Source organism: Artemia franciscana, chromosome 13 (genome assembly GCF_032884065.1).
Source record: "Artemia franciscana chromosome 13, ASM3288406v1, whole genome shotgun sequence".
NCBI classification, from domain to species: domain Eukaryota; kingdom Metazoa; phylum Arthropoda; class Branchiopoda; order Anostraca; family Artemiidae; genus Artemia; species Artemia franciscana.
In genome coordinates, this window is record NC_088875.1 from 7,359,698 (window position 1) to 7,431,786 (window position 72,089).

At 34.5% G+C, this 72,089-nt stretch overlaps 1 protein-coding gene across 3 annotated transcripts; it reads right to left on the bottom strand.

The window, feature by feature from the left end:
* Nucleotides 1-3,220: 3,220 nt before the first annotated feature.
* Nucleotides 3,221-56,017, bottom strand: LOC136034468 (zinc finger protein 423-like). Of its 3 annotated transcripts, none has more exons than XM_065715661.1 (5): nt 55,886-56,017; nt 17,220-17,298; nt 13,477-13,592; nt 9,646-12,081; nt 3,221-5,022 (listed from the first exon to the last, which is right to left on the bottom strand). In XM_065715661.1, exons 1-5 carry the CDS (start codon nt 55,901-55,903, stop codon nt 4,846-4,848), a joined length of 2,826 nt encoding a protein of 941 aa, XP_065571733.1. In that variant the 5' UTR covers nt 55,904-56,017; the 3' UTR covers nt 3,221-4,845. The 3 variants fall into 3 exon arrangements, with proteins under 3 accessions (XP_065571733.1, XP_065571735.1, XP_065571734.1); XM_065715663.1 differs by lacking the exon at nt 55,886-56,017 and adding an exon at nt 39,114-39,212; XM_065715662.1 differs by lacking the exons at nt 17,220-17,298; nt 55,886-56,017 and adding an exon at nt 14,707-15,920.
* Nucleotides 56,018-72,089: the final 16,072 nt, after the last annotated feature.

A 72,089-nucleotide genomic window follows, 5' to 3' on the forward strand; every position in this document is an offset into this window, starting at 1 on the left:
AGCTTCTATCAGTGAAATGTGGAATTTTGTTTTTGCCAGAAGAAAGGTCATGGATGTGTGTTCATTTATTTTTTCTTGTTTTTTTTCCCCTAGGGTTGATTGTATTGAACCAATGGTCCTAGAAGATCGACAGAGGGCTCATTTAAACAAAAATTGAAAGTTTTAGTGTCCTTCTTAAGTCACCAAAAGACTTGAGGACCACAAGCCCCCTCCCATGCCCCTTTTCCCCAAAAGCCGATGACTCAAATTTTGAGATAGCCATTTTGTTCAGAATAGTTAAAAGGTCCAATAACTATACCTTTGGGGATAACTTAACCCTCACAACCCCTGGGGAAACGGCTACAAGCTATGAAATTTAATTTTTATTTAGAAGTATACAGACATTTTTGGGGGAGGGAGGACATTTTCTGCTTGAGGGGGGTACATGGGAAACATTTTCTGTGGGGAGGAAAGTTTTCTGGGGCAAATTCTCCAGGGAACATTCTACACTGGGAAATTTCACAGAATTCCTCTACAAAATTCACCAGCTCAAATTTGCATGTGGAAATGTTCTATAGAAATGTCTAGGTGAAATTTTCAGCTGCGTTGGAATTGTTTGGAGGATTTTTCCGTGGGGGGGGGGTCCGTGAAAAATCTCCAGGAGTGAATTTCCAGATTCATGGCCGACGTGGTTTGCATTTGGAAACACGGTTTAGAGTTCTTAGCTCTTTTCCATGAACATTTAAATAGTTTTGATAAAAATGTAAAATTTACAGTGGAGTTTGAAGAAAATGACAAACTATCTTTTCGTGATATCCTTTTGATTAAAAGTGATTTCCATTTACTGTTCTCAGTATATAGAAAGCCTACACACAGTGATAGGTATTTGAACTTTCATTCGTGCCGCCCTATTTCAATGAAACGAGGGGTTGTGATTGCACTGGTGGATAGAGCTCTCTGAACTTGTTCCCAGGAGTTTTTAGATTCTGAATTGTTGTATTTGAGGGATATTTTATTTTGTAATAGTTACCCGATTAAATTCATTGATAAAATAATAAAAAAAAAAATAGACGCATTAAACATAACAATAGGGTTATTAGAGTTTCACAGTGTACAGATTTAAATATGCTGAAAAGTTTCATTTCGATGCCTTATGTACCTTTTTTGGGGGGAGATGCTAAAACAAATTTTGTGTAAACATAACATTGATAGTTGTTTCCAATCAGTGAGACCATTCGATAGTTTTCTTAATTCTGGGAAGGATTTAACCCGGTGAGATTTAGTTAGTACGGGTGTATAAAATCCCTTGTTCATGTGGAAAGTTTTGTATTGGTAGAACTCACCAACAATTTACTGAAAGATTTATTGAGCATCGCAACTCAATAGAAAAAAACTCTACAGTTAAGAAAGCCTCCTGAAACTTTTGTTTCGGCTCTGTCTGAATATACATTCTTTCATCCTGAACATTTTATACAATTTGATGATTTTATAGCTATTTCTAACGATAAGGGTTTTTCTCAGTGGGTGAGGGAGGCTATAGAAATTAAAAAACATATATTTGCTAATCTTTCAATAAATAGAGACACAGGGAATTTAAATATTGACCCAATTTATGATTGTCTTTTGAAAAATGAACCAATAGTCAATGAGGGAATTAAAATTTTACACAATCACCAGGAGAAAAGATTACCTGCTCGACCAAAAAGAGTTGCTTCAATATTAGCTAACAAAAGGATTATTTCACAACAGAACTTATTTTCTGTTTTCACGATTTTTCCTCCGTTGCTTTGATGTTTTCCTTGTAGTAACTCTAATAGCTTCTTTTCCCTACGTGGATCAGTAGCGACAATTGTATTTATAGATATTGGTGATGGTTTTATTTGTTTTTAGTTTAGTATTTTTTCTCTCTTTTTATCTTGTGCTGAGGACACCTAGTTTAAATACAGGCGAAACATCCGCGTTATTTTAGTCTTTCATCGTTATTTTAGTCTTTTCTCTCTACTGGCCGCAGTCTCGTTTGAGAGTTTTTTGTTGTTGAGTTTTATCTCTCTTTGTTGTTTGTTGAGAAAATAAATAAAAAAAGTTTTTTTTCAACTGGAAGTAAGGAGCAGCATTAATACTTAAAACAAACAGAATATATTTCGTATATAAGGGGGTTAAAAAATTAATAATAATAAAAATATAAGGGGAAGAAAAATTAATATGCAAATTTCGTTTTAATTATTCATATGTGGTGAGCCAAAATCAAAACATGCATTAATTTAAAAACGTTCAGAAATTCAATAAAAAAAACAAGTTTCTTAACTGTAAGTAAGGAGCGACATCAAAACTTAAAACCAGCAGAAATTATTCCGTATATGAAAGAGGTTGTCCCCTCCTCAACAACTCGCTCTTTACGCTAATATTTTGTATTGTTTTAAAAAGTAGAGCTGTGACAAAGAATCAAACTTTAGCATAAAGAACGAGGGCGAGGAGTTAGGGTGAATAAAGAGCCACCGAGGATTATTTAAAAAATTCATTCATGTCATGTGCCCTTCTTTTCTTTTTGTACAATAATTCAGAAGTAATGTAAACGAATGCGACAGGCCATAGCGGTGACTCTGGGTATATGAAACGAAGATCTGTTCACAAGTAGATAATTTCTTAGACCACACTGCCTTTCCATGATGATAACTAAAAAGTTCAAATGATGATAAATCCTTTTAATAGACAGTCATAAATTTTCACAAAAAAAATACTAAATATTCTGGTCACATATGCAGCGATCGTCATCAGTTTAGTATTCCTACTGATGACGGTCACTACATATGTAACCGAAATATCTACTATTTTTTGTGAAAATTTATCACTGTGTATTAAAAAGGTTTATCCTCATTTGAACTTTTATTTGTCTCCAATGTTTTGACAGAGTATTACTTTTGATACTGGGCTTTCTGTTAAAACTACCAAAAAAAGAACTTTTAAATAAAAAATTAGATTATAGCTTAAATAAAAGAAAGCATTAGACTTCTAATGTAAATTCTTACGTTAAAAAACAAACTGTTTCTCCCCCTTGATTTTACGTCCCTATAAATTTTAAACCCCCTGTTTTGTCCCCTCCCGACCGCACTATATCTATAACTGTAGCGAATTTTGGCTATGGCAGAGAACAGAAATAAAACCAATGCTACCTTCAAGCCAGTATGTAAAAGTAAAAGGTAAGGACCTAGTTTCTTAAACACAAAATATAATAGCTTAGAAACTCAATTAACAAGGAATTTATTTTCACTTTCCCTTCAAAACGGAACTTCGTATATACATCTAAAAATGATTGCACATGGTCAAAAAGGAATAGGAACTAAAAGGCAACACTAAGAAACATCGAAAAAATACAACTCTGCCTATACACATTGAGATCGTGCTAAATATAAAGAGGGTAGTTACTCAGTAATGTTTGGGAGGAGGAGGAACCTAAATCAATTACAGAGTATAATATACAGGTAGTAAATGTCCATTTGCATGGTCAAGAAAATTGTTCTGAACTAAAATTCTTTTCATTTACAGCAATATCTAGATAAATCTTTTAAATTGGCGTTTACTACGAAACATACCCAATGAGAAGAGGCTATAAATCTTGAGCTTCCCTTTTCCAAAATACTAGCCAAAATAAGTGAAATTTACATTTTTCAATTATTTAATTGCTAAGCAAGATTTTTTCATTATGTGAATGCTTCAACAGACCGTCGCCATCAGTTAATATCCCTTCCTTGAATTGATTATTTCGTAACATGGTTGGGGTTGTGATCATTAAATGTACGTTTTTAATGCTATGATATGTTTATTTAAAAATCCATCAATATTAAAGGTGTGTCCTATGAACTCCACTCATGAGCTTTAGGGGAAGTACAAGTGAAAGTTAATCTACTTAAGTTATAAGAAATCTCTCACACAGCTGCTCATAAATGGTAACTACCCATGAGCCTATAATCTAGCCCTTATAAAATGAATAAATCAGCAAAAAATAGAAAGAGTAACATGGAACGGTTCCTTTAAAACGTTGCTTTCTTCGAAAAAGAAAATAAAGAAAGACAAATGGATGTTCAGTCGAATAAGTGGAGTACGATTATGAATATAAATCGTATATGTATCAGAGTCGAGCAAGCTCGGGACAATATCAAATCCTGTTTAAAACTTGCTATGTATTTTTTTTCTTTTTTTTTCTTGCAAGTTACCAAAATTTTGAATTTGTACATGTTTCCAAAGTACACATGAAAGATAACATTTATAAAAGCAAGAAGTAACTAACACAATTTTTTTTTAGATTAAACATAAAAGACCCGTCATTAAATAAAAAATAGGTAAGAGATCAACTCTTTGATATTTACAAATCGAGATCTTTTAGGAAAGTGACAAGTGTCAACAGCAATTTGGAATGACAACAGTGCACCACAATGTAAATAGTTAACACAAATGGACATAAAGCCTTTAAGCTTCGATGGAGCAATTCTTCGGCATGTACAACTTCTCCCACAGGTACAATTTAAAAATTCGTTAACTTCGTTTTAGCCACAATCACAGCACGGGTGCTCAGTTCGTCTTTTACTAGGTCTTGACAGAAAAGGGATGGGTTGCAAGATTTCCTTTTTGCCAACCATTACCTTTGAAGGTAAAATATCAAGCTACAATCTCAACTTTTGAAGGTAAATTCTCTTGTATAAGGTAACCAGGTATGTCATTAAAAAAGAAAATAATTTAGGACATCAATGCATAGTAACGCGAGGCATTCCTGGAGATCAAAGAGTCTTTCAGTCTTGTTTGGTAACTATTCAGAAAAGAGTCCCACGAAGGTTATGTTAGAAGGAGCTCGTCTTTAAGCAAGTTTCAAGGTTAAGAGGTAAAATCTGACATTTCTTCGTGATCTTTTTCACTATACTGATATTCTGCTCTTGAAGCAAAATTTCTACTACCATCTGATGCAAGCTGTTCACTCCTGCTGTGCTGCTCCATGTGTAGACGAAATTCCGATACTGACCAATAGGACCGTGGACAGAAAGCGCAGGTTAACTAAAAAAAGACATCTAAATTAGGAAGGATGATATGATGTTTCATCAAAAAACATCTTTTTTTAATGTTTTTATGTCCAAATGCACTAAGAACTAAGAGTTAAATTCTTATGCTCCGCTATTCAAAAAAAATTCAAGATTCAGAAAACCAAGGGGCCGTCATGACTCATTTTACAATTAATCGAGGCTGATTTTTATATCGGGATCACCCTACACTTTCATTTTTATTTTGTAAAAATATATTTTTTCAGTAGCAGGAGAAAAATTGCTTTTAAGTTACTGACCAATTTGATTTTTATGACTTCAAATCAGGGCGAAAATTGAAGACAGTTTTGTTTTTAATTGCAGGCTTAGAATAGTAGTTTTGCAATGTGATTGATCAGTCTGATGTATGATGAATTTGACAAAGGAAACAAAAACATATTACTATTAGACAATGCTTGAGAACAGTTTATTACCAGTACGCTAAATCAAAGTGACGCTAAAAGCTAAAACGAATATAAATTATCCTTTATAAAAAGTGGCTGCCGTCCCGACATCCAATCCCTGCCACTCTTTATACTAAAGCTTCTGAACTTGGTCATAAAAGAAGTGATGGATTGCTGGATTTGATGTCTACTATTACTAATAACAACTCGCTTCAGCGCTAAGCCGCCTAAAGCCAGAACAGCTACGCACTCTCCCTCCTCCATCCCAATCTATTCAAAATATTCCTCTTCAAACTGTCTCAGAAAGTTCAAATTTCCCTTAAATCCTTCCTAGTGACCTCCTCCTATCTCATTCAGGGATGACCTGCTTTTCGTTTGAAAAGGACCATCTCGGGTAATCTGTTATCCTTCATCCGTTCACTTCCTAGCCATTTCAACCTTTCTCTCATCTGATAGATTACTTAGCCTTTAAAAGTTCTTTGTGGAACTAAAGCTATGCCTAGAAGGACAAGTAGAGGAAGAGGGATTCTGCTTGCTTTTTCACTTTTCACACACTTTTCTGAGAAATTTCAAAAAGGCTTCCTAGATGAAAATGTTGGCAAAACGACTGAATTCCTTTGAGCTTTCAGATCGGGAAATAGGAATAGGTTTGAAAACTAATGCTAAGAAGACAAGTCGCTAACTCCAGGAACTAGTGAAGGTGAAGAACGGTGATATTGAGTAACGAGAAGATCGATCACGTGGGTAGCTTCACTGTCCCAGGTATTATTATTAGTAAAGACTGTGGGTACAGTGAAAACGTTACAAGTAGAATAGTAAAGGTCCATGGTAGTTTTTTCATAGTTGAAATTTTTTTGAAAGATTAGAAAGATACGTCTGCAAACCAAGATTAGAATATTGGAAGCTACAATGATGGCATTGGTCAGGCGTGGGTGCTTCGAAAGACAAAGGAGAATTTGCTATATATTTTCCAAAGAAACTCTCTAAGTATTATTTTAGTAACCCATCGGACTGACCGATGGGTAACTAAAATAAAATAAATGTATTTCAAACTGCAAGCTGTACAAAAACGCGGTTCAATATCGCTTTCTTGGGCTGTTGCGAGAGATTGGGATGGCTAGGACAGGTTCTGAGATAAGGATAACAGATTGCCCAAGTTCGTCCTTATCGGCCAACCATCTATGACCAAACGAAAAGCGAAAAAATCCCCATATTGGGTGGGAGGAGGTTGTAAGAAAAGATTTGAAGGAAACTGAAATTTCTTGAGGGTGGTGTATACAGAGAAAGGCTTCGAATAGCCTGGGATGGAGGAGGAGGGTATGTAGCTCCTAGTACGATAAATCTAGAATCCACTACATTGTTTAATCATATTTTACACACAAAGCAGGAGAAGCTAAGCAAAGGGCCAGGAAGGTAGCAATTCCGGTAACTAAGGCCAAAACATCGGAAATTCCTTCCCTAACTGAGGTTAGATAACGTCCCCTATTCTATGTAAGCAAAATATCTCCAACCCCCATCAAAAGGATAGCAGCCAGGGAAAAACTGCTGATAATAAAAAACATGCACTTTCTATAGTTAATAAAGATTTTCTACAACATAACCACCTTCAACTTCGTGGTGCAAGGATACAGTTACAAAGGGAAAAGAACAGCTAGCCAGGGAATAGCAGCCAGGGAAAAACTTTACTGATAATAAAAAAATGTGCACTTTCTATAGTTAATAAAGATTTTCTACAACATAACCACCTTCAACTTCGTGGTGCAAGGATACAGTTACAAAGGGAAAAGAACAGCCAGCCAGGGAATAGCAGCCAGGGAAAAACTTTGCTGATAATAAAAAAAACGTGCACTTTCTATAGTTAATAAAGATTTTCTACAACATAACCACCTTCAACTTCGTGGTGCAAGGATACAGTTACAAAGAACAGCCAGCCAGGGAATAGCAGCCAGGGAAAAACTTTGCTGATAATAAAAAAACATGCACTTTCTATAGTTAATAAAGATTTTCTACAACATAACCACCTTCAACTTCGTGGTGCAAGGATACAGTTACAAAGGGAAAAGAACAGCCAGCCAGGGAATAGCAGCCAGGGAAAAACTTTGCTGATAATAAAAAAACATGCACTTTCTATAGTTAATAAAGATTTTCTACAACATAACCACCTTCAACTTCGTGGTGCAAGGATACAGTTACAAAGGGAAAAGAACAGAGGTTTCCTTATAATGCTCATATCGATCTAGAAAAAAAAAAAAAATCATATTTTGTAAACTGGTGAATCTACAATAAAATAACTTGTAAATGTAATAGAATTGTTTAGTATCGGTAGATTTACATTAAATATTCAGCGAATTTACTCCATTTTTTAGTAAAATCTTGTGGAATTGGTTAGATTATACCGAATTTCTCGTTCGAAATGATTCATATTTTAAGAAAAATTTGCTAAATTAGAAAACCATCACATTTCAGCGTATTGTAAATTTTTTGTATTTTTGCAGCATTAATTTTGAAAATCTAATAATCTCTAGGAAAGTCACAAAAAGACAGTAAATGCATTAAAATCCTGTTGATTTTGAGAAATAACTTGTACAATTCGCACCCCCACTACTGCTAACTCTTGTTAAAAATACCAGATAATTTTTACAATGAAGAGGAAGATGATGGCCTTTAGAATGAATTTACTTATCAAAAGCCTCGTTTTCAAGTTCACACATACCAAAACCTTGAACAGTTAGTAATAGATTGCAAAGAACAGTGCTCAAACAATTGTAGACTCAACTCTTTATTCAATCAGAAGAGCTGATATAGATTAAGCCAATTTTTTACAGTATTTTCTTAGAGTTTTAGACGAATGCAAAAACATAACATTATTATAAAACCTTATACATTATTATACATATTATACATATTGTATTATATTATATTATACATATTATACATATACATATTATATTATACATTATTATAAAAACCTTATTTAAATTAGATAAGTGACGGTGACTCTCACATTCCAGATTATCTTTAAAAGCTGATGTCATTTCAAGAGTTTGTTTTATAAACCACTCCAAATTTTTATCTCAAGGAGAGAAGGAAAATTGCTGTCTTATAATACAATTTCAATAATAAAAGATAAAACGAAAGCTATGATAAGATATAATATGACCCATATCGGACAGAGAAAAAATAGTAAGCATGTTCAAATACCGCCAATAAGAATCAATAATCTTTCTAATAAATTTCTGCACTCAAAAATTTATATTGCATTAACAGAGTAAAAATTCTAACTTTTTTTTAATTATCTTAAATACTCTTCAGAAAAGTAAGTCGAAAATGTTAAGGAATATATATTTGTAGTCTATTGTATGTAGCCAATAGTATTTGTAGTCATTTATAATATATGTGTAGTCTGAAAATGCTTTTGAAGTCTTTGTTTTCTAATCTCTCCCAAACTATTTTAAATGCACGTCCGAAAAACAAACTCAAAATATTTAGAAACAAATCATATATAAATTGCCAAAAACTACTCGTGTAGGCTTCCTTTTCTAATTTCTTCTAAATTATTTTAAAAACTCGTCAGAAAAACAAGTCAAAAATGGTATTTTTTCTTTGCTGTAGCATCAACCTTCTACTCTATTTGATCTATTCTGGCATTTCGTTTATGTTTTTTTTTTAACTTCCAATTTGCACCACTAAATGCTTTGGCCAATATTAGTCTTTTAACTAGCTCATAAAAACATAAAACGTTGATAGCAGCTAAACAAATAAGCAGTTAACCCCGGTGTTCAAATCTTGCATACATACCCAATCAGAAAAATGCAGTTTTTTTCTAAAATCCCATCCACATCTTTTTTTATTTTGTATTATTTTTTTAGTCCAACCTTCTGATAGGAAAAAGAAATCAGATTGCCACCCCTTTTTTTGTATCTTTCCCCTAGAAGCATTTGCACCATATGCTGGAAACCCCTGAGCTAAACTAACTCTACATTTCTGAGCCTCACATTAATGTTTGAAATTTAGCCCAGCCCCCCTGCAGGATATTGTTTATATTTTTCGTAATTATAATCTAATTTTTAACCAAATTACTAGCCCCATAAAAAGACAGTTTAGTTAACAGAAAGAAGCAAATATATATTTGTAGGTTGGGTCTCCGTCATACTAGTTATTTTATTTTGTCAAAAAGAAAATTCTTTGGAAATTACCCTTCGTAGAGGCTCCTCTTCTTGGGCCGACTCGCTATCTTCATCTTGGCAACCAGTCGGTGATTCAAGATCCAATTCAATGTCATTCTTTGAAACAATGGTTTGAAATGCTTCAGGATGATAGAGTTGCACATGCTGAATGAGAACTGGCTGTTCATTGAATGTCTTGCTACATATATGACACAAGTAAATAGATTCAATAACACCCAATTCTCCAGAGCTAGGTGAGGAGCAGTGGCTCTCGGTTTCATCACTGTGGTCAGAGCCAGTGCTATTTATTTTTTTACTGCTACTTGTGCTATGTTTTCTGGCAAGATGACGATCACAATTTGATTTAGTTGTAAACCACAAGGGACAAAAGGTACATTTAAAGGGTTTTTGGCCAGTGTGTGTTAGAATATGGCGTCTTAAAGAGCTCGTCCATGGGAACCGACGGGGGCAGTAAGGGCAGGTAACTCGGTGAGGGGCATTAGAGTAAGCACTTTTCTTTTTGTCACTAATGGCTTTATCTTGCTCTTTCTCATTGTGTAATGTGGGACCTTTGGCCAGCGCCTCTAATTTATCTAAAGAGGGTATACCGTGGACTGCCTCATAGTTTCTACAGTTTTCATCTACAACTAAATTATCGTCAGACTCTTCAGCAGATGAGTCATGATCATCATCATCTAAGACAGGGGTTTTAAAAGACTCGTAAATTTTGCCCTTCATGCGTGCATTCCATGCTTCAGGATGCTGCTGTTTGGCATGTCTCTCCATATTGGAACGTAGAGTAAATCTCCCACTGCAAAACTCACACTCAAAAGGACGCTCTGTTCTATAGCGTCTTTGTTTTTGTTTTTTAACAAGGATACCATTTTTCATAACAAGACGAATATCTTGACTTTCGTCAGCAGTGGTCTCGGGACTTTTTATTGGAGAAGGAACAGTTTGGTCGGGAATTGACTGTTTCTTGAACCCTGACATATCCAATGGACCTGACCATTGGGCTGGACTCAGATTATTCCAGTTTTTGGCATATGGGTTAACAAAGAAGGGGAATGGAAATACAGGGGTCGGAGCTTGTTTCTCAATCACTGGGGAAGGTGGCTCAGATTTGATACTAAGATCAAGTGGAATCGTTTGAGGATCTTCATAAACAGTAAAATGTTGGGGCTTTGGGGGTACGGGTAAGGTAGGTTTTAATTCTTTCCCAAAGCCTACTAGTACTTTAACGGCGGCAGTTTCTGCTGGTTCTAATTTTGGCACCCTTCTAAGCTTTTCTTGAAAATCATTAGTTGGTGGCATTTCCACATCAGGTAAAATTTTTTGATAGCAAGAATATATATCAGGCGAGAAATTAAAGTGATATACTGATAAGTGTTCACGCAACTTCATTTCACTGATAACAGAGCTACAAATGTTACATCTATAGTTGTACCTGTCTGTAAGTTTGTAATCTTTCATTTCTTCTTTTTTCTCAGGGATAGTAGGAGGAATAGGTGGGGGACCTGGAACCTCTTCATTAGTATGAAATATGATCGCTGCCCGCAGCTCTTCTCGATTTTTCTTGCCATGAAGGTTTCGTAAATGACGTTCGCAGTTGGCTTTTGTAGTGAAAGCAAATTGACAAATGCGACATTCAAATGGTCGGTCTCCATTGTGCGTACGCATATGACGAATCAATGCTGATTTGTCAGTACTTGATGTAGGACACATGTTACACTTATAAGGTGGAGCTTGTAGGTGAACTCTGTTATGCCCTTTCAAGGCTCTTAAATTAGGAAATACCATTTCGCATAACCGACAAGGAAACTCTCCTCGCAATTTCATATCACGTAGAAGTCCAGCATAAGGGTCACAATCTCCTTCTTCTTCTTTTCCATCACCATCATCAGCCTTAGAAAGATTTTGTGAATCTTCTGCAAAACTTTCTGGAGAAGCAATTGCTGAATCAAAGCTTTGAGGTGAACTGTTTTGTTTTGTAACAGCAGATGTGACACTGATAATAGATGGAATATCAGCAAGGTCTTTATGTTCTTCTCTGCGCAGTGTTGTCGACGCGATTAGTCTGCTGTACTCTTGCATTTTCTGCAATGTTCGGAATGCTCCGGCACCATTTTCAAAATTTGCTTCAATGTTCTCAAACTGGTGATACAGATACCGATGTAAAGCAAGCTGGTCCTCGTTAGGGAAACTTGAGTTATGAGAATGGCAAAAATAGCGATTTTCATCATATTCATTATATCGTCGTAGTTCGTCAGATTCACTTCGTCTACGTGCTTCGTCTCCATCGAAACTGGAGACTTCTGAGTCTGAGACTCGTAAATTGTCCGATCCTTTCCTTTGCTGATCATAATGACAGACTGTCAAGCGCATGTCTAAATGACCTTGGATCGGTGGAAAGATATTCAATGTATCCGGTTCAGGTGAAATACTTCTTTCCAGGTCTGACGGTACCTATTGAAATGGAATAATTATAGCATAAATCAGATAAAATTGCAATCAATAGACTTAATTGAGAATGGAAGGAGCTTTCACATGAAAAAGTAAAGTTCGAAGAAGAAAGAAGTTCTTCCGTAAAGAGAATTAAAACCTCAAAAAAGGAGGAAAAGAAATAATAATTTAAACATAATCTATATTCACGAGATTATTAAACTTTAGATAGTATTAAATATTTTGGTAAAAGTATACAGAATTTTCTCCTTTTTTTAGTTTTTTTTAGATCGTTTTCTATTAATTTTAATAATTAATTTTAGTTAATTTTAATCCAAATTAAGGGTGACTTCGACAATCTCCGACTTGCTTCATATTTTAATTTGTCGTAGTTTTAGCCACTATCCAGGCCATGCTAATTACTCTATTGCAAGAATGTATGTGGGAGGAGGGGTGTCTTTTGAGTTGAAGAACTCCCTCTTACAAACTCGCAGTTTTATTGAGTTTCCCCTGTAATTTCTTAGGTATTTACATATGAATTACCTTTTCACGTTTTTGCAAGTTTAACCTCCCCCTCATACTGAGTGATGCAGACTTACGTTTTGTGTTGTATTCAGTCTATGTGATTATAAATATAGCATGTTAATATAAAATGTTACATATCTTCCATAAATAAAAACACTACTTTAAACTATATAATATTTACGTTTCTATACAATCCTAAAGTAACAATTATAGAGAAGAGAGAATACAAGAAGAAGAAAGAAAGAAAGAAAAATAGAAGAAGAAAGAATAGGGAGATGAGAGTGGGCCAGAGTCAAATGAGCAAATGAAAAATCTTGTGTTCTCTAATGCTTACACGAGCGTTAATCAGAGAGGAGGGGGGTATTTCTCCTTGATCTTTTTGCCAACCATCCAGGATTTGAAAAAAATATACCTTTTTTGGTATTTAGGTTGAAAAATACAAAAAAAGAAACGAATCCTCACAGATCTTGAAAAATTAAAATTTTTGCCCCTTCCCCATATATTTTTGCGAAAGGAAGGCCCTGAACACCTGTAAATCTTCAGAAATCACAAATTACACTGCATGTGTTTTAAATTCTAACATAATCAACTATCTTTATATCATAGACCGGCAACTTTATGTCAAAGGCTTTTGAAAATCGGAACTAAGTTTCGACTAACGTTTTGAAATACTAACTCTAAACTGTATATTTATTATGGTAAATATTTGTAATATTAAATAACTTTAACACTAAATTTTGTATTAAAAAATAACTAAATGTTATGTTTATGTTTTGAAAATCAAAAATTTAAGACGGGGATTTGTTTTTACGGCATATTGGGCATTTATTACTTACTATGCAGATTAGTATTAATTAATTATTTGATAAAATAAATGTTAATTAATTAATATACCATGTGCTTTAGAACTTTCTGTGCTTTTCTTTTTCGTGCTCCAACCAAGCACTTTTTCTCATCTCTACCACTGTTCGATAAAATCCTCTCTGTTGTGGAGAAATCACTTCCATAACCTAAAATCGAAATTTAATCAAAATTAATATAAAACAATTATAATGGTAGGAAACAATTAGGGTATCAGGAAAATCATTAATTTAAGAATATTGACACACCAGCAGAAGCTAACATTCAAAAGTGAGCGAGGGGCGCCTGACCCCCTAAATTTGGCTCTTATGTGGACATTTTCAGAATACTCAGCGAGTGCATAGGGTTGGTCCCAAAATAACACCTGTGCAGGAAAAATCATAAAATCACAGTGTACAGGAGTATCGGCATAGTTACCAATGAATGTATCAATAACAAAGAGAGAATATTTTTAAGATCAGGCCTGCTTAAATCCACTGTTATTGGGTAATCATAGTTGGATTTTCCTAAAATTCTTTACTAACTAAGATACAAGATTTTGGCTTCCCTCCCTTAAGACAATTTAGATTTATACATAATGCGAAAACTAGTCCCGGATGAGTAACTTTTCCCACGAAACCAGTCAATATTGTAAATAGATGATCCAGTAACTTTTGGTTGTGAAATGTGATGATTTGGTTTGATCTTTTCACAGGAAAAATTTATAAATAAGACCCAAGCTTGAAGAAGTGGAAAAGTAAAAAAAATTTGAAAATTTTTGATTTTACGTGAATATTGCGTATTTTTACAATTGATGAAAAGTTCAATGAAAATTTTTTAACAGCGATAGATCTTCAAAATCACCAACAAAATTAAATCCATACTTTTATTTCATAACGTCAAATTATTTCATAAAATAATATTTTTTTTCTGGAAGACCTTAGAATAAGTGCTTGTACACTTCCAACTGTGTATCCAGTAACTGTCCATTCCCCTAATTTAAATAGTAACCTAGTGCCAAGGCTCTTTTTAATGACATCAATTTATTGAAACAGACAGGGACGGAGGGGGTGTTTAATTCCTGTCGATATTCTTTTAAAAGTTTGAGATTTAATATTTTTTTAGTTTTTTGTTAATGGATCACATAATTTGCCTATTTTTGTGTTTTTTTTTATTTTGTGCTCTACTCCTTTAAGTTAAATTTCTACTTACGTGCCTGGAAACATGAACTGTCTAATTAAATATCTAAAGACGAAGTGAACAGCCTAATTGTTATTTACGTACCAAGATCAAGATTATTTCTCATAAACAATTTCAACTTCATTTTAACATGATTGACTTCAAACTGATTCGTCATAGTATTTGAGTTGCTAAAATTTAATCAACTGCTGATAAAAATGATGTCATCAGCGGTTAAAAAAAAGTGAACTCTAATCCTAAACATATCTCATTTAGTTAATAGCAAGAAAAAATGCGACAGAGGCTGTTATGATTCCAAAGTTTAAATTTAAAGATTTGTCATGCTCTTAACGTGGTGAAGCAAGTAGAGATAAAACTAACCGACTTCTCTGGTCAGACTTGTTTGTTCTACACAATAGGAATTTTAAATAATAGAAAGCTGCTAAATAAACCCAATATATCAGCCCATAAAAATATAGGGGGATATATAAAAGTATAGGGGGAAATAAAACAGTTTTTTTTTTTTTTTAATCAACGATGGCAGGATGATCTTGGCTGCTTTTTTTATGTTTCTTTTTAATGTTTCAATGAAAATACTAAAAAAAGGCACTTTCATCGAAGATACAAAAAACAGCATTTTCCATAAAAATACCCAAAAAAGGTACTTTCCAAGATCTCGGGGGAGCAAAAATCTAGGGGTGAGGGGTAGGGGCAAATGCTCTGTTGCATATACTAGTTTATAAGAAAGAACATGCTAATACCCTCTCCGAAGCGCAAAGCAGCGCAGTCCCCGTCCCCCTCGAAAAAAACTCCTAAGACGCTCAAACTCAATCTTCTTGCCGTGAGTCACAATAGGATATTCTCTTAGTTGAAGATCAAAAACCAGCTGGACTCTGATTGTGGAAATAACTTTAGAATAATTGGCTTCAGTTACCCGTTGTGAAATCAGACATGATTAGCTAGGGGTTACGAAAACTTACCAATTATATAGAGTAAGATATACAAAGGTAATCCTTATAGGTATAATACACTACAATGCCCTTTATCCACATGCTTTGATATCAATTTGTTCAATGATTTAATTTTACCCAAAAATTATTATTTGTTCTTTTTAAAACTTTTCGACGACTTTAAAAACAAATGTCCAAATAAGTTTGCATGTCGATATTTCCATCTTTCGTCCAGATTCATCTTATCATATGAAGCCATTAATGAGCTAATAAGTAGTCGTATTAGCGTTGCAATGAAAGTAGGTTATATAGTAGATTTAATCTTCTACAGAAAATATATTTTCTTAGACCCTTCTTATACCTGAAAAAGGATCTTGGTGGACCTTCATTTGCAGTAAACGTCATGGAGGGACAAGACCATGTACAGTATTTTTTTTTTTGGGGGGGGGAGGAGGGTAACGAAAAACAACTTTAAAAAACGCATCAAAAATTATATTTATATGAATGTTTGTTATATGAAAATTGCAAATATCATAAAAATAATTTATTTAATCTTGCCAGAGTATGATAGTTTCAACAATATTCTTTTTTGTAAAGAGCTTCTTAAACGGGAAGGGAACTTCATCTCTTGGGTGGGCAGTTTTAATAACAATCAATATTGAGGTACTAAAAGTAAGGTTTATTTTTCTGGGATGAAAAATGTTTGGTTTTGCAATTGATAATTCATATAAATTAAACACTCTTCTTCTTTTTGCTTCCTCGTCTTTGTGCTCCGAATGTGCACAACCGAAATAGTGTGTTTCACTTTTCTAACCTTTCTTTTTTTTGTTCTTCCTTTTCTTTCCTTTCTATTTTTATTTCCTTAGTTTTATTTCGATTCCCTTTTTTCCTATCAAGCTTATACGTAAATTCACTATTTTGTGTAATATTTAAAATATTAAAATAGATCGTTCTTGCTTCCTTTTTGCTCCCTCGTCTTTGCTTACTCTTCTTTTTGCTTCCTCGTGTATGTGCTCCGAATGCGCTCTTTAGTTTTTTTTTATGTTTAGTGTGTTTTACTTTTCCAATTTTTCTGTTTTTTGTTCTTCCTTTTCTTTCCTTTCTATTTTTATTTATTTATTTTTTTTCTATTCCATTTTTTCCTATCAAGCTTAAACATAGATTTTGTGTAACATTTAAAATATTGAAGAAGATTGTTCTTACAAAAATGTAATAACCGAGGGCTTCGAAAAGGGACCGACGATTGCTTTTTGCAGCCCAGTTTAATTCACTTAAATCTTAAAAGGATCTCATCCTTAGAAAAAGTGAAACAGATAACTCTTGTCTACTTGTAAGGATATTTTAACAAAAAATCTTCGTTCTTTTTATTGGCTTCAATTTTCACACAGGATGTGCTAAAAAGGCGGGGTTATCTCTCTTTCCCAAGACAAGAACTGCGTGATTGGCTTACAAATATCCGTTGCGGATGAAAACAAATGAAAATAAAGCTTACTTTTTGTCATCGAATTATTGGAAAGAAATACGTCTTAGGCATTACTTTCCTGAGGAAAGTAAGTTCCTTAGAACCAGCAAAGAACAGAATGACTCTAGCTTCAGAACTATATTAAAAAAAAGTAAAAAATGTATTAATTAAAAAAAAATAGTTAAAAAAAATCAGAAACTACTTACCTCTTTGTCGTGTCTCTGATGTTAAAGACTCGTTCAAAGTCTGATTTTTCGAACAAGCAATCATCAAGTTTAATGGGGCCTAAAAAGGAAGTACCAAAATTATAATTAGGCAACAAATATAATAATAATGATTATTATTATTATTGTTATTTAATGCATAATAATAATTAAGAATTGTCAACTTTCCCCTTTTAATTTTCCATTCAAGACGAAAGAACATATATTAGTGTTATGGGATTGCTTCTGCCATCCTAAGAAAAATTGCTAGCAGAAATTGTTACCAACAAATACGTTTATTTGTGGAAAATTGTTATTTTCCTAATTATAATTAGGCAACAAATATAATAATAATAATAATTATTATTATTGTTATTTAATGTATAATAATAATTAAGAATTGTCAACTTTCCCCTTTTAATTTTCCATTCAAGACAAAAGAACATGTATTAGTGTTATGGGATTGCTTCTGACATCCTAAGAAAAATTGCTAGCAGAAATTGTTACCAACAAATACGTTTATTTGTGGAAAATTGTTATTTTCCTAATTATAATTAGGCAACAAATATAATAATAATAATAATAATAATAATAATTGTTATTATTATTATTTAATATATGATAATAATTAAAAATTGTCAACTTTCCCCTCATAATTTTCCATTAGCTGAACAAGAACATATTAGTGTTATGGGATTGCTTCTGACGTCCTAAGAAAAATTGTTAGTAGAAATTACTACCAACAAACACGTTTATTTGTGGAAAATTGATGGAATTGCGTGAAATATATGGAAAATTGAAATGAGTATATTTGATGAATTTTTTCAACAGATAAGAAATGATGTTGAAAATGTTTATGAATTTTGAGCACATAATTAAAATATTTGAGGCTTAAATACAAAATATGTAAACTTTCCCAATGGGGAAATAGTTGTGGACAACTGTTTTTCTTATAAAACTTTGTATTTTTATTTTATGCATGTTTTGAAGTTTGAAATACTGTTTTAGATATTTGTTACCTTTGAGGGTTCAATTATTTTTTTTATTTCACAGCAAATAGTATACTAGGTTTCCACAAATTTTTGGGAGTTTCTTACGTTTAAAAATTTATGTTTCCGTGCACCTATGAAACAAATGTTACAAATAAGTACTATCAACAACTCTTTATATCACATGTGTGTCCTTGTCATAAAGTAAAATGCAAAATCCCAAGATCTTCCTGTTTATTATCTAAAAAGTGGAATTATGAACGAGTAGCAACTTTCAATAATACTTAAAATACTTTAATTTTTTCAAGGAAAAACAATACTTTTGCACAGTTCTAGCGATAGACTTATAAACTTAAAAATGGGCCTCCGCAAAGAAAGGTAGGCTCCCCGTCTCCTTAAGGACCAAAACAGAACACATTATATAGGGATAAAAAATAAATGCTTGGAAGTTGTCAACAAAACTTGGACCTCCCTATTGGTATTTCCACCCCAACCCCATAATAAGTGGAAATTTCAGCTTTCTGAGGAGGGGCAGCAAGTGTCATTTTTTATTACATTTTTATTGTGTTACGGAGCAACACTACTGCTTTCGTAGTTTTTTTTTTTTTTTTTTTTTTTTTTTTTTCACCGTGATCAGCGACCTGTAGCTCCGAAGTGGTAAGAGTTAAAAATTTGAGATTTTTCAGAGGGAAGGGAAACGTGAAACAGAGTAAAAAAGTTCCAGAGAAGTTCCTAAAATTACTAACAGTTTTCCATAAAAAAAAAATAAATCCGTTTTTTTCTTAGAAACTCTGCGTTCGATGTTTGGCGTCAAGTTAAGACGGCCCTAGTTTCGGAAGTAAACGTTTTAGAGATAAAATTTTACCAAACTCAGTTTAGTAGGAGCTCGAAATAAAACCATATCAAAGATGCTTCAAGATAACAATCGAATCCGCATTAGAAAAATGTCCTCTGAAGGACATAATGGAGACTGTTGCTCCGCAACTGTGTCCCGTAGGGCACAGTTGAACGTGTTGCTCCGCAACTGTGCCCTAAGGAACAGGGCACAGTTGCTGCAACACTTCCCGTTGCACAGGCAACGGAGGTCTAGTTACTTTTTGCTTTTGAGGGCCTATGATTTTATTTACAGCGTGACATAGCTTTGAGTAGATGTTGGATAAAGAAAAGCTTAGACCTAGAGAGAAAAGTTTCGAAATTTAAGCGAGCAGTATTTATCCCAATCCTAAGATATATATGAAAAATAACCTTGTGAGGAAAATGTAGACAACTTAGGTAGTTAGTTAAGACCTCGAGCGTCAGACTAAATCAAAGTCTCATCTGGAACCTCTGACAGTAAAACTTAAGTTCCAATTAACCCCTCCCGACTTAATTAGTACTTAATTTCGATGGGGAGAAAGGAGGCTGGTATTGACTTTTAGATTTGGGAGGACGACTATACTTCAACCATTTTTGTTTACCCGAATCCTATGGTAAATATGGAAGTGGGTTTTCGAGGTAAAAGGGGATAACTTGCAACTTGGGACAGGTATTAGTAACTGGTCGCTTTCAATCTAAACTGATAAAAAAAAAAAAATCGCTTTCCAAGTTTTTTTGGAGGTTAAAAAAAAATCACGTTTGTTTATAGATGTGTTAGAATGAAGAACGAGCCAATGTAAAATACTGTCAAAGGGTGGGATCTAGTTCGAAACAATGTCAGTAGGAGTAAAAGTGAGGAAAAAACACAACTACTTCCAAGTCTATGTTCTTTTCGATAAGTGCACCTATTTTCAAGTTGAAATACATAATCATACCAGATAATTTTTCTCAAGATTATCATCAATTCGTCTTAAATGATTCACTTCCCGTCAATCCGCCAGGGGAAAATTTTGCTTAAAGATCAGCAACTTCCTGTCCGTCTGAGAAATTTTTTAACCATCTGCGGTTTGGTTAGTGGTCCTTGGACGAATTAATTGGTTATTTCTCTTTCTTCAATGTTGATAAAACGACGCCCAGTGGTTTCGAAACCGTGATAAGTAGGTTTTATCTTGGCAGACAACCCCTAAGATTTAAAGCACGTCGTTCACAAGCTGGCTAGTGAAGCTGACCTAGCTTGCCATTCCGATTAGCAGAAAGCTGTCGGTTCGATGTTCACTAGAAGATTTGGCTAGACCTGGAAAGTGAATCAAGGCTGCTAGCGGAAAGTTCTCCTGACTAGGGCTTTTTATTACCAAATTTAAATTATTACAATAATGGTTTTAGAACCGCCACTGTCATAGTTTTCCCCTGTGTTTACCCATCAGATTCCTTGTTTAGTTCATTTTATTTTATTCTTTTTTTGTTAACATAATTGCTCATTTTTCATCCTTTTTTCCTATTTTTAATGTTGTTCTTTCATATTTATATTTTATACAATTTTTTTTGTTTTAATTTCTTGATTTTGCATTGTATTTGTTAGTGGCTTGTTCATTTTAACCTTCTGTATATTTGACTAAAAAATACAAATTTGGCCAGTCTGGCCATGTGGATAGTCACTTTTTACGCATACGCACAACAAAGCTAAGACCTTAAGATGTAAAAGTTGACTTTTTTGGATTGGTTTTTGAGAGACCTACTTGTGCAATTCAGAAAACACGCCGATGCAACTTCATTAGAACTATACCATAAACATCAAAATAGACCAATAACCAAAATAAAAACTATTCCCTGCAGAAGTTGAAGAAGCTTACATCAGGCAAAATAACTGGAAAATTATAGAAAAACAAGAATTAAATATATACTATGTAAAATTATTGAAAGGCTTGAACTATATAAAGAACTAACCTTATCATTACAACAAGAATTGTTATTATAGTGTATAATTATACAAGAATTATTGCTTTTAGAACTGTAAGAAAGACGACTATAAAATTATAGAAAGACCGGAATATATTGTGTTTAGGTCTTCTCTTGTAGATCGAACCAGGAAGTTTTGTTGTCTTAAAAGAAGTCTTAAGCTTCGGGGGAATTCTTATCTGAATGAATAAGAAGCCTTAGGAATGGAACGTACGAAACCATATAAGGATAGAAATTTAATAGAAATCCTGCTCTTTTTCAAAATATTCTCTTTATTAGAACGAACAGCAACTACTCAAATTTAGGGCAGAAACATCTTGTCAATTATTTGATATTTTCAGAGAAGCATTTTTAGATTGTGATTCACAATTCTCAACCACCAGAAAGGCCATACACAGGGTTTGTTGTTTTTATTATATTTTTCTGGGGGGGAGTATTTTTGTTGGCAGGGGTACATTTTTTAAAGGCGTCAACGTTTTTTTTTCATCCATTTTTTTATTTTACTAGTCGAACAAACATTTAGGGATGGGGTTTAAAGCACAACCCCTCCCCCGAATACGGCCTTGACATCTGGTAATAAAGTTATTGATGACCCATGTAAAAAACAAAGCCAAGTATATCAGCATTTTTTCAGCAACTTTTTTTTTATAGTTATTCTAAAGCGGAAGACGGTATTTTTTTTAGGATGTCCAGTCCACAGCAAAAACTTAAAAATTATAATGGCAAACACAACACGAATCGAAAAATACGCAAGGAAATCTACTAGAGATTACCCTCTTTCATGGGACTGATCCAAACGATCTCTGTAGCTTTTTTAAAAAAATCCTTTTTCTTATATAATGTAAGGAGAATCAGCTTAAAAAATTTACCACAGAAGAAGGCCGCAAAAAATTTAAAAACATAATGATGCAGAATTGACAAAGACTGAGAAAGGCCACAAATTGGTATAAAACTGGTAATCTCCGGTGATGGTTATTAGTGACCAATATCAGAAGAAAGAACACTATTTCAACACATTTCGTGAGTTTTGAGTATGCTATTCTGAAGTACAAAACGGTATTTTTTAGGATGTCAGTCCACAACAAAAACAGTTAAAAATCGTAATGACGAACACGATATTTCGTTTTTAATAGACGAATCAAAAAACACGCATGGGAATCTGCCGAAGATTTTAGCTTTGCTGATCCGTTTCTTCCGTTTTTCTGGGAACAAAGACATTACTGTAATTATCTAGCAGGTAAAATAAAAAAATATCAGAGATTATTAAATTATTTGCCACTTCGGGGTATAACTCACTCGAGGAAGAATGGAACAGAAACACAACCTTACTTTTCGGCGAACAGTTCAGACATAAGAATAAAAGGGATTGAAATAGGGATAAAACGGTGTTTGTTAAACTTGTCACAGGAAAGCGGCGTAAAGTTCACATGAGAATTAAAACTTATTGAGTGCCAAGGCCGTATTCAGGGGGAAGATTAGGGAGTTTACCCCCTATAAATGTTTGTCCGATTCCTGGTATTATGAACCTTCTCCCGATTTTCTACGACTAATGGGTCGATACGATCACCCCTGAGAAAAAAAAGCAAAGCTGCATCCAAGGCCACATCCAGAGGGATCATTAGGGGGTTTGACCCCCCCCTCAAAATTTCTGTTCGGCTCGTAAAAACATAACAAAGCCGTATACAAGGCATTATCCAGAAGGATAATTAGAGGTTTGATCCCCCCCTTGAAATGTTTGTCCAACTCAAAAAAATCCAGGATACGGCCCTGTTGAATGCACATAAATTTTTTTAAAGTAGACAGATCATACTTCTTATGGGAACAGTTTATTGAGATAAAATTTTCGATCCTGAGATATTACAGATACAATCTTTTGACTATGGTGTCTGGATGCACAGTCTCTCTTGGTTCAGCTCAAAATTCTCCTTAATACATCCTAAAAGTTTCAACTTGATACCTTTAGACATTCGTGAAACTACCATTTACTTTATTTGTTTCTATCAAACAGTTCGTGGTAACGAACTATAAGTAAGGAGCGACCCCGCTCAAAAGTAACCGAAACTCTAAAAACCGAAATCTTGATATCAATAATCAAACAAATCGGCTTTTTATGCTGAGTTCAAATATAAAAATTTTCAATTTTATACCCATCAAAGGTTACGAGCCTGAGAAAATTTGTCTGATTTCGAAATAAGGGGGCAACGTCCCCTAAAATTCAAATCACCTTAATGAAAATTCCATCATCAAATTCAGCGTATCAGTGAATACCACAATAACGGTTTCAAGCTCTTATCTACAAAAATGGTCTAATTTTGTTTTTATTTTTACCAGAAGAAAGATCAAGGATGTATGTTTATTTGTTTTTTTTTTGGTCCTAGAATATCGAAATAGGGTTCGTTCGAACGGAAATTAAAAGTTCTAGTGCCCTTTTAAGTTACCAAAAAATGGGGGTGGGCAACTAGACCCCCTCTCCCACCTCTTTTTCCCAAAATCGTCCGATCAAAATTTTTAGATTGCCATTTTGTTCGTCATAGTTGAAGGCCCAATAACTATGCCTTTGGGTGTAATATGACCCCCCGCTCCACTGCCTTAGGGAAAAGCTCTTTAAGTTGTAAAGTTTGCCCATTGTTTACGCATAGTATTTGTTATTGGGATACATGCATACATTTTCAGGTGGAGGGGGGGGGGCAAATTTTCTGCTGGTGGACTTTCCACGGGGGAATTTTCCACGGGGAGAGAAGTTTCCAGGGAGTGAACTTGTCAGGGGAAATTATGCACTGCGGGATTTTGCCAGAATTCTTTTTATATGTCTTGCTTTCTTTTTTCCGTCTCAATTTTACGCGCGGAGGGGTTAAGAGTAATTGTCCAGGGTGAATTTTCACCGGGATGAAATTGTCTAGAGGATATTTTCGTGGGGAGGGGGTTTCTCCGTGGTGGTAGGGCCATATTTCCTGGCATTAAAAAAAAATGATCAGACATTAAATAAAAAAAACAAAAATAAAAAGTTTTTTCAACTGAAAGTAGGAGCAATATTAAAACTTAGAACGAACAGAAATTATTCCGTATATTAAGGGGTTTGCCCCCTCTTCAAAACCTTGCTGTTTATGTTAAAGTTTGAATTGTTTTTCAATTCTTTAAGAATGACTCCTGAAACACAAGGGCCATTTAATTGGAACAATAAGACGGTTCTTTAAAAGTACTAAAAAACTTTAACAACGTTATTAACGGGCAAATTTAATAACTTAAAGACCTCCTCATAGGACTGTGGGGGGATCATGTTATATCGAGAGGCATGGTTATTATGCCTTTTAACTATGATGAACAAAATAGCTATTTCAAAATTTTGGTTGGATGATTTTGGGAAAAAGGGGCAATGGAAGGGGTCTAGTTGTCTTACGATTTTTTTGGTCACTTAAAAAGGGCAGTAAAACTTTTAATTTCTTTCGAATGAAATCTCTCCCGGTATCCTAGGACCAGTGGATCGATACGATTATCCTTGAGGAAAGCAAAAAACAAAACAAACAAACAAATATAAAAACGCATCCATAATCTGTCTTCTGGCAAAAAATACAAAGTTCCCCATTTTTGCCGATACGAGCTTGAAACCTATATAGTAGGCTTCTCTGATACGCTGAATCTGACGGTGTGATTTTCATTAAGATCACTTGACTTTTAGGGAGTGTTTTCGAAATAAATTTATATAGTTGAAATCAGGACAAAATTTTGATTCTTTTGACGTATCATTAAATTCCGTTTCTTAAAGTTTCCATTACTATTGAGCCGGGTCTTTCCTTACTTAAAGTTCGGTACCACGAACTGTTTGATACAGATCCTCGCTCTCATAAACAAATTTGAGTAGTAAATTTACTTGGAAATTCATTTATTTATCTTAGATGCTTGAAAAAGCTTTGTATCGCAGCCAACTTGGCCCTTAATGAGGTAAAAAAAACTGAAGCCGATTTTTCCTTTTTTCTGCTCTCCTCTAAGGGGGACAAAGTTTTCCACTTCCACAATTCCGAGCGCCCTGGTTAGACTTAGGTAACTATTGCCAAAACTATCGGAAACGTATTTTTTTTTTTTATGGCCGAACGGATGTCGTTTTATTAACAAGTGACTCAGAAACAAAGAGAGGAAGCTTATAAGAGCGATCTCGAAAGTTAATTAGTTATCTTCTCAATTAGTGGTTTTGAGAACTAAGCCTGGACTTCAGACTTCCGCTGGTTACGCACATAGTCAGGAAGACAGGAGAAGCTCTGCTGCACTTGCAACCGGGTAAAGTTAATTTTCTTAAATTACCATTCAACTGCTGATCTTTGACCCGAAAAACACGTGCTTATCTTCAACTGCTACCTGTTCAGAGAGCTCAGGAAGTTGTGCGTAATCAATGATATGTAACGGGTATAAATAAACGCTTATGTGGGTGGAATAAAAGCTTGGCATATCTCTGCTTAAAGACACGAATACAATTTAGGAGTTGAGGATGAAAAGACGAAAGGGGGATGGGGCAAATATTTAGTAGAACCTTTTTTGGATAATTTTTTTATGAGTCATTTGAAATTGCTAAGATAGGAGGAAAGAGGACCACTCTCAAGAAGTGAAGTTAGGTTAATCATAATGAAATACACTAAAAGAGGATGAAAATATAATATTTCAGTAACAAAATTTTGGAAACTACTACAGAGAGTAATGGAAAGCAGGCCATCTTGCGTGGGTATATACTTGTACCCAGCCATATATTTTTGTTATTTTTTGTTTTGTATTAAAATAATTATTAATAAAATTAAAATTTAGTAATCTTTATTGAAATTATTTTATTAAAATATGTTTAAATATTTTTAAAACATTTTCTTTAATTTGTTTTTATATGTTTTTGTTATACCACCCATAATTTTGTACGAGTCATTTGAAAATTGCAACGATAGTAGGAAAGGGGAAGTATCTTAAAGATTAACAGAAAATCATTCATCAGGGCTCAAAGACTAAGACTTTTATTAGGTACTTATGTATTATAGTGACCACACTCAAGAAGTGAAGTTAGGTTAATCATAATGAAATATACCTAAACATAATGAAAATATAATATTTTAGTAAAAGAATTATGGAAACTACTACAGAGAGTAATGGAAAGCAGGCCGTCCAGAACGCATTACATCAAGTTCCTAACCAACTCTATATATTAAATATTTACTTAAATATACCTGTATAGTAGTTTATCTCCTTCAGGGCTTCAGGCTAAGCTAATTATTTCCGACTGCACAAAGAGAAACAGGTTTTACAACAGAACAAGCACAACAGTATGGTCGCCATAACACACAAGTACCTTTTATTGGGTCAGCGATTTTCCAAGAATTCTCCGGTGTCTCGAAAATTTTTTAGTTTGTCAAATAATATAAAACCGTCTTTTCTAAAATTATTTGTCAGGGGGGGGCAAATAAGACTTTTTGGCACGAAGACGAGCCACCCTATACCACACTGTGTAGTTGGGCTCCGAAGAGTTACTTTTTAAGCATTAGTCCCCAGTCCACCTCAAATGAAAATAAGATTAATATAATTACTTTGCAATAAGACAAAAATAACTCGTATCGTATACACAAACAATTTTTTTTTCAATTACTGATAATTACAGTAATTTGTAAGCCCACGCACAGTTTCTATCTGTTTGAAGGAATAACAAACAAAGCAACGAGTGTACAGAAGAGCCCTTGAGAATAAAATGAGGCATTGAGCTCACTATTGGGTTATTCCCCCAAAATTTTATGCTCGGACAGGAGTCAAATTTAGTTTTGGTAGTCATACTTATGTTCTACAACTTAAGGCTATTTTAATAAAGAATGGATTTTTAACCGAAAGCTTTTATTGTAAGTGTTTTATTGTTTATTATTTTCTTTGCTTTTCTTTTCTTTTCTTTGCCCTTAGAAATAGGGCCGAAATATTCACATAGGTTTTGCTGGTTCACTGTCTTGGGAGAAAAAAAAAAGTCCTCATTATTCTCTCTTCCTCTCTTCTGTAGCTGTATTATGAAAAGGCAGTATGGTCTTCGTCATTATTTATATTTATGTTCTTTGACGAATAACAAAGGTGTAGGTCTGGGCAGATATTTGATTCAGTTCTATTAAAATAGACTGAAAGATCAGGATTTTGAATGTGAAACTGTATTTTTTTAAATACTTTTTTTTAGCAAAAAAAAGACATCCGTCACACAAACCGCTAGAAAAAGAGGTACCGAAAATGTTCAGGATGTTCTTGTTAACGCTAAGATGTGAAAGTAAAAATATTTTTTTCCGCAATAGAATTCAACATTATTCGAATGGAGAAAAAAATGTATTCGCACTAGTGAATGTTTGGCTTCCTTTTTGTTTCAAATCAAAGTTGAAAAATTCGCTTTCGTGGTCACAAAAATGGTACAAATAAACAAGCCTGTCGAGGTGCAGTGGTAATAATGTAAGTTTTGCATTGATTTAAAACAGTAGGTTGTACGAAAAGTATGGCCTAATCCCACTATAAACCACCATTTCTGGCCCACCTCCAATAAAGTACCATTTCTGGTACTTCCAATAAAACACTTCTGTAACGGCAGAAATGGAGTCAGCTAAGTGTCTCTGGTTTTCGAGACTTCGACGTTCTGATTTTGAATTCAGCAATTTTCAAAAATTCTTTGCCAACGATTCACTGATTGATTTACATACCAAGATAAGTTTTGCACAGCTCCCAGCAAACGTGAAGACTCTGTTTCGATCTTCCCTCCCGCTCCTCAATTGCTTAACTCGATCATTTTACAGCCCTTCTTTAAAGAATGGTCAAAGAGTAAAACATATATCCATGGATAATTAATTGTACTTCAACGAGTTGCGGGTGACTGCAAGAAGTAAGTATTTCCACCCCAGCAATCAAGCTTAAATGTTTTTACTATTATGATCGATAAGCAGACTCGGGAAAACAGGTAACAATATCCGGTAAGGTTGCATGCGAATCCTAAGTTTTAACAGAGCGGTTTTGCGGAAACTCGGTGAAGAAGATGACTATTTTTAAGATTGTTCACACGATTCTTAGTCTTTTGGCTAAAATTATATTCTGTACGTTTGAAACTATGCACTGCTAGTGCGCATGACCACTGACGTCAATTTACGTAAATATTGGGGGAGGCAAAAATTTTTTTTCTAAATCTATGGGAGGGGGAATTTTGTCATCTTTTCAACTATTCAATGAAAATACCAAAAAAGGGATTTTCAATGAAAATGCAAAACACGGAACCCCCCATTGACGGCCCCTGGTGATGACAGGTCAAAATCTGCGCTGCAGGCTTAGTATTTAAAGAACCCCAAAATAGACGCTCAAAATGCCTCGATAAGTGGTACTTGATTTTTCAGCAGGAAAAACAAAACATCTTATATGGATCTGGTTGCAAACTTATTACCGCAGCATAATCAGTGAAAACAAATATTATCAAACGTAAACTATTGTTTAGGACTAAAATTCACCACCAGTTCTATGGTTCCAGACTTTGGAGCGAATTGAACTCATTGATGGGTGGGGTGTTAAAACCTGACCCTAAATTATTGCTCGTTATTTTCAGCCCTACCTTAGTATCCTCTCAACCTCTCTCAACTCTCTCTCTCTCTCTCTCTCTCTCTCTCTCTCTCTCTCTCTCTCTCTCTCTCTCTCTCTCTCTCTCTCTCTCTCTCTCTCTCTCTCTCTCTCTCTCTCTCTCAGACACACACACACACACACTCTCTATTTGCTCATCTCTTTTGACTTTTTGACCGTCAGCCTCTTCTTCCATGTTTTTATTTCTATTCCGTGGTTATATTTTTTTATACTGATAACCAAAAAAATAAACCAATTAAATTACAATAAAAAAAAATCTTTAAAGGAACTGTTAAATTTCAGACTAGCATTCATCATCTATTTCCCCCTTTTTCCAGATGATTTATTCACAATAACAAGGTGGGAAGCCCTCCAAAGGAACAACCATCGAACGCTTGAAGCAAAGTTTGGAGAGATAAAGAAACGCGTTTTTCGCTTGAAGTTGTCAAGCTAACATGACTACATTTGTGTCGACAGTTTCTCTCTCCCTCTTTCCCCATTCATTCTCTGTTCTTCGCCTTTCGCTTTTGACTTCCATCACTTTCTCCTTTCATCCTTTTTTTTCTGTATCTTGATCTTTTTTTTTCAAAGTGCTAAATTTAATATAAATATATAAAACAATCAAAGCAATCAAACGAATCAAATTGGCAATAAAAGGAAATCCTTTAAAGATATCGCCAAATTTTGGGTCAATAATCATCATCTTATCTCCCCCTTTTTCCAGATAATTTTTTCACAAGAACAAGGTGAGAAACAGCGAACAGCCATCACACGCTAGAATGAATGAAGTTTGGAGGGATAAATGGAAGTATTTTTCACCTGAAGTTGTCAAGCTAACATGACTACATTTGTGTCGACAATTTCTTTCTCCCTCTCTCCCCTTTCTTTCTCCGTTCTTAGCCTTTCGCTTTTGATTTCCATATTTTCCCCTTTCATACTTTTTTCTCTTTATCCTGATTTTTCTTTTTAAAGTGCTAAATTTAAGATAAATATACAAAACAACCAAAGCAATCAAACGAATCAAATGGGCAATAAAGGGAAATCCCTTAAAGATACCGCCAAATTTTAGGTCAACAATCATCATCTATTTTCCCCTTTTTCCAGATAATTTATTCACAATAACAAGGTGAGAAGCAGCGAACAGCCATCACACGCTAGAATTAATAAAGTTTGGAGGGATAAAGGGAAGTATTTTTCACCTCAAGTTGTCAAGGTAACTCAGCTATAGTTGTGTCAACAATCACACTATTCTCCTGTATCATACATATTATGGTAATCAATAAAATATCTCTAAGCTTCTTAGGAAAACTGTTTTCATAGATGAATTATACTCCAAAGAGTAATTAACAGTTGAACATTATGATGGATTGTGCTGTTAAAGGTTAAAGAGTGTTAAGGCTTGATTTTGTTTCTTCTATTTAAATAGACTGACTAAAATTCCCCGATTTTTGATTATCATAAATAAAACTAGAAAAAGAGGATTAAGCCCAAACCTTACAGTTTTCTACAAGATTGGATGATTAAAAATGAATCAAAAATCTAGTCACAATGTATCCTAATCTATTATGAATGAAGGGTCATCTATCCTCCATTGAAAGGGGTTCATATTATAGCACCAATTGGCACACACCGTCTGGTGCACCAGTTTTTTATGGCCACTCCAATTATTCAGAGCCTAAATGATATTAAATCTTGGGCTCAGAATCCAAATTCCCTTGAATGAAGGAAACAATATGGTTCTTATTTACAACTAAGCATGCAATTTTTTTTTTTTGGGGGGGGGGGGGTTTAGTCTTCAAGCACACTCCCTAAAAATATGCACATATTTGTGATTCCTCTCATGATTCAAAACGCTCACCTATTTTGAGTCTTTTTGGCAGACTTGTGCCCTCCTGGAAAATCCTATGTGCAAGTCTGATTCTGCAGGTTTAAAACTAAAGTTATACTTTTAGATAGAGGATAAGAGTCCTTGCAAATAGATTCATTCCCTAAACACGTCTTGGCAGGCTGTGCTCCGCATAGACAAGGGTTCTATTGCCGACGAGATGCAACTTATTTTTCATTTCAATATACTTGAATCTTTTTTAATTCAAAACAGTGATTCATAGCTACCTTCAGAAAAAGAGCTTTAAAATGAAACATTACGCACTCAGGATCAAGACCAAATATTAGAATTAAAACATAACTTATAGAATAGTTTTAGTACATTCCCCGAACTATGAAATAATGTATCTACTTCCGGAGATATCTGACTAATGAGTTTAGGTGGCTCAATAGCACTAAGGACTTTGCCTGGCTTTGAAAGAATAGTGAGTAAGCGTTCAAGCTATGCCATGGCATACACCTGAACCCAAGGCTATTTAGGAAAACGATAAGAACGAGCCATGACCTAATACTAATTTCAGATTGACAATCCCAAGAGGTTACGACTAAAATTGTCTGGTAAGACATTTTCAAATAATTGTAGCCGACCTTCGACACTAGCAATTTGAGCAGCCATGTATTATCGTTGTTTTTGTTTAGTACTTACTACCTCAGTTGCCCTGTACTTCTTACTAACTCAGTACTTACTAGATGCTCATCACTTACTAGCCCAGCAAACCTAAAGAGGATATCTCAAGAATATATAAACTTTGGGTAAGTATTTTGCTGACAACTGCGGTCTATTACCTCACAGTAAATAGGCAGTTCCTTGTCAACCGGTTGGAAAAAATCTGAATGATGTTTAAAGCAGCAAAACAGGACTCCGAACTTTTTTTTACTAAAAAAAAACCTGAATGATGCACAAAGCAGCAACACCGTACTCAAAACTGACTTAATTTACTATTGCTGAGCAGCCATCTATTTTCATTGTCTTTTTTTTAGTACTTGCTACCTCAGTTGCCCTGTACTTCTTACTAATTCAATACTTACTAGATGATCATTACTTACTAGCCCAGCCAACCTAAAGAGCATATCTCAAGAATACCTAAACTTCAGGTGAGTATTTTGCTGACAACTGCAGTCCATTACCTCACAGTAAATAGGCAGCTCCTTGCCAACCGGTTGAAAAAAATAATCTAAAAGATGCACAAAGCAGCAACACTCCAAACTCCAAACTGACTTAATTTAAAGTTTCTTAGGAAGCCGTTTCCCAGTTAGAATAATATTAATTCGGTGCCAATAATGGATAAAATGGGATCGGTAAACGAGACTGGTGAAAAAAAATATTGAAATGTATACATATAATAATATCTATTTATAACACAAATTTTCGGGGGCGCTTATCCTATTTGGCACAATATAGCCAAATTACTTTTTCACTAAGGAATAAGGGTCAATTCATCCTTCAATAGTTCAAAAATATGGACACCATCAATGGGGTACACCGTTTAGGCTTAGGAGAATAGCTGCTACCCTGGTAAAGGTATAGTAACCTCGATATGGATGACGGGTTAATTAATTATAAGCAGATAGATGGCTCACCATATCTTCTTTGATATCATCTTTTTTAGTAGAAATAGTCCGTTTGGAAGTATTCGTAATATCCTGAATTTTTCCCATATTCCTTACACACTAAGAGTCAAACTAGATCTAACTCCCCTTCCTAGAATCCCTCCGTTTCTCCAACGGTTTCTTAAAGCAAAATTTCACATCTGCCTCATCTTCGAGGCAGATGCATAAATCGAGGGACACGCGAGTCTTTTGTACTTTCCGTCTTTAATTGTATCTGAATACACCCTCAAGAAAGCAGATGTTAAGTTAAAATTTACCTTAAGTTTTTTTTTATTCTGTCAGCAGGCTAGCGACAAAATCAGGAGACAAGGATAAGAAAACTCCGCAGGTAATTTAAAGCAGGAAACAAGGGTAGTTGAAACAAGATGATGAGTGGGTAGAACAATTACAAGAATTATTTAAGAAGGCTAATTATTCATTTGAGGGAAAAGTGTAAACAACAATAGAACTTTTTGTTGTGACTAATAATTGCTAAGGTCTGTTCGCCCTTGGTGATGGTCATGTGGGAAATATTGATCAAATGATCACTGAAAGGGTTGGAACAGTGGCGTCAATTAGGGCAGGGGTTGTCGAGTGCCCCTAAATTTCTGCCCCTTGATTTTAGAATAGCTGTTGGGGGGGTATTAATATTGAAAAATTCCTTTTTTCAGTATTTTAACTGAAGAACATAAAAAAAGGACAGAACAACCCCCTAGATTTTCTAAGACATGTTTTGCCCTTAAGATACTCCTGAGCCATTGCTGGCGCTTAGGGCGTCAAGTCGACGTTTCAGTTGCTGAGTGTTTTTTACAGGGACAAGTAGCAAGCTTGTCGCCCAACCTAGATTTTTTTGAGTTAACGTCGCTGAGTTGGAGACCCTGGAATTGGAATTAAATATAGATTCGAAAATGTACCCTTTTATTCGGCTTGGGATACAAAATGAGAGAGAGACAGAGAAAGAGAGAGGGGGAGATGACAGAGGGCTATCATGGATGAATCGGATAAGTGGTAACTGCTACTACAACCATAGACAACTGATGGCAGCCCAAAACTGCCTAATGCTAACAAAGCTCAAAACCAAGCCATTTTCTTATTTTCAGTTATATACACACCATAGTCACATCTCTTGATAAAAAACAAACAAACAAACAAACTTATAAATCATCAGTGACGCCAATTGGGAGGGGGCCTGTGTCCCTTACATTTTTTGCCTGATTTTGAAAATCTTTATTGTGGCTATTTCCATTGAAAACTGCCTTTTTGGATACTTTCATCGATGAATTGAAAAAAAATTCCCCCCTAGATATCAAAAAAAATATATTTGTCACCCCCATAAATTTCCATGAATTGACACCACTGTCAATGATGAGTGTTTTCCCCAGATTTTAATATAAAATAAAAATGAAATTGAAAAAGTAAAACTTAAATCTCATAAAATCAAAATCGATTTTAAAGAAATTGAGTAGGCATTGAATCGCTTTTAAAGAGTATGTTTCGATTAGCTTGTTCCCGAGCATTAGCTACTAATGTACTCCTGTATTATTCAGAACACACTTGAGAAGTTTGCTGAATGTACGTTCTACAAAAATCGTTTTATAGCCAAAAAGACAAATATTATTCAGAACACACTCAAGAAGTGAAGTTAGGTTCATCCTAATGAAATATACCAAAATATGATGAAAAGATAATACTTTAGTTGATGTAATAATATAATTTGGGCTATCTATTGGCACATTAGGGAGTGGGAGTAAGATTATATTAAGTTAGGCTACTTTACCACCATACCCCCTAACGTACAAATATAAAGCCCAGATTATAGTATCATATTAACTAAAATATTATATTTTCATCATATTTTGGTATATTTCATTAGGATTAACCAAACTTCACTTCTTGAGTGTGTTCTGAATAACACAGAGTTACCGTTACTAATACAATGTATTTTTGTCTTTCTGCCATGCTCATCATACAGAGAAGAAAACTGGGTACTTGTCTATTATTCAGAACACAGTCAACAAAATTATTTTTGTGGTTCAGGTTAGGTTAAACATGGGAACAGAAGGAACAAAAATGTTCCTTCTCGTAAGAGTATAAAGTCATGTTGTGTCCATTCACGCACTGTTTTGTTGTGGGCAACAATCCCTTATCCTGGAAAAATATAATTCCTCTTTTTCAGTCTTTGGCAAATCCCAAATCTTCATTCCAAAATCCATGTTCAGACTCTATCTTCTATCACTATGCGTAGCAAACTAAATTGAGTTTTGTCTTTGTGGCTATAAAACCGGTTTTTCTCATAAAATGTACCTGCATCTTAGTTTGTTTCACAAAAGAGCCTAACTTCACTTATTGAGTGTGTTCTGATTAATACATAAGTACCGAAAACTGTTATCCGAAATTTTGGTATTTTCCAATTTCAAAAAACATATATTTTTACTCCGACTGGTCAATCACGCCAACTTACAAATTTGGCATGAAATAAATTATTAGCGTTGCATTAGCACGTAATTTCGATTTTTATCCACGTGTAGCTCGGGGTTTTATAAACGCTTAGATGACAGTTATCTAGTGTCCACAATTTGTGCAACTAGATGAATTCTGAGATTTTTATTTTCCGCACACTCCGGAAGTGTTACAATTTGTGTAAGAATTTTAAAACCCTTGACAACAGAAGATTTGTCGTGATAATAGTCAAACAGGCGTCTTTCGACCCTTTTGTTCAACTGCCTCCCCCATATCTCAAACTGGGCAGGTGGTTAAAACCATCTCGCAAGACAGCTGCCCAAGTCCCCTAAGAACATTTTTGAGAAGAGCAAACTGAGCCTTTTGTTTGCAAACAAGAGATCTTACGCGTGCGAAGCATTGCGACGCATACTTGAGATGCAACCTAGCCAGAGTTACCATCCCAAGTAATTTATTACTGTTTATGGTGATTTTTGATGTTGCCTAAACAAGAAAAAATCCCTAAATTAGCACGTAAATCACTTGATTATTGAAGAAAATTAACCAAATGAATACTAAAATCTAGAGTTTTTTCTCACCGGGTGGCAACTCTGGACAAAGCTAAGCAGCGCCTTTTGTTATATTTAGCTTCTTTTTATTATAAATAAACTTGTCTAAAACGTTTGACTATCAACTAAAATGAAAATTTTATTAAAATGTTTTAACTTAAATAATGTAGTAAAAAATTTTAGTTGGAAAAGTTGAAGTAATTCGTAAACTCGAATAGGGTTTTCGGCAAATAGCACATTTTGTTGCATACAAATCGGAACGTAAAAGAAGCATAAAACGTAATATAGTTAGTCCAACCATAGCTAGCTAAGTGCGAAAAATTCAGAGCCCTCAACCCATTTCATGTACTGATAGGATAGGGTTCACAGTCACGTAATTAAGATTTACAATTCAGGATGTCATTAAAGACGGACAAAGGGGCCATGGCACCCATAGGTTCACAACTTTTACAGATGTGTACGAAAAAAGCGAACAACTGCAGGTGAAAACGAGGTCATCTGGGATCTTGAATCAACTTCCTCATCTAGGCAAGTTTCGGATAGTACATGGCTATAATTTGTTTCAAATCAAATACGAAAAGATCAACCAGCAGTATACAAAAAGCCAGGTTTGTGAGAGCGTACTACCAATCACGAAAAAAAGAAGAAATAATATGTAAATAACTACAGAATTTTTTATAAAATTATTAACGGATGAAACCGTAGACTAAGATAAACGTATATGCAACCAAACACACGCGCAGAAAGTAAAATAAAAAAATAAAATAAAGGAAATTGAAATAAAAATATAAAAATTGAAACAAATATACATACATACATATATATATATATATATATATATATATATATATATATATATATATATATATATATATATATATATATATATATATATATATATATATATATATATATATATATATATATATATATATATATATATATATATATATATATATATATATATATATATATATATATATATATATACATATATATGTGTGTGTGTGTGTGTGTTACGGTAAATGTCTGAAATCTAGTTAATGTCGACATTCACAGGTGAATATTCGAAATTACTTTTTCTCTGCTTCGATTGAATTAGCTTTGCGAGTCAGCTTTTTCAGTCTTATGCAACTTAAGATGGTGAAAGTTAAAGTTAGGTTATGTCAGTTTAGATTAGGTTAAGTTAGATTAGGTTAGGTTAAATTTGGTTCTAAATATCAGAAATGGGTTAAAAACCTAACTTAAGCTAACCTAAAGCTACATCTAGCTAACCTAGAGCTACCCCGTCTAATCTAACCTAACGTATCATCATTAAACCTTACATTAAATTGAAAAAATTGACCAGAAGATCAGAAAAGGAAGATCAGAAGTTACATCCACAATCATCTGAACATTCATTCACTTCACAAGAAAACACACAAATTTCGAATTTTGTTGATAGTGAGTTTAGAGCTCTCATACATAATGGATTTCGTGGTTCTGAGCTAGGGTGTAGCCTATAATTAAAAAAAAAACGTTTTCTAAATCAGAAGTTGTCAAAGAAAAGTAAAAAGCAATGCTAAGATCTAAGACGAACACACAACAGGACCTTTCAGTAGATTATGTCTGTAATTCCGTTCAATATTGTCTAAGTATAAATCATTTAGACCATGATAGTTTGGTACCATATTTATGGTACATATTCTATTTGTATCTAATATAGAATGATATCCAGGAAAAATGTTAAGATCACATTTCACAGGAAGATTTTATTATTCCCTTCTGGTAAGTACACAGAGGGGATGGAGGGGAGCGCTCCGGCCTGCCCCTTCCAAAATCTTGGCATTTGCAATTATTATCATTTTTTTCATATTTTCTCTGTTACTCTCAGGTTTTTTTTTTTTGAATCTGTAGCCTTCCTGCTCGAAATAGATTTCTGTGAATGTGCATGATTTCTTTGAAATAGATGAAGTAAGTAGGCTATATATTCTCGTAGCACGAGGAAACCAGAAAATTGGTATATTTATTTATTTGAACTTTGTCTTCCGCTAATTTGTTTATTTTGGGTTAAATAAAAGATTTGGTATTCTTGCAGTGGCTCTAATGAAGCATGTACGCAGATGGGGGAGAGGCTTCAGGTTTCCCCCAAATCCTTATGAGATACTTATGAGATACCCTATAACTTCTTAAAAACTCGGATTTTTTTTTTGGATTCATGCCCCGCCACAAGCAAATGGGAGGGGGCTTCCTATTTTTCCACCCCCGAAATGTATATCTTTGTGAGATATAACAATTTTTTTCTTATTTGAAGAATATTTTGGATTCATGTCCCCCCAAAAAGAACCACCAGTTTTGCCTCTCACTCACTAGGACTATCTGTCTTGGCTTTGTTTACAATTAGCCATGGCTTGATGCCAGCAACTACTTGATTTTAACTCAAATCGTGTTCTTTTCTAGTTCTACCGATATGTTTTTAGCTTCCTGTCTTTTTTTTAAGCACACATCGATGATATTTTGGGCAGAAATTGTTAGAGGGAGAAGATGGGTGTAAAACCATCATGAAAAAGCAAGGTTTTTTTTATCCTGGTCGTTCAGGAAGTAGGGGGGGATTCTTAAGATCCCTGGAAAAGAGCCTTAGGCCTAAACAGCCTCTATAGAATTCAATCACCGTAATTTAGTAAACAAAATGCTCAATGACGCCTTGAAATCTGTTAGTTTCCTAAAATTCTCTTCTTATTTTTTTACTTTGCAGTAAAAAACACAATTTAAGATTTTCAAAAGTTTTGCGCAGAAAATAGAGTAGTGATAATTGATTTTATTATCATTAATATATTTATCAGCTGGAGACACGTGCTGGTTGGATTCTTATTGTTTAAATACATCTCATTCAATTTTTCCTGGCGACGACAATTGACTAAAATTGATTGACCGCCTTTAATTAGGGTTTCGCTAACAATCAACTACCCGAAAGATAGCTCATTTTAAATGTAGTTGCTGGAATCAAAAGTTCCAAGTCCCTACAAAATGATTCACTCGCATGAATCTTAATGAGTACACTTCTTTTCTTGTCCCCCTAGCTTCGATCCAAAAAACCCGTTCAACTCACTGAGAACCTGTCAGGTAGAAACCCTGCATCCAACTGATAATCAGGGGGTCAATTGAAAAGGGGGTCTCCAGTACTTGGAAGGATGGACATCGGAATGTATGCGAGGGGCTCTGCCCCTTTTAATCGGGATGCTGGCTTTAAGTAGTAATAAACTGAAGAGGGGGAAATGAGACGGGTTGACAGAAGCGTCTTCCGGAAAAGATTTATGGGATCCTTGGAAGATGAGATGATGCAAAAACAAAAACGGATGCACCCTATTATACTCTTGAGTCCTTCTTTTATTACCCTACCTTCGCTCTCTGCAAGCTGTTTTGATTATAATTATCTTTTTGCTGCTAAAGACAGGTCATTGTAAAATATCTTTTTAATGAGTCTTTTATTGTCTTTTCCCTTTTTTATATTTCGAGTATTCACGGATTCCTAATATAATCGTTTAAGGAATGGTGGTTTTATATGCCACCTTTTGTCATATATTCAAAATTTTTATACTGATCATTTCAGTTTTAAGCCTTTTTTAAGTCCTGGAGTTTTTTGTTTTAGATTTTTTTCAGGATTATATCGGATGCAGTTCAAATCTACTACAGGCGTAAGAAGGTATTTTCCATGAAGGGGGTGACCCTAAAAAGCCTTATATGGTAAAAATTATCTAAAAATTGAAGTTTTGATGGACTGAAGAAAAAATAATTCGGAAAATAATCTCCTACTGTGTACCCAATATTCCTCTTTTTTTTATTTTCCCTGAATTTCCCAACTGGAATTAGCTTTTCCAAAACTTTCCGAAAATTAACTTTCACAAATTCACGGACTTTGGCACAAAATACAAATCGTTCATTTTGTTAATGTTAATTCTCGAAAAATTTTCAGATCACCAGTAAACCCCCGGAAATTTTTTGGATAGTTTAAGCACTGGTAACAAATGCGTCAATGCCCGTAGGCCTCATACCTTCTTTCTTTTATGAAAATTTGGTTTCTGATAAAGCTTTACAAGTCCGTTCTACTAACTCCACGTCTATGCTTCATCTGAACAATTAAAATCGAGACTGAGAATAAGATTACGCGCGTTATTCTTTTTTAACTTTTGTGAGTAGAATACTTATCTCCATAAGTTAGCAAACCTTAAGTAAAGGTTAATCAGCACTAATTTTGTCGTAAAGAATAGTCGGTGACATGAAATTATAAGACATCGATGATCAAAGACACATTAAACAAAAGGATCATGGTTCATATTTGTCAGAAGGGGTAAGGGCAAGGCAATATTCAGGATTTTTGTTTAGGGGGGTATTTTGTTCAGGACAAAAGGGTTACAATTTTTTTTTACCAAATACTTAAAAGTTTGTTTATATGTTTTTTTTTACTTTACTGCGAGTCAGAAAAAAATTTCGGAAGGGAGGGGGAGGGGTTTGGAACCGGTAACACACCCTGAAATCGTCTTTGGGTAAGGGCTTGCTTTTTTTTGGCTAAATAAGGTCCCGATATCATCAATGCTAACAAAACTGTGGGCCCCTTTTGAGATATATTTATGGGGACTAATGACCAAAATCCCCCGAAGTCAACATCAGCAATAATAAATAAAATTGAGACTTATGAGATCTAGAGTAAACAAAGCATTAAACCTACCCGATTCCGAAGGAAAAATTAGACGTATATTTGAACATAGTAGCCTAAACATAGTACTGCCAAAAACATAGATTCAGACTGCCAACTTGAAGTGACATCTAAATAATGGGAATTCCAACTCATTTTGCTCATTTGTTTTTGGATAAGTCTTAATGCCAAAGAAAAGCAGCATGCATTTTTTTTTTTTCATCGTCGAATCTCGTTCGACCCTACTGAATGGGAAAATTTTGACGAAAGAGACAAAGGTCGTGTCGGTAAATTTATTCGAAAGTGAAATTTGATTAAAACATTTTGAATATCTTCCTAATAGCACGGAGCTCTAGTTTTACTGTTTAGGAGAGGGTTTTTCTAGACAACTTTAATACCCCAAACCCCCTGCGGACGAGAATAAAGATTAAATAATACAATGAATGATTAAAGAGTGATTAAGCAATACAGACGCTAAGAACGATTAGACTTAGTATGTTCTTCAAAATCTTTACTTTTGAATATGAAATTACCTCTTTATCGCGACTAATTTTTTGAAAATAATCTTTACAAAACAATCTTGATATATTGTCTATTGTTCGTATAGAATATTGTTAGCACCCAGCGAGAAAAAAGTTGACAGCCAAGGACGTATCTGGGATTTTATTTGGACGGAGGGGTGTTAAAAAAAAACTTTACAGAACGCACCAAAAATTTGTTTATATGTATTTTCGATACTTTTTTTGTGAGGCAGACAAAAATTAAGAGGAAGGTACAAACTTAGTAGCCCCCCTGGATACTGTCTTGTTGATAGCCTTGCTTTTTTTCTTGAACTCTTAAATGAATAAGATTACCTTATTAAGCAGACGTGTTGTTGACGGATGGTTAGGGGGCATTTCCCTTCCCATAGATTTTGAAAACATGCCTTTTTTATATTTTCATTGAAGAGTTTTTCTTCTTAGAATAAACAGGAAAAAAAATTACGTACCTCACATTAAAAAAATATGTCCCCCATAATTGACATGAATTGACAAATTTCATGAATTGACATTTCCGTGAATTGACAAAAATGCAGTCAAGTAATTTTTCTAATTACTAGAAAGTAATTAATCATTATATGATAACTATTAGACAAATACTATAGACAAAGTATTGTCTATTTCATTGCCTGATAAGCCACAAAGGCACCTTTTTGAATTCCATTTGAAACTACAATGTTGCGCCCTTCAATTCTAAGAACTATGATATTAGGGTCACAACCAACATTTTCATTCCATCTTTAAACCACCAATTTTGTAACCCTAAACAGATCAATTTATCCCATGTCATCTAGTAATACAGAAAAATTCGTAGGCCGATTATAGAGCTACCCAAAAAGTGAATAGATATTCATACCCAGCTGGTGCACCCGCTGATCTCTGGATGACCAGGGTAGTAACTCTAAACCAACCCATGACAATGACTTTGGAGGTAATAAAAAGCAAAGTCAATGGATTGTAGCTCGGAGTGGTTCAAAGAAATCGCTGGGATGACAGAATTGACACAGAGAAGCATTAAATCTCAAGTACTTTTCAGTTTCTGAGAAGCCGAAAACATAATTTTGCCATATCTTTTCACTGAGCAAACCTTGTCAATATTACGTTTAAGAATATATTTTTTTACACTGAAAACATTAAATAATAACCAATAGGCTTTCAAAATAATCAAGGACCTGTATGAAGGTGTCTGTGTGTCGGGGGGGGGGGGTATTTTTTCTGTGATGTCTTGTATTTTGCTTATAATTAACGAATTTATTACCATTCTTCCAAACCCCATCGCCATCCCCTGAAGAAATTGCTGCGTGCGATTACGACGATGGCGATTCCCTCCTCACCGTTTTCGGTATTTTATATTTAGCATGATTAAGGGCATCAGTAGTGGCAATCAGAGCATGCTTTGTTCTTGTATTTGCATATAGTGTAATACATTTGCTGGTAACAGGGGCACGATTTCATAATTACCTCAAGGGCAGAAGGCTGACGCACATGCTAGGAACTAGTCACTCTAATTTTTAAAACGTGTCTGTTTAATGGTGTTCCACAGCTTCTTAGCCATATAGAAAGATATTTGGCAGGGACATTCCCTGAGAAACCATTCTATACCGCCTCTCTCCAATTCCCTGAGGTTTTACTATTTTCCTCGTAATTTGTTTAAAACGCCCTATTTTGCTGTTTCAAATCCCTTGTGCTTCCCTAAATTAATTTCTAAACAATTAATCTAATTAATTGATTAATCATTGAATCATTAACAAATGATAAATTAACTAATTAATCTAATCTTCCTAAATTAATTTCTGTATACATGCCTGGACCATACACTCTTTAAATCCTGTCTTCTCAATGACGTCAAGTGACACACATTTAGAGGGAGGGCAAAATGAGTTTTTCAAAATCTAGGGGGGCTAGTTTGTCGTTTTTTCAATTTCCTTGAAATAAAAATACCTAAAAACAAATTTTAGAATATAAATAACAAAAAAGGCCTTTTTGAATGAAAATATCCCCCTCCAAAGCTACTTTTCTAAATCTCAGGGGAAAATGGATCAAAGCTCGTCTGCATTTCCCCCCATATTCAGGAATGTCGTTTTTGGGGGGAGTGGCAAGGAGGGGCAGTTGCCCCAAATAATATGGATAAAAATTATTATATATCCCATGCCCCTTTATCCGGATATGGACCCCTTTTGTCCCACAGTAAAAATGCTGGAGATTCACCCCTGCGCATATTTATATAAAGAGGGGGAGCTAGGGAATTTTTTCTTACACAAATAACAAATACTAGATATATGTTAGGCAAAAAATACATAATAATGATAAAATGCTCCCAATATTTGGAACAAAACGCTATTTTTATGACAGTTTTTACAACCCTTGTGTCCTTTCCCACGAAAACTTTTCATAGTCCTGATTTCTTCAAAAACTGTCTGTGGGTGCCTATGGGCCAACGATTTCCAATATATGGAGAACCAGGATTGTTTTAAAATAAATTACAATACTTAAAACTGATTCTTAAAGCATTAATTAATATTGTCGTCAGCTGAAAAAAAATTAAATTTATTTATATGCAATACAATTTATAAAATTCTTTCTTTTTAAAATTCAGAAGTCACAGAACAAATTAGCGAAACGGTAGTTAAGCTGGGGCACCTTTTTACTCTCCCCAGAAAAAAATCCCTTTTTAGTTGTGTAACCCCTAATTTAGAATATATCCTTGATTGAACTCCTCCTCCCTGGTTTTTAATGAAAGCTTAAGTGTGCCTAAAAGTCCCTATAGTATATATTTTTTGGAAAATAGCAGCCTTGGCTTACTCAACCCCCTGCTCTTCACACTAGAGCTTGACTTTTATTACCATTTCTTTTAGACCATTTCTGAAAACTCAAGGGCAGTTAAATTGGATTCAATAGTAACCAAAACTCTAAAAAAAGAAATTTCGATACCAATTGATACATGGAAAGAATAGAAATTTTACGCTAATTTTAAATATGCAAGTTTTCATCAATATTATCCTACCCATCAAAAGTTACAAGCATGAAAAAATTTGGTTTATTTTCGAAAAAAGGCGGGAACAGCCCTAAAAGTTATAAATTTTTAATGAAAATCACACCACCAGATTCAGCGTATTCGAGAACCCTGTTGTAGAAGTTTCAAGCTTCCATCAGCAAAAATGTGGAATTTTGTATTTTTTTGCAAGAAGAAAGATCACAGATACGTGATTATTTTATTTTTTGTATGTTTTCCCCAGGGCTAATCGTATCAACCCAGAGGTCCTAGACTTTCGTAAGAGGGCTCATTCGAACGGAAATTAAAAGTTCTAGTGCCCTTTTTAAGTGATCAAAAAATTGGTCACTTCCACGCTCATTTTTCCCCAAAGTGACCGGATAAAAATTTGGAGATAGCCATTTTGTTCAGCATAGTCGAAATGTCTACTAACTATGTCTTTGAGGATGAATTGATCCCCGTTTCCGAGGAAAGGGCCGCAAGCTAAGTACACAAACGTTTTCAGGGGGATTATTTTCTAGTGGAGAATCTGGGGGATTTGGTTACGTTGGAGAATCTTTCCATGGAGGAATTTTTCGTGGGGGAAGATTTTCCATTGCTGGATTTCCCAGCATAGTTTTATGAATATCAGAAATTAAATTAAAAAAACAAGTTGTTTCAACTGAAAGTAACGAGTAACATTAAAACTTAGAACGAACAAAAATTATTATGTATATAAGGGGGTTCGTTCCCTCGTCAATACCTCGCTCTTTACGCTAAAGTATTGTTTAGTAATTTCAAAAGAGCTAATTATTTTAATTAAATAGCCTTTGTGATTCAGGGGTCTTTCTTGAAGAATTGGAAAAGAATTGAATTTTAGCGTAAAGAGCGAGACATTGACGAGGGGGCGAACCCCTTAATATTGTTTATATGAGGAAGTTCACCCCCTCATCATCACCACGCTCTTTGCACTATAGTTCGAATTTTGCTAAATAATGACCGATATAAGCAATAATTTATTTTTGTCATTTTCTGGCCAATCTTAGCATTTAATTTTATCTTAAGCAGCTTTATAACTACGACTTTTATGTGATAATAAACTAAAGATAATGTATGCCTTCGGCTTGTGGTTTTTATTAAATAAAAAAAAAGTTTTTTTCCAACTGAAAATAAGGAATGACAATGAAACTTATAACGAACATAAATTATTACGTATGTCTTTTAAAGATCTTTTCTTTCATTCATTTCAGTCATTTGAGAATTGCTCAACTAGTGACTTTCATTTTCATAAAAAGAATTTCGACCTCTTTGGCCGTTCTGTTACTATACCTTACAAAATTAGTTCCGCATATCGCTGATTAAAGTTACGTGGGAGAATCTTTCCATAGCGAAATTTTTCGTGGGGGAAGGGAATTTTCCATGGACAGGGAGCTGGATTTCCCAACATTATTTAAAAACATCAGCAATTAAATAAAAAGAAAAGTTATTTTTCAACTGAAAGTAAGAAGCAACACTAAAACTTAAAACGAACAAAAATATTGCGTATATGTGGGGATTTGCCTCTCCTCAATAGCTCGCTCTTGCGCTGAAGTTTCTGTTTTAACTATTAAAAGAGGTTATTATTCTAATTAAACAGCATTTGTGATTCAGGAGTCATTCCTAAACAACTGGGGAAAAAAAAAAATCAAGCTTAGGTAATTAAAAGATTATTATTAGCTAAAAAAGTAAAATTAATATGCCAATTTCGTTTTAATAATTCATAATCGGTGAGCCAAATTCAAAACCTGCATTAATTCAAAAACGTTCAGAAATAAATAAGAAAAACTTTATTTTAACTGAAAGTAAGGAGCAACGTTAAAACTCAAAGCGAATAGAAATTATTCCGAATATAAAAGGGCTGCCTCCTCCTCAACGCTCCGCTCTTTACGCTAAAGTTAAAGTTTTTTATCGTTTTAAAAAGTAGAGTTCTCATTAAGAGTCAAACTTTAGTTTCAATGTCGCTCCCTACTTTCACTTAAAAAAGCTTGTTTTTTATTTAATAAGTTTCTGAAACGACAGCCTTGGCTTATACTACCCTGCGGAAAAACTAAAATTCTACGTGAAGCTGATACCCTGAGGAATTTTAACTGATTTGCCCTACTCAGAAAAAATTTTGATTTGGGCGTATTTTAACCAGTCACCACATCTCATTCATCTTCAAATTCTTTCAAGTTCAAGTAAGGTTTTCCCTCTGCCCGACTAAAAATGGATTCAGGATTAGCCTAAAGATGAAAAATAGCAGGGGGTTGAAAGAAGGGTTGGCGACCTAGGATATACTTTGGTGTGTGGATGGGTTTAGTGTCTGTAAATAGCATCAAAATTGATTCTCGGATGGACACAAAGAAAGATTTTAATTCGCTCGAGGGAAAAGGCACACATTCTGATTGGAAGGATAAAGCATTGAAGGTTTTCATGGAATTGAAAACAAATTAATGCGCTTCCTATCAATCAACAGCAGACAAGTTTTGTCATAATTGGGTGACAAGAATAATTGCTAGTTCAACAAACTTAAAGAGAATTCATAAGATAAAATCTAGAAAATATATCCTCATTGCAGCATTCCTAAGCAGTAGTTGCCTTTTCTCTGCCTTTAGTTCTGAAAATGCAATTCCTGTTATTTGAGCAGAATTTTGAGCCATATTAATGGGTTTTTTTTTTCAAAATTTAGGAAATGTATTTGCATATCTTTAAAACCTTATAAAATGGATTTGAGCAAAGTTATGAAGCTGAAAACAATTTTGTTGTGCTTCAATTAAGCAGAAAATCTATTTTGCAAGGTTTCATTTTTATAACACACATATTTTTAAAGGTCATCAAAGGTCAGGGCCCTCTACAGGGAGAAGGAGTGGAGGTAGTTGCTTCAAAATACCTTCCCGGGACATACTTTAGTCTGTAGAGTCATCCCTGAAAGTTTTATTCTCCTAACCTAAACCCTTTCTGAGATAGCAAGAAGTCAATTAACTAGAATTTTACCATTTATAATATGTAGGATGTTTCTATTAATCACATTTTCATGTTTCCTTCCAATGTTATCCTTTTTTTAAAATAATTTCAGCAAAACAAGAACTACAGCACCACAAGCACTTTACTCTCTAGCTATATTTTCTCTAGCATTAGTTTCTAGTTTCTCTTGAATTCGACTTCTAGTTTCTAGTTTTAATTATAGTTTCTCTTGAATTTTTCTAGCACTATTCCGTTTTCTTTTGAACTGGTTTCTCTTGAATTCTAGTTCTAGTTTTAATCCTAGTTTATCTATTCTTTTTCTAGCACCACTCTATTTTCTCTATCACTAGCTTCAAGTTTCTCTTGAATTCGAGTTCTTGTTTCTAGTTCTAATTCTAGTTTCTCTAGAATCTCTCTATCTATACTCCATTTTCTCTAGCACTAGTTTCTCTTGAATTCTAGTTCTAAATCTTATTTCCTAGAATTTAGTTTATGCCTTAATTTGAAATCTCATGTCCAAACTTAATTTTGATTACGAAACTAAATGTTGGATTATGTTGAAAGAGCCTGGTTTGTTGTTTATCTGTTTTCTTCACCTTCTTTTCTTTTTTTAAATCTGCTATTGCAATAGATTTAAAGAAATTGGGTAGCATCTTGTGCTTCACGCTAGCAAAATCGTCAGTTTTTTCCACAAATGCAGCGGTTCTAAATAGGAAAAGACTAATTGTGAATAAGGAAACTAAATTGTTTCCCTTGTAATTGGATTCTTTTATAACAAATCAAACAGGGATTAAAACGACTGTTAGTAGAAATTGTTCTGACAAGACGAATGAAATGAGGATAGAGACTAATTCCTCCCACTCAAAATCAGTTTTTGGTATTAATTTGTTCGAAAACTGAAAAACTAATGCTATTTTAGCAAAAAGGGGAAAAAGGAGTCATGGACAGAACAATGAAAATGTTTATAATTCAGTCACTCTTGATAAGCTATAGAAAATGGAAAAAGCAAAGGAAGAGCATGTCAAGGCCCTTTCGTAAGGCTTCTTCGCCAAATAAAACTTTTTATTGCTGTAGCTTGATCCAAAAATTGTGAATATTCCTCTTAAGAAGTTTATGGACATTACACCCCCTCGGTGCAAACGTTTTTTCCATAGCCCTTCAGTCAGGAAGTGCAATGGGGAGGGGGACAGGAATCCTGTGAATTTGCACATCTTTCCTGTGTACCTTTCCCGGAATTCTCCAGATACCCATTTAGAGCTGAGTCGACTCACGCTAACCTTACTGAGCCACACCACTGACCCCGTTCCAAACCAAATAGCCAGCGTCACCAGAACTCAAGCCTCTTGCCTCGCGGATATAGGATTTCCAGTCTATCGTGCCACCCACTCGGCTAGGACAGCCGCAGTAGGCCTCGTATAAATAACGAGAACTATTTTGAATTGATTTCAATGATATATCCAAAATAACCATACAAAAACAAACATATATCAATAATTTTGCATTAGATTTTCTACAATTTGTCTAAGATGTAATCTCAAAAAATTAACAAGAAATTAGGTGCATTCGCGCGCCATATTCAAACCGTTGAAAATCAGTTATTTAACAACATTAAATTGCGTTAAAGAGACATGAGAGTAATTGAAAATAAATACAAGTAATAAATGACCTAAAACTGATCATCATAAATAAAAGATCAATCAAACGGTTGAGTAACTTAAGATTGAAAATGTTACGTTACTTACATGGTCCAAAAAGTTAAATGCATTTAAGAAGCTTCTGATTTTCCAGTACAGAATTCCATTTGTGATTTCTCATGCAAAAATCGTCCGGCGAAAAAACCCCGTTTTGATTATAAATTTAATATTCTTAAAACTAATTTTTCTGTGTTCGAGGTGCATTGTTTTTTTTTTTTTTTTACATAGGTCTTCTTCTGCAAAAGTTTTATTTTTGCACGAATCGAATTATTTAAGTCTGCGATAACTTTAGATACTAAATTTATTCAGCCATCATTTTGCTGATTTACGTGTCATTGAACTTATTTTACCACATCACCACTAAGCATGTGCAGGGGCTTCGCAGTCCAGCCCCGAAAAAAAAAGGTATTTTGCAGATTCTTTTTAGTTCACCTATAATATACAACTCGCTATAATGTTTTGAGGAACGATTATTCGAACTTATGTTATTTCTTTCTTTTCTTTCATGCCTTTTATTTTTGCTTTATTAACAAACGTAAGGGACCCCACCCCCCAGAAATGTCTCTCCTTGAAAACAGTTTCCATGTGTATTCCTAGCATTGGTCACATCTTGGGCAAAATCAACCTGCCTCCCCCTCTAAAACAACCTATAAAAACTTATTTAAATTAATAAATTGTTAACGTAATTTTTTAATTTAAAATCTTGCAAAGCTTAAAAAGCTTGTCTTTTTTTCAGTTTCATCGATGAAAATATGAGAAAGGTATTAAAGGAAATATCACCACAAAAACGGTGTTCATTCAAATCTGAGAAGGGGAGGCAAACATAAATAGAGGGCGCGCCCCCCTTCCGAATTGACCCCACCTTTGGTTCTTAATGCATTATTTACTTGAAAAAAATTCATGATTTTAAAAGAAGGGCAAATTTTTCGTTTAAATTAATATGCGAATAAAGTGAGAATACCACTCGATGCCTTATTCTATGTTCCATACAAATATAATAATCGCTTCATCGCAAATTCAAATTTAAGTAGTTTTTGAGCTCTAGAAAATGACCAAAATATTTCCGATTTTGAGTATGAAAAAGGCTTAAAATATTGATTTCAAACTTACTGTTTCATTATAAATCCGTTTTTTTTTTAATGTAATATAATCCACAAGCACTGATTTTCCACGATTAAATTGGATAAATAAATTTTGCAGTTTTATGCCCCTTTCTTCTTCCTTAGCCCCGGACGTTCAATTAAAGTATGCGTTTTCGACAAAATAATATACTACGTTTTCTCAGCGCCAAATTTTTTTCAACATTACGATAGTTAACGCAGAAGAACATGAAAAACGTTGAATGTTTTTCATGAAAACAGAAAAGCCTTAAAAAACCTGCGAGTCTTTTAAATGTTGGGCGAAGCGTCCATCTGTGGTCCCGCAGCAAGTACAAGAAAGTAAGTAAATGGTTGTGTTAAGCCTCGAAGATGTAACTTACTTCTTTTTAGTTAACAGCTAACCAGTAAAAAAAAGCCACAATTTTCAAAGCAACCCCCCCCCCTGGATACGGCCTTGGCTGGAGGACATAGTGAGAGAAGGTAATATCCGATAACAGGGCGGGAGGAACTAACTCCACCAGTTGGGCAGCTTTCATAGGCATTACGCTTTTCATGTTTTCAGGTTTTTCTGCGTTTATTATCGTAACATTGAACAAATTTTGGCGATGAGAAAATGTAGTATATTATTTTGTCGAAAACTCATACTTTAATTGAATATTCGGCGTCAAGGAAGAAGAAGACGACATAAAATTTCAAAATTTATTTATCAAATTTAATCGTACAAAATCGGTGCTTGTGGATTATGAAATATGAAAAAAATGGATTTATAATGAAACAATAAGTTTGAAATCGATATTTTAAGCCTTTCTTATACCGAAAACTAGAAATATTTTGGTCATTTCCAAAGCTCAAAAACTGCTTAAATTTGAATTTGCGATAAAGCAATTATTATATTCGTATAGAACATAAAAAAGGCATCGAGTGGTATGTTCACTTTGTTCGTATGTCAATAATATGAACAATTTGTCCTTCTTTTAAAATCATAAATTCTTTTTTTTTCAAATGAACAATGTATTAAGAACCAATGATGGTCGTATAAAGCATGAAACAAAGCATCGGAGAGTATGACCACTTTATTTGTATGTCAATAATATAAACAACGAAAAATTTACCAAAGGAAGTACTCATTCTCAGAAAATAGAGAAAAGGAGGCTAAACTCGCACTTTTTTTCTGCTGCAGTCTTCACACCTTTATGCTTTTGTTTATAAATGAAACTTGAACGGCATCTTAGCGAGGGGTGGCTGACTTTTAGAAAAGAAAATACTATGTGACACGAACCAAACTCGTGAAAGTATTCCAAACGTGGCAGAGTTTTACCTAGCATTGGAGGGACTATGAAACGCGTGGAGAACTGCGCGACGCTCGGCATTACCTTACGGCACACATGACACTCCGAGATGTACACCAGATGCTATAAATATGTGACCCCTTGCTTCTTAATCAAAGGGCAATTGAGAACAAGAAGCACGCTTAGGTATAAAATACATATGCCATAAATGACGTTTAAGGAGTCAAATTCATGGAAGATCATGTTCATCGTACACAAGTTAAAGGTGAAACTTGATACAAAATCATAAATAAGAAGTGTCGTATTCAACTATGATGCTTTTACTTGTTTTTATTCAATAATGTTTAATGTCAAAAATACTACTTTGTCTTCAAACTTAAAGCCGAATCAAGGCTGCAGTTTGGGATGATTTTGTGCTTAACCCCCCCCCCCCAAATCTTCCAGTTGAAGAATAGCAATAAGTTTTTTCTTAGTACCAAGAGCCACCCAAACCCCAGAACTAAACTTTGTGGAATATCTTCCGTCAATTAGCCATTATTCTCTCAATGAAAACAAATAAGAAAAATAATTTTATTTTATTAAAATAGCCCAACTGTAAAGTAACCAAAAACTTGGAGGCATGTGATACCTATGTCTCCATTGCCAGGGGCACAAAGTCAACATATTCCCCGTAAAATCAAGATCTGTAATTCCAGCTTAGAGTTGCAAGGTCATATAGAAAATTATGACAATGTGTTTAATTCAAGAATAAATAAAAAAAAGGGGAAATGTCGCATTTTGCAGAAATCATCAATCGATACACTAGAACCAACAGTCGCAGACTTTGCGTCGAAATCAAGCTTGTCTGTTTTAAGACATGTGTTCTGTAAGACGGTAACATTACTCATGGTATATTACTAAATATACCATGAGATCCTTGTAACACAAAAAAACAAAAAGGTTGTGCTACCCCTCCCATTACCAAAAAGGGCATGGTAATAGTAAGCCACTGAAGATATCAACAAGTTAATTAAGTAGAAAAAGCCATAGAAAGGATCATTTGTCTACGTCCCTACCTTTAACAATTTCGAAAGCATCTCATAATATCTTACCGAAAGACAATATGTGTTCTTTGGGTGTGGTCCCAGTGAATCCACCTCATCCTCTTTCATTTTCAGAGAGTTTAATCAATACTATAGCATTACTATGGCCTCAGTGGGAGTTAGTCTCCGTTGCTGTATAAAATGAATTATATCTGATCGGGGATGCCCTTCTCATATTATAGCAGAGTTGGAAATAAAAAGAGAAAGTCAGAAGGGGCACTATAAATGATTAACTGTTAGGATTAATATAGTAGCAAGAACAGTGAAAATGCAATTTGACAGTTTGTATTGGTGAAATGGAAAGTTACACTCCCATATACATCTCAAAAACAAATAGTAAAAATCAATTTTTAAAGAAAAATACCTCCACATAAAGCTACGCAGTTTTTGGCAGTAGCGGGCACCAAATTAAAAAAAGAAAAAAACGAAGGAAAAAATCAGCAAAAATTAGCTAAGAACGGACGACATCTAACAGCTCAAGAAGTTATAAACTTTCCTTCGAAGGAAAAATTAGCTGTCTTTCGGAATGAACTTATTTTTAATATTTCAATTTTTACGGGCGATAAGTGTTGTCAAATTTAACTCATTAGTTTCATCAAGTTCTTTTCATTGTCCAACGTGCCAACATTGACGGAACTTTGGTATTGCCCTAAAAACTGTAAAATGTTGGAACAACTAGCAGAATTTTTTTTTCAAAATACTGGTTTTCAGGCATTAATATATCTAAGGTGGCTCCACGGGAAAATTTTTTAGTAATTTTCGTAATTAGTAATTCAATATTTGAAGGTTCCGAAAAGTGTTCCTTCAATATCGGTATTTATACAAAAACGACAGAAGTTTTTGAGGTCAAATATTAAGTACCTTGTATGAGAGATTAAATAAACTGATTTAACTAAATTAAATTTGATTAGCCGAATATAAATAAAGTGCAGGGGCGTCGTTTGGGGAGGGGGGCAAGGGACGTAACTGCCCCCCAATAATGTGGAGAGCAATTATTATACATCCCATGCCCCTTTACTATTCGGATATGGACCTCTCTTCCCCCCAACCTAAAAATTCTGGAGATTCTCCCCTGAGAGGGTGGGTATTAGTCTGAAACTTACAAAGTACACTTAAACTTCTAACTCGTTTGACAAGTGGACGGAGCATAGACCCGGCGGAAGCTCATTGGTAACTAAGTAAGACTCTGGGTATTTAAACTGTCTAAGCATAAAGATCTAAAGCAACCCCATTATAATACAAACAACTGTTTTAGTATATATATATATATATATATATATATATATATATATATATATATATATATATATATATATATATATATATATATATATATATATATATATGTATATATATATATATATATATATATATATATATATATATATATATATATATATATATATATATATATATATATATATATATACATATATATATATATATATATATATATATATATATATATATATATATATATATATATATATATATATATATATATTTATATATATATATATATGTATATATATATATATATATATATATATATATATATATATATATATATATATATATATATGTATATATATATATATATATATATATATATATATATATATATATATATATATACTATGAGTGAAGATAATGAAAAATTAAGAAAGATGGTAGAGGTCTTTAAAACAAAGCAATTAATTTAGTTTCGAGATGCTTTGGAGACAAAAAATGGTTTTGGGGGTTCACGCCGCTCATCAGACACGATCGATTTCATGAAATATTTACCTTTAAATTATATCATGGCTATTAAAAACATTTTTCTATAACCAGTATTTAACTTTGTTATTTTAAGCCAGAATGGAGATCATTATTCATAAAGCACATACGTTGAAACCCAAAAAATTTGAATATTATTTCCACAAAATGATTAATACATTAAAAAGCAGATGTCTTTTCTAGTTTTATCTTGTATTTGTTTTGTGGATTGGGTGAAATTTAGCGTCTGAGTAGCTTATGGGTATCAGCAGTCTCCTGCATTACCATCCTAGATCAAACAAGTGTACCATAAGGGACAATATTTTCTTAAATTAAATTTTCTTTCATTTACAGCGTTTTTGTTCAATAAAGTCAAATTCAATTTAAAATCATTTTTACCTGAAATTTATCATTTGAATTAGACACTTTCTTCCTAAATAGTCGTAAAGTTAACTGCTAATAAATAACAGGGACGTCACTGGGGATTTTCCCGCTAAATATTTTTGCCCCCCCTCAAATTTTAAAGATACATTTTTTTTTGTATTTTCACTCTGCAATACTTTTTTTTGTAGTTTCATTAAAAGAAAAGGAAGACTCGTTGAATAAGGACTCTGGGTCACCTTTAATTTCTAAATAAATGTTTCACAATATCGTCTAATTTTTATAGTTTCTCTACTTTAGTGTACTATTCCCGTACTTTTTCAATTGAAATAGATTCCTGAGAATCGGTCTGCTTTGAGGAAACTTTTTAGCACGTTTCCTTCGAAAAACTTCGTTCTTCAAGTTTCTGAGCTTTGTCGGCTTCAGGGACACCAAAAACTGCAACATAACAAGTTTTTCGGACTATAGGAAAAAAAATTGAAAAAAGACATAAACCTACATATATTTTTATTCCTGAATTCGCGACCCCAGACACTTTTAGGTATCTGATATATTGATAGTAATTTACATCGCTATAAATTTCAGAATTTATGAACAATCGAATTTACAAAAACAAATAAAAATATAAACTACTATTACCCAGGAGCTGTGGTTCAATGAGGATTCCATTTTTAGAAGGGTTCAAATCAATGAAGGTTGGGGGCAAATTTGAAAAAAATTAACTATACAAAAGATATCGCAATTTATATTAAATATCTTGACGACGTTGATATCAAGCTGGAGGGGAATGATTCCCTGACGACTACTTCTAACTGAAAACTTGGACTGCTTGCGACTTTGGTTGGAAAAGATGTTGCAATACAGAAAACGTAATTTTCAAAGAAGGGGAAGAGGGCAGGGGCTATCGCTCCATAAAATATATGACTTAGATCCAAGTAGAAGGTTTTCAAGCCACGGATTCATGGGTGAATACAGGATTTTTATAAGGGGAGGGAGGGATTATTTTTGGGAGGGATTTAAAAATAAACTTTTAAAACGCATAACAAATTTAAAGGTATTTTTGTTACATTTTTATGAGTCGAATAAAAATTTTGTAGGTGAAGTGGCTTTAAACAGGTAACTACCACCCTTCATACGACCAAAAACATTTTTGAAATCTTAGAGGACAAGCCCCCCCTACTATTGGCACCATCGAAATTAAGTCTTGGAAAAGAGCTTTTTGAACAAGAAATAAAGTGGCTTCAAAGTTATACAGTAAATTTGTATCCCAATCCCACGTTTGTAAAATACTGGTGGTCCACAGGCCTAGCTAATAATAACTAGGGCAATATACTTCAGTTCAATAATAAATGTTCAAGAGACCCATTGACTAAGTAGGCTAGGTGAGACTATTTAGAAAAAATTTCTAGAGCGTCCTGACATTTGATGACCTTGCAAAATAGATCTTCTGCTTAAATGAAGAACAGCAAAATTGTTTTCAGCATCACAACTTCGCCCAATCCCAACTAAAGCCAGGAAAAACGAAACTGATAACTGAAAATTAAGGTAAAATGATGTTTTGCCAAATTTCAATATGTATTAAAAAAAAGTTCAGGACGTGGCAATAGACCCTTAAGGTCTGAACCGGCGATGCTGATCTCCGTCTCAAGGCCCTTCAGCCAGGAAGTGCAATGGGAGGATGAGGGCGAGTCTTCCTGTAATGTCAATAGGTATAGACCCGTCACGTAGGCAAATTTCAGAACCCTGTAGAGGGAGCAGGAGTGGAGGTAGGTACTTCAAAATACCTTCTCGGGACATACTTTAGCATGTAGATCCATGCCTGAAAGTTTCATTTTCCTAACCTTACCCCTTTCCAAGATAGCCAAATGTAGAATTTAACCCTAAGTGAGACTTACGTTCAGCATTTAGGCTAAACATCCATTAAAAATCAGACAACACTATTTTAATCAATTACGGTTTTCCCCGTAATTCAGTAAAGATAGATTTGCAGAGATTTAACAACTAGAACTGGTAGCCTACATAGATGAAATTAGCTCTATGACTATATAGCTTGGTTCTACTGCCCTAGCAATGATGCATGGACGGATAATAGATAGACATATCTATTAACAAATGAACTAACCTCCTTTTTATACAATCCTAATAAGGGGGGGGGGGAATTAATGCCAGGTTTGCTTCTCACTCAATTGGACTATCTGTCTTGGCCTTTTCTACAATTAGCCATGACTTGATGCCCACAACTACTCCATTTTAATTCAATAAAATTATTTGATCAAAATGATTTAATTCAAATCATTTTGATTTAAGGCCCCTTAAATCACTTTACCAAAAATCATACCTTTTTATGATTCTCCATTGTTTTATCTGAGTAATCAGTGACAGCTTTTCATCTTAATCCGGAAAGAAACTGAGGAAAAAAGTGACATTGTTACCTTAAACGCGGATGCACTTTGCGCATCTTCCAATCTCTGCTGTGATTGGTTAATCTCTCCCAGTGTTTGTCTTGAGTGGGATGCTCAGTTGCAGTCTCCGTGAAGAGGTGCTCGCGTTTCTGTAGCTAATTACTCACGAAGCCTCAACAGTTTGTCCATGAAGTATCTATTAGGGGTATCTATATTGTTATAGAAAGTGGGGTAGTTGAATAACATTTAAGAAATAAATGATGTTGAGCTAGAGAAGTTACAAGATGCGCATAATCGATTCGTGTGTATTATTCATAATACACATTTTAATGAAATATTTTATGTATATAGAGGTGGTTAGGTTAGGTCAAGTTAGGTATTTGATATAATGCACCCCACCCCCTTAATGTGAAAATATATAGCCCAAACTTCTGATAAAGCTAATGAACGCAAATTGACTTTTTTCAAACATGGCTCATGTTTTGTCCCTTGACGTACTGTTTTCTTGTGGGCAACAACCCCTTATCCTGGGACGATATAATTGCCTCTTTTTCAGTCTTTGGCAAATCCCAAATCTCCATTTCAAAATCCATGTTCAGACACTATCTTCTATCACTATGTGTAGCAAACTAAATTGATTTTTGTCTTTGTGGCTATGAAACCAGATTTTCCCAGCGAAATTCTTGAGTGTGTTCTGAATTGAATTGAATCAATTGAATAATTAACAAGTACCAAATATTTAATTAAAATGTACCTGCATCGTAGTTTGTTTCACGAAAGAACCTAACTTCACTTATTGAGTGTGTTCTAAATAATACACAAGTAGCGCATCAAACAGTTCGTGGTAACGAACTGTAGTAAGGAGTGACCCGGCTCAATAGTAACCAAAACGCTAAAAAGCAGAGTTTTGATACCAATAGTTAAATCAAAAGAATCGTATTTTAATGCTGATTTTAAATATATAAGTTTCATCAAGTTTAGTCTTACTCCTCATAAGTTGTCTTATTTTAGAAAATAGGGGAAAACACCCCAAAAAAGTCATAGAATATTAAAAAAAAATCACATAATCAGATTCAGCGTATCGAAGAACCCGACCGTAGAAATTTCAAGCTTCTATCAACAAAAATGTGGAATTTGTATTTTTTGTCACGATGTGTCACGTTTTTTTGTCACGATGCGTGTTTATTTGTTTTTTTCCCAGGGGTGATTGTATTGACCCAGTTGTCTTAGAATGTCGCGAGAAGGCTCATTTTGACGGAAATTGTAAGTTCCAGTGTCCTTTTTAAGTGACCAAAAGAATTGAAGGGCACCTAGACCACCTCCCACGCACATTTTCCCCCAAAGTCACCGGATCAAAATTTTGAGATAGCCATTCTGTTCAGCTTAGTCGAAAACCTAATTACCGTGTCTTTGGGATGACTTAATCCCCCCAGTCCCCTGGGGAAGGGCTGCAAGTTATAAACTTTGACCATTGTTTGCATATAGTAATTGTTAATTATGAAGTGTACAGACGTTTTCAGGGGGACTTTTTCACGTTGGGGTGGAGTTGGGTCACGGGAAGGAGCTTACGGAGGAGGATCTTTCCGTGGAGGAGCTTTCCATGAGGGAAGCAGGATTTTCTAGCATTATTAAAAAAAAACAATGAGAAAATGAGAAAAAAAATCTTTTTTCAACTAGAAATAATGAGCAGCATCAAAACTTAAAACTAACCTAAAATATTACGCGTATAAGGGGGTTCGTCTCCTCCACGATACCTTGCTTTTTACGCTAAAGTATTTTTAGTAATCTCAATTATTTATTCTAAGGTCATTATGATTCAGGGGTCATTCTTAAAGATTTGGAACAAAATTCAAGCTTTAGTGTAAAGAACGAGGTATTGACGAGGGGCGAACCCCCTCAGATACGTAAAAAAACACACAAATATAGAAGTTCGTTACGTAAGTTAATTCGTAAGATACGTGTGTTTATTACTAACTAAAATGTTCGTAAAAAAATAAAAAATCTAGTTGTATTTTTAAGCAACCAAAAATTGGAGGGCAACTAGGCCTCCTCGCTAACCCCTTTTTTTATCAAAATCGTTCGTCAAAACTATGAGAAAGCCATTTAGCCAAAAAAATAATAATATGTAAATTTTTTTCAATTATTCATGTGCGGTGAGCCAAAATCAAAACACGCATTAATTAAAAAACGTTCAGAAATTAAATAAACAACAAGTTTTTTCGACTGCAAGTAAGGAGCGACATTAAAACTTAAAACGAACGGAAGTTATTCCGTATATGAAAGGGGCTGTTCCCTCCTCAACGCCCCGCTCTTTACGCTAAAGTGTGACTCTTTCTCGTAACTCCACTGTTTAGAACAATAAAAACTTCAGCATAAACAGCGGGGTGTTGAGGAGGGGACAGCCCATTTCATGTACGGAATAATTTCTGTTCGTTTTAACTTTTAATGTGGCTCCTTACTTACAGTTAAAAATAATTGTTTTTTTTAATTTGATTTCTGAACGTTCTTGAATTAATGCAGGTTTCGAATTTGACTCACCGTAGATGAATAATTAAAACAAAATTTGCGTATTAATTTTACTTTTTTTAGACTAATAATAAACTTATGATAACCTCAGTTTGATTTTTGTTTTAGTTGTTATGAATGATTCTCGAATCACAGAGGCTATTTGATTAGAATAATGACCTCTTTTAAAAGTTAAAAAAGAAAATTTAGCATATGAGTGAGCTACTGAGGAGAGGCAACCCATCTCATACGTAATATTTTCTGTTCGTCTTAAGTTTTAATGTTGCTTGTTACTTTCAGTTGAAAAGACTTGTTTTTATTTAATTGCTGACCGTTTTATAAATAATGTCGGGAAATCCAGTTCCCCCTCCATGGAACATTCCCTTCCCTCACAAGAAATTTCTCCATGAAAAAATTCTCCCAATTAACTCGAATCAGCGATATTTGCCGAGCTAATTCTGTAAGGCATAGTAACAAAACGGCCAAAGAGGTCGAAACTATTCTTATGAAAATCAGAGTCACAAGTTGAGCAATTTTCAAATATCTAAAATGAATGAAAGAATGTTCATTTTAAGTTTTAATGTTATTCCTTACTTTCAGTTTGAATTTTTTTTTTCTGTTTAATAACAGCCACAAGCCGAAGACATACATTATCTTTGGTTCATTATCACATAAAAATCATAGTTATGAAGATGCTTAAGGTAAAATTAAATGCTAAGACTGGCTGGAAAATAGCACAAATGAATTATTGCGTATATCGGCCAGGGGAGAATTTCCTCATATACATAATATAAGGGAGTCTGCTCCCTCGTCAATACCTTGCTCTTTATGCTAAAGTTCGAATATTGTTCCAGTTCTTTAAAAATGGCAACTGAATAACAAAGGCCGTTTAATTAGAAAAAATAGATCTGTTCAAATTACTAAAAATACTTTAACGTAAACACTGAGGTATTTACAGGGTCAAACCCCCCGTATACGTAGTAATTTCTATTCGTTTAAAGTTTTAATGTTACTCCTTACTTTCAATTGAAAAACTTTTTCTTTAAACTTAATTTCTGATCGTTTCTTAAATAAAGCTGGGTTATCCAGCACCCCCTTCATAGAAATGATCTTCTCCCACGAAAAATTACTCCATGGAAAGATCCCACGCAGCCCAATTCCCTGGATCCCCCACGAGAAAAAAATCCCCCCTGAAAACGTCTGTATACTTAACAATAACCAATGCTGTATGTAAACAATAGGCAAAGCTCATAACTTGCAGCCCTTCCCCCGAGGACTGTGGGGGATTTATTCGTCCTCAAAGACATAGTTATTATATATTTCGGCTATGTTGAACAAAATAGAAATCTCCAAATTTGATTCGGGGACTTTGGGAAAAAATGAGCGTGGGAGGGGGCCTAGTTACCCTTTATTTTTTGTTCACTTAAAAAGGGAACAAAAATTTAATTTACGTTCTAATGAACCCTCTTGCAAAAGACTAGGACCACTGGATCAATAAGATCACCCCTGGAAAAGAAAAACACACACACACACGCATTCGTGATCTTTCTTCTGGCAAAAAAAAAAAAAAATACAAAATTCCGTATTTGTGCCGACAGAAACTCGAAACATCTACAGTAGGTTTCTCTGATACGCTGAACCTGATGGTGTGATTTTCATTAAGGTTATATGACTGTTGGGGGTGTATCCCCCTTTTTCGAAAATAAGGCACATTTTCTCAGGCTCGTCACTTTTGATGGATAGGATGAAACTTGATAAAACTTATATATTTAAAATCAGCATAAAAGTCCAATTCTTTTGATGTATCCCTTTGAATCAAAATTCCGTTTTTCAGAGTTTTGGTTACTATTGAGCCGGGTTGCTCCTTACTTACAGTTCGTTACCATGAACTGTTTGGAAATTTAGAAACGCAGCTAGGAAAATTAATAATAGCGCTAATAGCTTGGTAAAAAAGGAGAAGAAGGGTTTGTACAAGACAAATTTATAACATATGAGAAAAAAGGGCGGTAAGGGAGGTGGAAAAGATAATTTAGTATGAATTAAGGGCGTCTGAAATGGAGGCCAACTGGAAGACGTAACCACAGGCATAATGGTAAAATATTGTATTGGCACGTTAAGAAATGAGTAGGAAGAATCAATCTGGACTTGTGCCAGTTAAAGATAGAAACTGGGCCTCAATAAGTCATAAGGAAAGCTTTGAAGATAGACAGGCAGAAAAGTTTAAGGATGCGTTAAACCATGTTAAAGTTACAGGAAATGATACGAAAATAAAATGAAAAGGTTTAAGACAATTTGGAGGTGAATGAAGATTTATGTTGCAACGAGACAGTAGGCCTACTATAAGGATTAAACTGTTGTAAGGCCTCAGTTGCTGATGGTGTGGTAAATGGGTATTTTAAATATGGTGGTTGTGACGACAGGAATAAATTACTAAAGATTATGAATATCAGATTTGAGAAAGGAAAAGTAGGCTACTTAACAATTTTGGGAACACTTTAATTAAACCCCTTTATAAGAAGGGTGACAAGAGTAAGTATAGTAATTATAGTGGCACTATTTTGGTTTCTCTGGGACACAAATTACTTATTATGATAATGCTTTTTAGACTCTCCTATATTTTGACCATGCAGATGATTCAGCGTCCTTGATAAAATGTCAGCAAAGTGAGTTAATTTTTGTGGGTTCTGAGAGTTTGGGGTACAAGAGTAGATTAAAAAACCAATGCTAAGAAGACAATGTCACTAAGAGTAGTAGTATATGAAGGTGAATATGCAATGCTGGGTAACGAGAAGATCCATCAAGTGGATTATTTATCTTATCTGGATTATTATCTGGGGCATTATTAGTAAAGGTTGTGGATGCACTGATGTTGTAAAAAAAAAAAAAAAATAGCCAAGGCCCAGGGTATTTTTTTCTGTTAAATAAAAATAATTTCAAAGAAAAGGAAAAAAATTCGGCAAATCAATGCTAGAATATTGGAAGCTAAAGTACTGACAGGGATCCATTATGGTTCTGAAACTTGGGCGCTTCGGAAGACGGGGGAGAATTCATTAGATTTTTTTTGGAGGAATTGTCTACGGATAGGTCAGTGTACCCATTTGACTGACTGTATATCAAACAACAAGATCTGCGAAAATGTGGTTCTTTCCCACTTTCTAAAGTTGTAATATGGACAGGAAATGCTTTGTAGATGAAGGATGACAGATTGTTGAAGGTCGTCCCTGTCACCTATCTATCTAGGGCCAAACAATGAGCAGGTCATCCCCAAATATGATAGAGAGTGGGTGTAGGGAAGGATTTAAAGGAAATTGAATCTTCTTGGAAGGGAGTAAGGAGGGAATATATTGAAATATTGGATTGGGAGAGGAGCGAGCGTTGGATTGGGAGAGGAGCGGAAGCTTAGTGCTGTAGTGAGTTATTAGTAACAAAAGTGGTAGAAAGCGAGCAACAAAAGAAACTTCACTAGGGTTAGTTAGTTGTGATTCTAGATGGATTATTGTAAGATTTTTGTAAACTGTTTACCCTTTATAATGTCGAAGCAAAGACAGCAGAGAACTCTGGTCGACTTTTTTGGTTTGAATTCATGGTGAGTTGACGAAATAGCTGAAAACAGAAAGAAGGAGCTTTTCAATGTTTTGTATGATTTCAGCAATATGAGGTTGTGTATGGTAGGTCAGGAGCATCAGCTGAACAGTGTAGCCATAATCTGACACAAAAATAAAAAGTATAAGCACTTTCTGGGAAAATACTGTCGGCGGCTAAAATGATAAACTGAAGACAATGGATGATATTGCAGCACATGAATTTTTTCAAAATCCATGGATTTTTTGATTGGTCAAGGCGCAGAGTAAAAATTTGATTTTATTAAATTATAGCGAGATCGTGAGTTGTTACAATTATTTGTGTCATTATTGGTATCACTACTATTATTAATTTTTTTTATTACTATTTTTTCCAAGAACTTTGAAGGTACTGTGTAAATAGTGGTTATATTGCTTTAAAATAGCATTTGGCAATCTCGGGTCAGTGGTGGTTCTGACCACTCTTTAGCCTGGGGCAAAATATTTCTCAGCACCCCTGCACCCTATTCCCACCAAATTCTCTGGTCAAATTTTAACAAAATTTCCTTATTAACAAAATTTTTAGTTGTTAATACAATTTTCGTTTGTTTAAATATGAATTTTCTCAGTTTAGCTTCAGAAAATTATTAATAACCTCGTCCAAATCGAATGCTTCTAAATATTCGTGTTATATGCTCATTAACGCTAAATCATTTAGTCGCTCTTGACCCATAGTCCATCTGAGGTTGACCCATACCATAGTCGATAGTTAACCCATACCGATCTGTTAATATTAATTTGATTTTACTTGACGACCCCTCATTAATGGCAGACCACACTGCAATTGCCAATAATATATGATAGACAATTCTTACATTTCTGAAGACCCACCATCTCTATGTTGCACAATTGATTCTAAAACATATATATATATATATATATATATATATATATATATATATATATATATATATATATATATATATATATATATATATATATATATATATATATATATATATATATATATATATGTTTCTTTTATTCAAAAATTACAAAATGATTATATCCGTTAGATTATTCACTTGAAATTTCGCGCCCCTACAACATCTGAGCCTGGGACAATTTCCCCTTCTGTCTTCCCCCTAAAACCGCTTCTGGGCAAGATGCTAGTGCAACTTATATAAGTAAAACAATCTGAAATGAATTAATTTAGATTGTTTAATTGAAAGAATTCTTGCATGACTTTATTCTGCCTAGTTCTATAATTTGGTTTTAATGAAACCAAGGATGTGTCACATGGGTCACACCTAAGAATCGCCCATTGCTAAAATGGCAATTATACTTGACGTGGGGACTTCTTGGTTTATTACACCTACACAAAACATGTAACTCGGAGAGAATCGGAAATTTTTGACTGATCATTGAAGAGAAAATATTGTGTTGTATTTGCTAAAATATTGTGTTGAATTTGACCGGAAAACCCAGTGACAGATGTTATTAGGACACGTCGGTGGAAATATCTGGGTTATGTACTTCGTATGGATGAATCCCGGATCCCAAAAGCGACGTTCCAGAGACAACCCGAAGGAAGAAGAAGAAGAGGCAGGCACAATACACTCAGGCGCACTTATCAGACGGACCTGCGAAACATGAATGCTTCCCTTCAACCGATGTTGGAAGACATTCTTGTTGCGGCGCACAAGAGGGATGACTGGCGGCCGCTTGTAGATGCCCTAGGCGCCTCTGGAGGCAGAGAAGGATCTACGGTCTAAGGTAAGGATTTACTAAAAGGTGTGGTTATCGGCACTGACGGATGTGCTATGATGGCTTCAAAGCACTCTCGGCTATAATTGAAGCTCGAAAGGTATGCCCTGCGTTAACCATACTTCAACAATCTAAATCCTTCCATATCAAAATCTTCATCTGTCCAGAGCGTAAGGAACTCTATCAGAGTAATAACAAGAATAGTTGCTTTTTTTGGTGCTTCTGCAAGGCATAATTGTGTATTAATCAGAGGGACGAAAGCACAGCTAACTGAAATGGGTGAAACAAGCTGGATTGACAAGTACGATTTGACAATGCCCTTCGCTGCATAGCTCCCTAAATTCATGAAAACTCCTTAAGTTATCCGGGGCTCGACAAAACGCACAACGGCTGCAAATATAAAATCATTACTTATTACTTCCTCATCCTTTGATCTAATAGTAATGATTAACTCTCTCAGTAGCATATCGTCGCCTGGAAGCGTTTTGGCGTATCAGGCACTTTTAAGCGAAATTGCGTTATCAGTGTCATCTGTTGTTAAATTTTGTGCTCTTTCTGAATCTAGACTCCGTTTTATGACATCACACTGCGATGCAATGCTACAAGTCGAAATCGTTTTGACGTAACGTACATTATCTATATTCTGTTGGAAACGTGATTGATCAGTTATGCACTTTTAACAGAGAACTTTCTGACGTATCAATGAATTCACCTGTACTTTTTAGAAGAAAGGACTTAGAAAACGTAAATAAACAAAATGAAAAACAAAAGATTAAATAAGAATTGTTTGCTACTGTTTACAAATGTGGAGAAACTTCTAGAAGGTGCTGGAAGGTACATATGATATCGGAAGTTTCATATTTGGGTTTAATAGGCTAGAGAACTTCCAACTGTGTCGTCTCTCAGCTTGGCTTATGTCGTCTCTCAGCATGGCCATGTTTGGTATTAAATGGCTGGAGACGTTCCAACTGTGTTGTCTCTCAGTTTAGCCTATGAGCTTACCCTATTAGAAGTAAGAAGCATGGAATAGGGCGTCGGATAAAAGCAAGCAGGAGCAGTTCAACATGGCTCTACACCTATCACGTAATTAGCCAAGAAGACGAACAAAAGGTTTTTGAAGCATTCTAGGCTTTAACAAGAGATGAAAAAAAAGTTTAATATTAAGAATACTAAATACTTGCCGAAGAAGAGAAACAAAAATAAAGAAAGCCTGTAAGAGAAAAAGTATGTTACAGTGTTTTATACAGAATTTAAATGACTTTTCATGTGTCCAAAGGTGAAAGATGTGATACATGTGAAGAAGTTAAGGTTGCTGCTAGGAACGATATTGATTTACCAGAATCAGTTCGGTTGAAAAACGAGTTGCACGTGAAAGGAAAATCAGAGAATAGAGAATAGTGTGATATGGACCTTTCTAATCATTCAATAGTAGTTCTCTATTTTGGTCAATAAAATATTTTTTCTACCCAAGGGAAATGTCTCTGCTTTCTTTTACAAGCCAAAGATTACAGTATACAACCTCACCGCTAAACTTGATTTTACTAGAAACATAGGGGTGTCTATTAGCAAAGTTTACTATGCCATTTGGTCCGTAACGTAAGGTGGTAGGAGTGGAAACGACATCCTAAATTGTTTGACAGTTTTTCTTGATAAAGTATTTCAGACATTTCCTGATATTAGGAAGTTAAGAACATGGTCAGATTCATGCTTTTCGCAAAATAGAAACTCCATCATGAGCCACATTATGCAGAACATTCTCTTCAAAAATCCACAGGTTGAAAGAATTATTATGAAATATTGTGAGCCAGGACAATCTCTTATTCAAGAAGTAGATGCAGCACGCAGCGTTATTGAGAGGGCACTTAAGAACCAGGAAGTGCACTCACCTCTAGACCAAGCCAAAAAAATTTCCAAAGTAAAGCGTAAAAATCTATACGTGATCATTCAGTTGCAACCATCACATTTTTTAAATTTCCAAATATATTTAAAAACCTATAAAATATATTCAGTAGTGCCTTTCTCAAAGGTCAAGTGTCTCGAATTCTGCCATAATTTCTGTAAAAGAGTATGGTAGCATCTTGCAGATGATCATTGTAAAGTTGTCCAAGCAGCACCAGAGACAGTCTTTCAGAGAGTAAAGGGGAAAGGCATCTTAGAGGTAAGAGTAGATGAGTATCTTGAGGTTCTAAAACCTGTCATTTGGGTCATGAACTTGCTAGAAAAAAAATAAAGATATGGGTATGTCTCATGCGATTCATTCCGGTGTTCGATGCAAATTACTACCGAGAATTCTTCAAAACGAATTTACCTGTGCTTCCTTCAAGGAAGGGTCGTAAAACTTCCTAAAAAGTTTCAAGTAAACCACCTAGTTCCAAAAACACTAGAGTCGAGACCTCTCCCGAAGAGAAAGCTGTCACACATCAAGGCAGGGGAAATAACGAAAGGCATAATTATGAAATTTAGCTGTGTCTCTCTCTTAAAATTCTGAAGTGTTCGTTTATTAATATATTATGTGTGAATTTCTTTAGAAGTTTTACTCAGTTTGTACTCACACCTTACAGGTCAGTTTTACCGTAAGTCGAATCTCTGGTATTTAAAACACTTGAACCTGTTTTGGTGTATCTGACAAGTTGACCAACTGTTAAAACCCAATTGACATAGCAGTATTTTGACAATTTATTGTTGCCAAAACTGTTGAATATTTTTCTTGGAATTTCTTACCGTCCATTTTTAATGTCATGTTTCTCAACATGTAATCTTTGCACGTTTTTTACTCAAACTGTTTCGGTTCCGCAAGGCTGCAAACATTCAAACACGTTTTTCTCAAAATTTTGTGTTCCTCATTTACGCCAATTCCGCTTCCAGGTGACGATATCTGGACTTATTTTACCTTTCATTGAGCTATTACAGAAAAGTAGAGTGGACTTTTAATCTGCAGCAACCGATTTACACCAAGCTATAATTCAAGCGTTTGGAGACTGAAACTTAAAAAAAAATTGACGATTGAACTAAAGTGTCAACTAAGCTAGATTTAGCAACAACTGGTCCAAGAATTGAAAAGGAGCAAAGGAATTGGATTAGTGTATCATGATGCTCAGCTTTTAATCCCTCTTGGAATCGATTGTTTCGGACTTGGAAAGCCGCTTTCTCTTAGAAACTCTGGACACTTTTAAGTTCACCCTTTCCTTGCCAATAAATTGCACGGGAAAAACGAGAAAACAATTTACTGATGCGACTAATGATTTGTCAGTGCAAAACTATTGAGTTGCCAGTTTCCCCTTCCTATAATTTTTTGAATGTGCCCTGACCATAGAAGCCACAATATGGAAAACTGTGTGGCATCGTTTGGGAGAAAGTAATGGAGGTAAGCCTTAAGAGTAGTACACCTTAAGGAGAGTATAAAAACCTTTATACAGAAACTACCTCACAAAAAAAGTAATTTATTTATTTTCCTTTCCTGGAAATTGCTGAATTTACAATGCGCTAATATCAAAGATTCCAATGATAATTTACCCGTCAGACCTCCTTGTTCAGTAACAAGGTTACACGTATTTTGTGCAAAAGTTAATCGAGCGAGGAAGTAAAATCAATATTTAATAAAATATTTTCTTAGATCAGTTTTGTGTTTTCAGTAAAGTCCTAGTTTTTAGAATCCTAAATATTACAAGTCAGTTTATTTGAGTTAGTTTTGTAGATGTATAGTCTGGGAAATAGTAGCTTTCGTTGAGTTTCTACCCCACTTCCGTTATAAAAGCTTTTTTCTTCATTTACTAAAAATGGGTAGACCATTTTTGACAAAATATTGTAGTATTCTAAACCAAAGGAAACTCAATTCATTTAAGTTGATTTGTACTTATTCTCTAGTACTTTGCTGACCATATAATGCTCGATCATTCACAAAACCTCAATACATTCTTAATTGGGTATCTGTCAGTGTGAAAGTAATTGTTCGTAAATTAATGAAATAACCAGGAAGATAATTCGAAATTCACTCTGGGGTTGCTTGAACTTGAAGATAGAGGGGAGAATTTCCCAAATACCTGTCAAAGTGACTAAGAATTTAGCCATTAATGTCCTATTTTTTAATTTTTGTTAAGTTAAGAAAATCAGAGAATAAAAGAAACAAACGATAGATGTTTTGAACAGATGCTAAGTTCAAAGAAAAAGCAAACCAGAGGGGCAACGAAAGAGAGAGGGATAAACAGGGATAAATAGTTGTCATTTTCACTGGTTATGATAAAATTTTTGAACTTTTTTCAGTTTTCTCTATAATAATCCCGTTTAAGCTTACAATTTACATGTTTGACAAAAAATTGCAGCAATTCTTAATAATAATTGTACTATACTGCTCAGAATGGGGTAAGGGGGAAAATGTTCAAATATATATGTTGAAAATTTACATAAACTTTTAATTTGTATAGGGCCGACGGAATTGTAACAACAAACTCTTACAATATCGAGCATAGACAGATAATACTCAACCTCCTCCACCATTTTTACGATCAGTCTTTGAAAAACTGTCAAATAAACTGGCTTGTGATATTTTCCTATATTTGCAGAATCCCGAAAAAGAAGCTAGCATTTTACTGAAAACGCAAAACTGGTGCAATAAAAGGATTGGGAGCCAAAAAGTTCTTTAGTAGCATGCAGAAAATAGAAGACTCATTTTTAAGGGTATCGATGGTTTTTTACGATGATTTGTACTAAATAACCCCTAATCGGTGTCCAATATTTCTAATTACGAGGCATGGTAGCATTATTAAGCCTAATTATTCAGTCTTTGCTCAGAGCAGGCACATACCGAAGAATTTAGGTTGAAAGATAATAGTCAGCCTCCACATGTCACAAAAGTTACACCTTAATTGCCTTAACCTTCCCTGGGATATAGTAGATCCGGTCTTTTGACAACCTTAAAAGGACGTAGTGTTTTTTTATTTACTCCAGTTTCCCACTCAAGATGCACCGACAATTTTAACCTAATACCATTAGCTGTTTTGAGACATCGCACATATACCCCATAGATAAAATTTCGATGCATATAGTGTCTTCTGATTTAGTTTAACATCCCCGAATACATACTCTGAAGATTAAACATATTATCCTAAGTTTTTATTGGGGTATTGTACAGACACGCTATTGACAATCTAGGTGCATGCAGTTCACTCTAACTTGGTTTGCATATCCATCGACTATCCCTGAAACCTTTAACTTAATACCTATTCAGTGCCTGAGATACTGCATCTACGCCATTTTGACAACGGTGATGCACTTAAACACTTTTGATTTAAGTTAATAGTAGCAATAGTAGCAGTAGTAGCTCTAAGCTTAACTTAATACCGTCAGCCACTCGTGTGATGCTCTGATATATCCTTTTGACAACTTGCTCGGATAAAGATTGTATTGATTTAGCTGAATATTCCTATATACTTCCTCTGACAGTTTCAACTTACTACCCTCTTTAAGTCGGAAAATATACCACCTATGCCTCTTTGAAAATCTGGATGCATTTAAACTATTTTGATTTTGTTCAATAGTAGCAGAAGTAGTAGTATAAGTAGTATCAATAGTGGTAATAATATTGGTAGCCCTGGATGGGATATTGCTGATAAATTCCCTTGAGAACCCGCATGTACATAGTATGATTTTTTTTTAGTTTCACATCCCCCTCAAAATTTCAAGGAAATTTCTACTTAGACAACCCGCACGCACATGAAGTGTTTTAATTTAGTCAAGCACGACCCTCACCATTCCCTGAAAGTTTCACCTTCAGACCTTTAGCCTTAGCAATAATAGTAATCTTAGTAGCAGCAGCTCCAGTAGGAGTAGTGGAAGTAGTAGGGGTTATAGCAAGAGTAGTACTAGTAGTGGTGGCAGTATTTGTATTCAATAGTGCCTTTTTGGTTAGTTCAACATTGCCTCAACTTGCCTGTATATTTTCAACTTAATACTCTATACACCATTTTGATAACCTGCTAATACGCCCTTTAGATGACCTAAATGCACATAGTGTGTTTTGATTCAGTTCAATATTCACTCGTGAATCCCTGAAAGTGTCACCTTAATACACTCTGTTCAAAGGCTGTGCTGAAATAATATTTTTTAAATTTCAATGGTTTCTTAAAAGAAAATTTAAGAGAGAAGCATTTTTGGCCATAATACTGTTAGATTAATGCATAGATTACTACAACATCAAGAATTTGTTCCGTCAGCCCCAAAGAATAAATCTGAACCTGAGAGTTTCGCGTCAGATGTTTCGGAACACATTTTTTATTTCTAGGACCATTTTATTACGTTCGAATATGTTCCTCTTATTTCTAGGAGCCGGGGTTTAAAACATGTATTTAGGGAAACCATTGAAAAAAAAAAAAAAAATCAAGAACGGGCTTTGAGCAGAGGTGCGGGTGAATTAGACTTAAGTTCAATTTATGATAATTTATTATAGTTAAATAAAATAAAATTTGTTTTTGTCAACACTAATGACCTTTTGTTTACCTGATAATGAACTTTCATCTAAAGATCAATTTAATGGTCCTTAAACAAGGAAATCAAAGAGATTTGCATCTGTAACTACTTTGCAGAAATAAATTGCATTAAATAGTATGTAATACTTTTTGTTTTGTGTATAAGTCGATGCTATATTGGTATTATTTTAGCTTATCTGCTGATGACGGCCACTGTATATGTTACCGAAATATTCAGAGATTATTTTTTGTACTTCACTGTCTAGTAAAAGGGTTTTCCCAAATGAACTGTTACTTATGCATAACAGTAGTAGGAATAGGAAGCACACAATACCCTTTGGTTCGTTTAACATTTCCCCCTAAATGCCCTATAAGTTTCAACTTAGTAGTCTAAGCTGTTCCTAAGATATGGCTGACATTCCCTTTTGACTGCCTGTATACACATAGTAGATTTTTATTTATTCCATCTTCCCCCCTTTATTAAACCCTGCATAAGAAAGGTGATAAGAGTGAGTGTCGTAATTATCGAGGCATTAGTCTGGTCTCTTTAAGTAGCAAATTACTTAGTAATATGATAATTTTTAGACTGAGAGATGCTATAGACAAAGTTTTAAGATAAGAACAGTGCGGCTTTAGAAAAGGTAGAGGATGTGACGACCAAACTTTCACTCTTAGGTTAATAATTGAGAAGTGCCTTAGTTTTAAAACGCCTTTGGTCCAAAGTTTTATACATTATGAGCGAGCGGTCGATTCATTTGAAAGAACATCTTTAGAAAAGATCTTTCCTTACATGGTATACCAGAAAAATACATTAAAATGATTAGTGCTGCACGAGAATAATACTGCTGCGATTAAGGTAGGAAATGAGGTTAGCAGCTGTTTTTGTATTAAATCAGGAGTTAAGCAGTTCTACCCCCTTTATGCGGATCATTTTGACGAACTTTGTCTTAAGGAGCACAGGAAAGGCATTGAGAGACCACGGAATCAAATGGGGAGGAAAAAAGTCTCCTGGACTTAGATTATGCTGATGATTTAAGCATCTTAGATGAGAGTTTGAGCAAAATAAATGACCTTTTAGAGGTTTTGCCAGTTCAGGGTGCTAAAATAATTTAGAAAATTAATTTTAAGAAGACTAAGTCACTAAGGCTAGGTATAAGTGAAAATGAAATTGATCGTTATGTTGGGTAACGAAAAGCTTCACTTACCTTGATAGTATTATTAGTAAAAACCGTGGGAGCAGTGAAGATATTAAAAATAGAATCGCCAAGGTTCAGGGTGCTTTTTTATAAAGTTAAAAAAAAGTTCGAAAGAATAGGAAGATAAATCTGCAAACCAAGATTAGAATATTGGAAGATACAATGATGACAGTGGTCAAATATGGCTCTGAAGCATGGGTGCTCCGAAAAGCGGATGAAGGTTTGCTAGATGTTTTCGAGAGAAATTACCTACGGATTGGTCTGGGTACCCGGCTGATTGACCTTATTTTAAACATTAGGCTGTACGAAAAATGTGGTTCAATCCCGCTTTCTAGGGCTATAATGAAACAAAGATTGAGATGGCTAGGGCACGTTCTTTGGATGAAGGATGGCAGATTGCCGAAGATTGTCCTTTTAGGCCAACCGTCCAGGGCTAAATAGAAAGCAAATTGTCCTCGTCTGGGGTGGGAGGATGTCATAAAGAGGTAAAAAGGAAATGGGAACTTACTGGGAGGGTTACCTGAAATGTTACCTGAAGTTTTTATCTTCATGCCCATATCCTTAGAATGGTAGTAATAGTAGTAGTATTGGTAGTAGTAGCAGCAGCAGTATTAGTAATAGTAGTAGCTGCAGTAGTAGTAGTAATAGTAG

Excerpts from the sequence above, each read along its gene's own strand:
- LOC136034468 (XM_065715661.1), bottom strand. Across the intron at positions 12,082-13,476 it reads AGAAAGTTCTAAAGCACATG|GTACCGTCAGACCTGGAAAG; the intron begins GTATATTAATTA and ends CCATTTCAATAG. Across the intron at positions 5,023-9,645 it reads AAGAGGAGCCTCTACGAAGG|TTAACCTGCGCTTTCTGTCC; the intron begins GTAATTTCCAAA and ends GTCTTTTTTTAG.